At 41.5% G+C, this 72,089-nt stretch overlaps 1 protein-coding gene across 1 annotated transcript; it reads right to left on the bottom strand.

The window, feature by feature from the left end:
* Positions 1-47,471: 47,471 nt before the first annotated feature.
* ZNF365 (zinc finger protein 365) lies at positions 47,472-69,970 on the bottom strand. Its single transcript, XM_040975825.1, has 5 exons — positions 69,752-69,970; positions 67,365-68,117; positions 56,306-56,486; positions 50,923-50,960; positions 47,472-50,266 (listed from the first exon to the last, which is right to left on the bottom strand). Exons 2-5 carry the CDS (start codon positions 68,102-68,104, stop codon positions 50,005-50,007), a joined length of 1,221 nt encoding a protein of 406 aa, XP_040831759.1. The 5' UTR covers positions 68,105-68,117; positions 69,752-69,970; the 3' UTR covers positions 47,472-50,004.
* Between the last annotated feature and the right edge of the window lie 2,119 nt (positions 69,971-72,089).

The raw sequence follows: 72,089 nt of genomic DNA, 5'->3' as shown, positions 1-72,089 counted from the left end.
TTTTTCGTTCAAAACAAGTTTGTGTTTTTCTTATTGACTCATAGGTCACACAGTAGCATCATTCAGGAAAGTCTTTGGTTTTCTTTTTCATTTCTTCAGCGTCACATTGGTCATTCAGTAGCACGTTACTTAACTTCATGTTGTTAATTTTCCATTTTTCTTCAAGTTGTTGATTTTGTTTAAAGGCTTTTCATCTAAGGGGATGTAAAGTAATTGTGTAGTAGAGACCATCGCATCTAGATGTGAAGATACAATGAAGTGTGCATTTCTACTTAACAATCAAAGATGGTCTCCATTGAAACTGTTGAATGTATCTTGACAATAGGCTCCTGGACTCTGCCATTTTCTGTGTCAATAATGTCAGGATACACTTAAATAGCAGAATGATGGACTTGTGACTGACAGGTCTGTACTATTGTAATGATAGGGAGGAAATCGTTGTGGGAGGGCGGAGATTGAGGAAAAGAGAAGGGAAATCCTAGAGCCTATCCTATCATGAAATAATAAAATAAATAAATTTTTTAAAACTGGGTAGCTCATCTTTCATGGTCATCTACTGACACCATAAGCTCACCCTTCCTCACCTTGCTACCTCCCCCACAGAACCCAACCAAGCCAAACTGGCACACAGAAATAGATCCGTTATATGCTGTCAGTGAATGTTTTCTATCAACAGAGAATTCAACACGTATTTCATGTAAGTACAAATGTCAGTCTGTAAATCCATGTGTTCAAGAAACAAAATTTACGTTGTCACATAGCACATTAAATTTGAGTTAGAAGTAACTGGCTTGGCAGGCTGGCAGGAAAGTCAACCCAGCCACACTTGGGGTTACTCCTGTACCCCATCTGTCAAGATTCTTCAAAAGCCTGGTGCTGGAGAGTCCATATCAGACACTGGGAAACCAACTCCAGTATTTTGTCATTTGTCTGTACTGATGAATGCTGACACAGCAATTGTCCCAGTCTACCTGGCCCACTTAGGTCCCACAACTGGTATGCCAGGCCACATCAGGATGCAGAATCTGGTGAAGCAAGGAGACCCACTCTTGGGGTCTCACCTGCCCACAGAAACACAGCCCTCTCATCTGAGTAATACAGACATTGAAGTGGGGCTGAGGGTTTCAGTGACCTGACAATTCTCTTCCAGCCCAGCAGGAAAAAAAAAAACAAAAAAACCTCCAAATTTTTCCAATATTTTCACAGAAATAAGACTTTTCTCTCTCTTTGTTTTAAGCAAAGAATAATAAGCCTGAGTACCTGACTAAAATGAAGATCAAGGGTAACATACAAGGATAACATATAGAGAAAAAAACAGAACAGTCAGCTGGGGTCAGTGGTGTGTGTGTGACAGAGAAGGGAAGTAGTGACATTTAACTGAATATTAGGTGGAACTCTCAAATACTCCATATTCTGTTTGTATATTTGGTTGGTGTTGGAAAATACAGCCCTGTGAAAAATATTCCTATGCATTCTAGGGTGTAACAATCACTGAGTTAAAACCAAGGAAAACTAGGGGAAAATCTCTATTTGCTTATGTATAAAATATCTAGGAGTATAGAAGAGGGTGAGTGAAGGAGTCCAAAGGATTTCAGTTTGCCTGCAGAATTTACAACACTGGGGTTTAATACAAAGCTTGTATACCTTTCAGATATGTTGGTGGGTTTGCTTACTGGTGAATGGCTTAAGAGAATTAGGTGATTTTTTGTAGGGATTAAATTCTTTTTTATATTGAATGTATTTATTATTTTATGATGCAGTCCCATAGGCTCTGAGATTTCCCTTACCCCCTCCCAAATCCTTAACCACCCCCAATTTTTTTCCCAATTCTTGTATCTTAGAAAATGCTTCCTATGTTTTCCTCTAAGTTTTGATGGTTTCTGGATGCAGATTTAGGTCCTATATCCATTTAGAGCTGATTTTTTTTATATAAGATAAGTGTGGGGGTCTTGTGTCTGCAGGCTGCTATCCAATTGACCCAACAGCATTTGTTGAAGGGACCAGGCTTTTTCCTGGATTATTTTCAGTTTTCTTGTCAAGATTATATGGCTGTACATGTGTGGGCTCCTTTCTGGGGTTATATTCTGTTCCATTGATCTTCTTCTCTGTTTCTGTACCAGTACCAGACTGTTTTGATGACCACTGCTCTGTAGTATTGTCTTGAGTCTGGAATTGGGATATCTCCAGTTTGCTTTTTATTCTTCAAGACAGCTTTGGCGATTTGTGGTCTCTCACGTTTCCAGATGAACTCTTGTATCATCTTTTTTATTTCTTAGTAAAATGTTGTTGGTATTTTTGATTGGGATAGCATTGAATCTGTATATTACTTTTGGTTTTAGTACATTTTGATTAAATTGCTGATCCTGCTGATCCAGGAACATGGTAAGTTTCTCCATCTTTTAGTGTCTTTTATTTTTTTAATGCTTTGTAGTTTTAAAGTTTTAATTATAGAGGTCTCCCAAATCTTTCGTTAGGTTAATTTCAAGGTATTTGAGATTCCTACCTCTCTGCTATTTTAAAGGAGACTGTGCTTACAATTTCTTTCTCAGGCATGGAGTTATGTGTGTATACTAGTGTCATCGCTATATGGTCATCAATTTTGTTTCCTGCTACCCTGTGGGTTCCAATAGTCTCTTGATGGAATCTTTTGGTTCTCTTCATAGAAAATCATGTCATCCACAAGCAAGAATAATTTTAATTCTTCAGTTCCAATCTAAATTCCTTTAATTTGTTTTTCTTGCCTAGTAGCTCTGGAAAGGACTTCCAGTGCTATCTTGAATAGCAGTGGTGAAAGTGGACATCCTTATCTAGTTCCAGTTCTTAGTGGAAAAGTTTCTAATCTTTCCCCATTTAGTATAATGCTGGCATTGGGTTTTTCATATATTGCTTTGATTGTGTTATAGAATGTTCCTTCTATACCTATCTTGCTTAAGGTTTTTAGCATGAAGTGGTGTTGGATTTTATCAAATGTCTTCTCTGCATATATTGTGATGATCACATGGTTTTCATTTTTCAGTTTTTGATGTGGTGAATCACATGTATTGATTTGTGAATATTAAGCCATCCCTGCATACCAGGGACAAATCCTACTTTGTCTGTGTGAATGATCTGCCTGATATACTGTTGGATCCTGTTGGCTAGTATCTTATTGAGAATCTTTGCGTCTGTGTTCATTAGGGATATTGGTCTGTACTGCACTTTTTCTGTTCTATCTTTATCTAGCTCTAGTATTAAAATGATATTGGCTTCATAGAAAGACTGTCAGAATTGCCTCCTTTTCTATTTGGAAGAATTTGTGAAGGATTAGGGTAAGTTCTTGAAACATTTGGTAAAATTCTGCAGTGAACTCATCTAGTTCATGGCTTTTCTTGGTTGGCAGGGAGTTCATTATTGATTCAATCTCAGTTCTTAGTATAGGTCTATTAAGATTGACTGCCTCAAAATTCTATTTTGGTGGATTATGTGTGTTTAAAAATCTATCCATTTCTTCTAGGCCTTCTGATTTGTTGGCATATAGTTGCTTGTAATAGTTCCTAATAATTCTGTGTATGCCCAAAGTATCGGTTATTATATTTCCTTTTTCATATCTGACCCTATTGATTTGTATCTTCTCCCTCCTGTTTTTGATTAGTTTGGCTAGTGGGGATCTATTTTGCTGCAGGAGTAAAGCTGTGCATGGAGAGCTGTAAGGAAAGCTGAGACAGGGCATCATGCATACAACCTGTTCTCCCTTGCAGCATGGAGTTACCTCATCACTGTCTCAATGTTGTTCAGCAGCCTCCTCGCCACAGGCAAGACCTGACCCAGGAGCCCAACTGCACAGGAGCTGCACCTGCTGAGAGGGTGCTCCTTTCCCACCCACATCCTGAGTGGGACCCTGGGAAATTGTAAGGCCCACAGGTAGTAGGGTGGAATGCTGTCTGGAAGCTGATAAAATTGCAATTTAGAGAATCCCATTTCCCACAATGAAAGGATTTGTCATTGAGGCCTACAGTATTGTATTTCTGGGAGGGTCAGCTCTGGAAGATTTGTGGTTGTGTGCTTTCTGAGATGGAGAGGCTAGTTGGGCTAAAGAGGCCTTGGCAGGCGTAAGTGACATGTGGAGGGCAGAGAAGTAACTTTCAAATTTTAATATGAAATTGAAGGTCTTTCCATGGGGAATGCCTTTGCATTGGTCACGGTCTCCACTATTTCTGTGACTACCTGAATTCTCATATTTATGGTAGCTACGTGGCCTCTACAGCATCTGAGTTTATGTACTTCTGGCCTATATGTAACACTAGTGTTGCTTCTGGATTCATCTAAATCAATGAGACAAAGAATTCTCCCTATGCAATATTTCTGTTATTCTTGAAGTTTGTCTTCTCTGCTGTGTACTCCCATCACCCAAGACCACAATCAGAAATAATCTCTACTATTCCTGCTAGGCTTGTTTGGGTCTCTCCTGAGAAGTAAAGCAATATCTCTCATATTTGCTTTCTATTCATTAAAATATATATTTGTGATGACTTAAATATGGGTTCAGTAATTTTTTTTCACTAGCTCTCAGCTCAGATTAGCTCCACAACATCCAAAAGAACCACCATCATTGGTACAACCTTCATTGCTGTCACCTCTGGAGATGTAGCTTCTCTCAAACATTTTGTGGGTAAAGAGGAGAATAATGGCAGAGACAAAACACTTGAATCTAAAGATACCTGGTTGGGAGGAGCATCATATGAGAAAAGAAAGGCACAGAACAGAATGAGCTCTAGTTAAATGGGCTTCCTCCTAACTGCTGATGGATTGGGCAGAGAGGAATGTGGGCATGGGTGTTCATGTACAGAAACCGAGTGGTCATTCCTCTCCTTCCATTCTCTCTCTATGGCCTCCGTCTGATGGACTGCCAGTTATTACAACAGGACCCAATCCAGTGTACTTGGATCCTTTGGGGACACCAGGCTATATTTCTAACTCTGAAATGGAAGGAAGGGTATCATTATGATAAATGGAGCCAGTGTACAGAATGCATAAATCCTAGAATACCACCAGTAGTCGGGGTACATATTGTGGTATAGCAGGTTAAACTGCTGCTTTGGATACCAATATCTTATACTGGAAGTGACTGGTTTGAGTCTTGGCTGCTCCACACTTCCTGCTAATGTACCTTGGAGGCAATAGAGGATGGCTCAACAACTTGGGCTTCCCCCACCCATGTGGGAGACTTGGATGAAGTTCCTAGGTGCTGTATTTGGCCTGGTTCGTCCCTGACTGTTGAGAGCAAGAAGGGAGTAAACCAGCAAATGAAAGATCTCTCTGTCTCCCCTTCTCTCTATAACTCTCTCATTTAAATAAGCAAATGAAATCTCAAAACAAAACAAACACAAAACTCTACTGGTATTTTTATGATAGTCTTACAAAAAAAAGAGTAGTACATTTTTTCAGCCTACTGACAGAAATTGCATTAATGTGCTGATCATACATGGGGCTGTATTACACTGTCTTCTTATTCAGTTTAAATGTTTGTGACTACATATCGAAAGCCCTACCCCCTCTGCACTTCCCTAGTCTGGATGTGCACGCTTCCATCTGCGTATAATTTTTCTTGGTCTCCCTCTGTTGAGCTCCATTTTCTCCTTCAAGTCCTTCCTCTAAACCCACTTCTGTGGCTCTTGCCTTCACATTATGCCATTAAAAGCTCCAGCTGGAAGGAAGTGCCTCTGAATGGTGTCCAAGAGGAGGAACAAAGAAGATGGAAACCAGATGCCATGCGAGTCATCCTGGGGTGAGTCATCGTTTTTCTCCTGGAAAGTGTCTATCTGAACGCCATGGATCTTTTCAGCCTGGATCCCACCGAACTGAAACTCGACCTCAGTCTAGGTGGTTCCTAGCCATTCTCAGAGGAGCTGTGGACTTTGAACAGAGTAGATGTGTATGTGGTACTGGCAGTGGCAGATAAATATTTACTAGTTAGGGTTAAGATTCAGCACCAGGTAGTCATTGCCTTCGTGGGTCATTTACCCACTCTCATTCCAGGCCCTTTTTCTTGCTAACCAGCCAACCTCAGGATTTGATACAAACATCATGGTTTTGATAAGAATGTATAGTATAGAATTGTTTCAGATTGAAAATAAACAGCAAACAAAACAAAATAACCATCAGAGGTTAGAATCAATTGATTTTCACATGTATGTTCTACTGTTCCTAAGTGTAATTAAATGATTCTCTGAGTGATAGATCATATCATTCCTGAAGCTGAAATAGTTTTTTTTCCATTTAGGTACTGTTACTAAAAAAAAAAAGAAAAACTTTCAAAACTCTTCCAGGAGGTCATCCAGTTAACCTTGCATCAAAAATGTTATTAGCAAGGTGTGATATTATTCCAAAAAGAATGTATGTGCCTACCTGTACAATGCACACATACACAGTATTTATATATGTGTACTTGTATTCATGATGATTGCTTGAACACATGACTTTCTATACTCTCGAATTTCTTCCAAGAAGCCAGTAAATGGCATAAATTTTCATAATGATCTTGAAGAAAAAATCAACAGAGATTTTGGCAATTTTCTGTAAGATGGGAAGGAAAAAAATAGTATCAATGGATGAAGCAGCGCTGAGGCAGCAGCGTCCCAGTTATAATCAACAGTCTGTTGGGAAGGGTGGAAATTTTCTTTCTATGGAAATTTTGGGGAATTTCCGCATTTAGGCATGAACACACTCTGAGCTCAAGACTTAAAAGAGGAGCCGGAATCAAGGTGCTCGGCTGAAGATTTTCCAGAGAGTGGTTGCATCATCTGGCCGCTCTCATCGCTCTTCACCTTTCCCCATTGCATGCAAATGGAACAGCCAGACAGGATTCAGAACCCTTCACCCCTTCCCTAAGATATTAAGAAAATAAGGCTTCTCCATGAAAGAAATGAGGTTTTACTTTGGGATTTTACTTCCTACATGAAACTCTGTTTTCAGACTTTTTAAGGGAAAGGTCATCTGAATTACTCCCTAGGCTTGTACTGTAAGAATAGATTTTCAATCAACATGCATGTAGACAGCCAGAAGTCTATGCCTAATGTGGAAACATGCATGCCCAGTGATAGAAACAGGCATCCCACACCTTCTGTTAATAGCTCTCTGTCCTTCGTTCATATACGATGATTTACAAGGCTTAAGTTGACTGGAGAAAGGAATGGAGGATGAAATAGGAGAGTTATGCATATGGTGTCAGTGCATCCTATCTAAAATCAAAGGTTCAAGAAACAAAAATCCAAGTGAATTATTGAAAGGGACCGTTACCATTGTGTGGCTTGCCATCTTACATCCATGTCCTCTTAATGTGACCAACAGAAACCTGATCTTGATTTTCCCATGCTTTGGGGAAATCTGGATGCAGCATTCATACATAGAATAGAATATGGTTCCAAGCATAGATCAAAATATCCATTGTCCTTAGCCTTAATCACCAGTTTTGAAGTGCTCAAACCAAGCCCATATGCTTAGTGGTACAGAAAAGCATTGTCCTGAAATACCCCCTCCCTGTTTCTCACCTCACTGGGAGGAGTATATTTTGGGGTATATTCATGATTATTTCTTTGGTTGGCTGGGTGTTCGCAGAATGACACAGCATAGTTAATGTGTTTCTGAAGCCAGACTTGTGTGCCTCTTTCATCACCATTATAATATGACTGGGATATAATATGGTCCCAGTAGGAGGAGGAAAGGCATGTTGGAATGTAGCTGAGGCACACTAGACCAAAAGTCCAAGTCAATCCAACCAAGTGCAGCAGATCTCTACAGACGAGGCCAGCCTGGATTAGCTGATCTCCCCGCTAATCTTCAGAGGAGCAGTCCCAGAGAAAATCAGCAGAGCCACCAAGCCAAGACCAACCTAGCTCAACTGACCCCAGCAAGCTCATAGGCGTATGAGAGAAATATGTGTTTATTGCTGTACACATCTAGGATTGTGTGTGTGCATGTGTGCTTATATTTTAGCCCAACTTTATGATAGCATTGTTAAGTAACAGAGCAGGGGAGATGTTGGCTTTGTTGCTGCTCGTCTGGAATCTAGCAGGATGTAAAGCTAGAATTACTGGCCGCTATGATCAACACATAAAACCTGAGCATTAAATTTGCAGATTAAGGACAGCTGATCTGAAATCAAGTCCTGCACACACTGAGCTCTGATTTTGACCTTGTCTAATGTCAGTTCTGCCTCTGCTTTTCTTGTTTTTTTATGAGTCAAAATTCCCTGTGGTTGCTCAACTCAGATCAATCTGGCTTTTGTTTTTCCCACTTGCAATCAGATTCTTAGCTGATAGAAAATATGGAAGTAACCAATGGAACAATGGATGGAACAACTAAATTAACAAAAACTGGAAGGGAAGAGGCATATGTTAAAAAACACAAAAATGAATTTCTCATCTTGCATGGCATAGGTATCCAATGTTTAAAGGAAATAAATCAGGAAATATAAATATAACCTTGCCTTATGGTTGTGAAAAGGATAATCATGGGAAACAACTGAAACCAGAAATAATGGTGTCAGGGCTGGCATTGTGACAGCAGTGAGTTAAGCTGAGGACTGAAATGCCAGTCTCCCATATTATAGTGAGGTTTTAGCCCTGGCTGCTCCGTTTCAGATCCAGCTCCTGGCTGATGCACCTGGGAGAACAGCAGAAGACGCCACCCATGAGGGTGACCTGGATGGAGTTCAGGCTCTTGGCTTTGACCTGGTCTAGCCCCAGTGTTAATATAATTTGGGGGATGAAACAGTTATTAGAAAATCTATCTTTTCTTTCCTTCCTTTCTCTTTCTTTCTTTTCCTGCCTGCTTGCCTTCCTTTCTTCCTTCCTTCCTTCTTCCCTCTCCACCTCCCCTGCCTTTCACATAAAATACAATAACTCTTTTTTTAAAGAAATAATGGTGTTTAGTTACCTGCTGGGACGAAGGAAGTGACAGATAAGAAATTTATAATTTTATCTTATGTAAATGTATACTGTTCAGTGGTGAGCAACTACTAGCCAAAGTTTGTCATTCAAATTTAAATTAGAATTCATTAAATTAATTAAAATTTTAAAATCAACCTCTGTTTACAACGTGGCATTTGTGGTGCTGACTAGCTGGCTACATCTCTAAAGGCTACTGTATGGGACAAAGCAAATATAGGCTATTTCCACCATAGTGAAAGTTTTGTTAGATAATGTTCTCAGGAGTCAAGGTGTAAGGCAATGGATCAAATAACAGAATTTTAAAATCTCTTAAAACTGCACAGAAGGAGCTGAATGATAAAAGCCCCCGGAGATAAACTGCATAGCTTCAAATCCCAGCTCTAACACGTAACAAGTTGAGGAACCTTATGCAAGTCATAGATCTTTCTGAACTTCAACTCACTTATGTGTAAAGTGGCAGGATGTACACAGATCCATCTCAGAGTTAGTTGTGAGGACAAAGGTAGCTAATGTATACAGTAAATCATTAGATGTTTTGGGCTTCTAATAGTGTCTAGCAAATGGTAAGCCCTCAGTAATGATTGCTTTTTATTTTCTAGTCTTTTGTAAGTTAGACCTTTTTTTTTTTACCACATGCATATAATAAAAAATAATCATGTAACTGTATATGTGAGATTTATATACCAGCATTCATAGATCATATGTAATTATTAGTATTGTACATGTCATATTTATGTATTGATAACATACAAATCTCAAGTCTAGTTCGTGGGATTATAAACACTTTCACTTTCTCCTTTATACATTTTTATAATTTTCAAAACTGTGTTCTGATCATTTATTTCTGATTTATTGTCTCATTTTATTGTCCAGTAAAAAAGGGAAGTTCTTATTTTTAAAGTTATCTCATTTATTGTCCATAAAAAAAAAAGAGAGAGAAGTTCTTATTTTCAAAAGACACCAACATGTTTTGAGATGAATGAGGTGCCACATCTGGATCATTTGTTTTTGCTGATTTGGTCCACAGGGGCCTGTTATATCATCCCTGCTCTTGGCCAACTGGGGCTTCATGACCTCTTCAATGGACTATTACAAAACCCTCCCGGATGACCCCTCTCCCAGTTGCCCAGTGCTGTGTCCCCTGGGCTGCCAGGAATCCTTCCAAAGCACAGCACTTACACCACTGTCCTGCCTAACGCTGGGCCATGCTTTTGCATTCTTTACAAATGAAGTCCTCAGTGGCAAGCATGATTCACCAGTATCTTCCCATTCTGACTTTGACTGCTGTTCCAGTCTCCTAACCCCCCACCCCACGTGCATTCAAGCATTTGCTTACAGACTGTGAGGAAAAATATCTTCCTGTTATTTCCAACTGCAGGCACCCACTTACTCTGCACGACCCGCCTAACATTGCTCTAGTTCCCCAAAGCAAAACTCAGGAGTTACCACTCAGGCCAGCATCCCTGTCTCAGCGCCTGTGCTACCTGACAGAAATGACTTGTTTACCATCCTGACCCATCCTCCGTGCCAGGTTCCTTGGGAGTGTGGCAACATTGTCTTCCTGAGACTGACCCCAAATAGTGTTCAATTAATTATTGTTGCATTAATAAATTTAGGAAGAAATAATTTTGAAGTAATTTTCATCCTACTAGAATAATGAAAGTTCACCAAAGAGAACAGTAGAAAGTTGAGCTGCCAAAAGCAGAAGATGTAAAGCACCTGTTGTCCCACCTCTCAGTAATATTTAATGACCTGATGTACAAGCACAGGTTGGATTTAGAGTACCCCACCACCATCATGTTTATTTTGTAGTTTGATCTAAACAATGGTACTGAATGACTTGTGTCTAAACATATCATTGTGTTCCCCAGGAAACTTCAGAATATCCTAGAAAGGGAGGTTACCGTGGGTTTACAAACCCACTGGAGTGTCCCACTTTGCCTTGGCATGATGTTTAGAGTCTGGCTAGTCTGTCTAAAAGCATCTTTAAAAATAAAACATAAATGTTGTCCTGTAAAATTTTTGTGGATCCCGTTTCTGTATAATAAGAAGAAACAAATTTTGTTCCCTTCAGTAAAAGCCGCTTATAGCTGAGGAAGCTAACATTTGCTAAGATCCTAGTGAGTTCCTAAGGAGGAAGGCTGAGTACTATCTCATCAAATTCATTAGGGAACAGGCACTGAGAATCCAAGAAACTTTACAATTGTATCACGTCTAATAAGTCAGCCTGTGAACCTAGAGATCAGATTCTGGAATCATTAGTCTTAATTATCCTATGCAAATACCTTTTAACATTCAAAACATCCTGTTAGTGGGGCAATGAAGACACAATGGCATACTATTATAAAGATAAATTATTTAACCAAATACCAAACAGTAGACTTACAAATAGTCTGAAATTTTCTGTATTTTCAAGTTTTCACTGCCTTTTTAATTACATGTTTTCACATTTATTTCCTTCGGGGAAAATTTCTAGAAATAGAATTAGTTAATCAAGAAGTAATGCACAGCTCCAAGGTTTTTTTCGTGTGCTAGTGAGTTGTTCTACCAGATAAATTGGACATGTTCCTATTTTTGTTTTTTCATATCCTTAAAAGTACTGAAAGTTTTCATTATTATTTGTAAAAATGATAATTGCCAATATATCAAGGAAATGCTTTAGATTATTGTTATGTTGATATACCCTGCTTGAGGTTTAATGAAATTGAACATGTTTATCTTAATAACACAATACTTACAGGGCAGGTGTTTGGTAATGCAGTCAGGACGTTACTGGGAACTCCTGCATCCCATATCAACCAGACTGGGTTCCGTTCTCAGCACTGTTCCCGATTCCAGCTTCCTGCTAATTTGCATTCTAGAAAAACAGCAGGTGATGGCTCAAGTACTTGGGTCATTGCCACTCACATGGGAGACCCAGATAGAGTTGTTGCCTCCTGGCTTCAGCCTCGCCCAGTCCTACCTATTGCACACATTTAAGGAATTAACATGTAGATAGTCTGTGTGTGTGTGTGTGTGTGTGTGTGTGTGTGTGTGTGTGTTAGAATCACTAATAGCAATATTGTTTCCACTTTCACCCTGAAAGCAACACCCAGATTTCTTAAACTTTATTCTTTCTACCTGAATCTGTCTCATGGCATAGAAAATGTAATGCAGTAGTGGACAAACACCAATCTTGGCATAGAATGATCTAGGCTCAGTTTCTAGGTAGACCTTAACTAATCACAACTTTCTTGAAATTCAGTTTCTGTACAAGCAAAAGATGAGGAAGGTTCCTCTCCTGCCTACCTGACAAGGGTGTAGTGGATATCATATAAATAAACCTTGGGACTAGGGGTGGACATTATTTGTAGTGTCTAATGTCCAAATTTAACCCAAAGTGAAGCACACACTCATTGTAATGCTTATGACAAGCCTTCAGTGTGGAATGTCAGATCTGAGAAGATTGCACCCTCAGCTGGGTGCTGCTGTGGAGCTGCCTGTGCAAGTTCTTGCCAGGCACAGGTGAAACCACGGGGAAACAATGGTGGGTATTGTTGAGCTGGGTGGGTCCAGCATAGGAATGTCGGGAACTCCCTTAGCCAGGCCCCTACGTGGCAAGAAGAGCTCTTTCTCCTTTGATTATTTTCCAATTAAGATGTACTACTAAAGCTAAAAGTTTTAAGATGTCTGAACTCCGAAGCCTCGAAGCTCTCCAGCAGCAAGTGGTAGATGCTTCATGGTTGTAGACAATGCAAGCTGGAGCATCTGCACCCAGGTCCATCTTTTGTCGCCACCAGCTCTACCCATCGCCTTCTCCACTCAGCAAGTCATACCAGGGAAGAGCAAGAGCCAAGCTTTATCCCCGTGCCAGGTGATGAGGACCCTTGGGCCAAATCAGACAAGCTACTGACTCGCAGTTCAAATTGAGCAACCTGAAGCAGAAGCAAGCATGGGCACAGACCACAAGGAAAACAAGAGCCCATAATCAAACCAAACCAAACAAAATATGAGATGATGGAAAATAGCCACCAAAATAACCAGAGGGAAGAGGAGCATCAAGATGCAAAGCAGGGGAATAAAAGCAGAAAAAAAGATGCAAAGTAGAAAAGTGGGAAATACAGGTGTTAGGGACAAAAAAAGGGGCACAACCTTCCTTTAGATCTCAGGTGTGTGGGAATGCACTCAAAGGTGAGCTCCCCGTCAACTGTAGTCTCTTTTCCAGGTGCTTCCCGCAGTGTGGTGTCATTTAGAGTAAGGGTGATGGGCTCACAGAGTTGAAAGTTGCACTGCGAGAAGCTCTCTCCAGCTGAGAAAAACAACAAACTCATACAAATCGTGCCCAGGGTTCACCCCGTTGTGACTCCCAGGTAACCCAGGTAACAATTTCAGAAAAGGCACTCTTGCCTTGACCAAGTATAATGAGTGTAGAAATACTTTATGTTAAGGTGTATCTGCTTTTCCTAGGGAGACAGTCTCCAATATTAATTTCATTTACCAAAAATAATATCCAGGAAGTGTTCATTTTAGCTAAAGTCACACATTTTAAAAATTATTCTTCCAAGACTGTTTTCTTGCTGTCTTCACTTGTATGCACATGTTGTATCAGCTGGCCAGCTGTTGCTCTAGCGTGTTCTTGTTCGTTTGTTTGGGGTGTTCGTTTTTATTGTTTTTGTGTGTGTGTGTGTATACACACAATGTGTGTTTTTGCTCTAGCTTCATTTAGAGAGGTATGAAGCTCATCTCTGGAGTTTGAGTACTCTACTACATAAGTATCATTTGTCCTACCAATTTGAACAGGAAAATGAAGGGTTCCATGTTCAAATATCACTAAGACTATCAAGATGGTGACATGAGAGTGTTACAACCATGAACATGGTTCCCTGTTTGATGACCAGGGCTCATGCCTATGAACCTGGCTCTGTTGTGGCATGCTAACTGCATGACTTGAGAATCTCACTCTCACAAACTTAAGCCTTCTAAATCTCTGAGGGGAGTAGCAGAAGCCTGTGTTGTGGCATAGTGGTTAGACCTGCCACATGCAATGCCTACATTCCATATGGGTGCTGGTTCATGTCCCAGCTGCTCCACTTCTGATCCAGCTCCCTGCTAATGGCTTAGGAATAGCAGCAACAGATGGCCTAAGTATTTACAACCCCACTTCCCATGTAAGGGATCCAGATGAGGTTCCTGGCTTCAGCCTGGTCCATTCTGGTTATCTGAGGAGTGAACTGATGTCTCTCTCTCTCTCTCTCTCTCTCTCTCTCTCTCTTCTTCCCATCCTCCCTTCCTCTTTCTCTATGACTTTCAGATGATTAAATAAATCTTTAACAAATAATAAACTAAGGGAAATAACAGAACTTATCTCACAATGTTGTAGAATGATTAGATGAGGTGGGACCATAATTAAGAAAGGCCTCTTGACTTTGGATTTCCTGCACTAGAAAACTTTAACATATATTATTCAAGTGATTATCCTATCCATTTTGGCAAAAAGTAGATCTAGTAAGGTCAAATCTGAAATGAACCAGTAAAAATGTGTGGTAGATGTCAGATGTTCCCTATAAAATGAACCAGGCTAAGACTCATGCAAAAATGTCAGGGAAATAGATTTGGTGGATCAACTTGATGGGAAACTGCCCAGGAAAAGGAACAAGTGACAACTTCGAGGCAACTGTTACTTACCGTCACTTGGACAAGGTCTCAGAAATGGAAGTCTACATAAACATTCTGTTTTTTCAAAGAGAGCAGAAGATTAAGAATTATTTCTCAATTAAAAATACTCTCTTATGAAATATCCTGATAATACAGAATATAGGATTCCTAATAATGTACCTACCCCATAGCTTTATTAAACATTAGCATCTTTATCCATTTGGTTCAGGTTTCCTGTAAGCATAAAATGTAAAACACAAAAATTGCAACTCAACAACTTGAATGCAAAGTGTAATACAAGTGTAAACATTCTTGTAAAGACCATGGCTCCGAAAACAGAAATTGGACACGCAGAGCGGGAGGACTCATTCCATCCATGAGCCTTTTCTTCGCCCAGCAATAACCATGACCCAACGTTTATGCAGATTACCAAGGAGGAGCATGGGTTTGGGATTTGAGACAAAAAGATATTAACTCGAGTCATATAACTACCAAAGTAAAATAAGTGATAATACGATAATACGCAAGAACCCAACTCCAAAAAAGCAGATTTCTCCTGGGTTTTACAAGGCTGTCTTTACACCACCACCACCACCACCCCGCCCCAGGTGATTAAGAGCCATCTTCTCTTTTCCCTTCTCTCACATATCTGCTGAACATTTTCTAACTTGCAACTGATTTTACCTCTAACAGTGATAACATACTGCTTCTGCTTTTAGTCTTAGCTGCCTTTGTCTTGGGGCTCATAATTTTTAAGCGTAACTTTCTGATGGAAATAAATCTTGAGTAATTTCCAGAACTCTGCAAGAGCACATTTCTAATACATGTGCTTTTTGTTTTGTATAATAGCTATGTCAAAAGGAAAACCCACTTTAAAGATATGCTGAGACTTATTTAACAACTTGAAGCTGAAATGTTTATGGATATGCATACTTATATCAGTAATCTTTGTTTTTGGTTTTATAGCTATGTATTTATCTTTTAATTGACACATACTAATTGTACATATTTGTGAATACAATGTGACATTTCAATTCAAGTATCCAAATCAATTTATACTGATCAGATCAAGATAATTGGCATATCCATCACCTCAGACATTCATAATTTCTTTGTATTGGAAACATTCAAAATCCTCTCTCCTAGTTACAACATTTACTGCGAAGTTTAACAAAATTAATTGGGATTCATAGCTGGAGAGATTGGTAGCTATGTTATAAAGGAAATGTAATAGAATGTTAATGACTAATAAGCATTTAGGTGATGGGTGTTCACTAAATTCTTTCAGCTTTGCTACATGTTAGATCTTTTTCATAATTAGTATGGACGCAGAAATTAATCCTGAGGAAGGACTCTCCTTAAGAGTCCTTCTTAAGCATCTGGCCCCTGAAAAGGCCAGATTCTATATTAGAATAAAAACAAGAATATTTAAGTGAGAAATTTTGTTTTAATGTACGCAAGTATTGCCTGGTTGAGGTTAGGTTAGCTTATGTACGAAGCAAAAGGGTTAGCAACTGCCTCCCAATCATGGGGGTAGGAAGGCAAGGATGAAGTCTAGCAGCTGTTCCTTGGTGTAGAATTATGTGTACAGTATAGTACAGTCAGTTCTATATATATCTGCTGACTCCTCAACCACAGGTTCAACCAACCATGGATCAAAAATACTAAAATGCATCCTTTTAAAAAGATTTATTTTTTTATTGCAAAGCCAGATATACAGAGAGAAGAGACATAGAGAAAGAGTTTCCATCTGCTGATTCACTCCCCAAGAGCTGAGCCGATCCAAAGCTAGGAGCCTGGCACCTTCTCCAGGTCTCCCACGTGGGTGCAGGGTGCAAAGGCTTTGGGCCATCCTAGACTGCCTTCCCAGGCCACAAGCAGGGAGCTGGATGAGAAGCATGGCTGCAGAGACATGAGCTTGTGCCCATATGGGATCCCGGTGCATGCAAGATGAGAACTTTAGCCACTAGGCTATTGTGCTGGGCCTGTAAAAATGCTTCTTAACTGATATGGACAGACTCTTTTAATTTGCCAAACAATGGAATGTAACAGCTGCACAGCTTTACATTGTGTTGGGTACCATGAGTAGTCTAGAGATGAGTTAAAGACTACTGGAGGATGTGTGTGTTAGTATGAAAATGCTACACTGCTGAGCATCCTCAGATTTGGGTACCCATGGGAGTATTGGAACAAATCCTCCACAGATGCTGAGGGCAACTGTATATATATGTATATATATATATAGCTATATCATATTTTAAAATTCCATCTTTCTCCTCTTCCCTTTTTCTCTCTTTCTCCCTCTCTCTCCCCATTTGCTTCCCTCCTCCTCCTCCTCTCCCAATTTCTTGGGGATTTGAATTTATCAGGAATTTTAATCATCAACATTAGGAAGCAATACATCCTTGCCTAGAAAATTCAAAACATATTTGCATAGTTTTTAATTGACAGGAACATGAGGTCAGGTTTGCTAAATGAAGCCGCGTGTCCTCAAATTGGCTGAGAATCGGCACATGCAAGCCAAGGCCATCTTGGCCTTCTGTCTTTCTCTATTTGATGTAGGAACATCCTGGAGCTCCTCTCTCCGTTCCTGCCCTACCACCTCCCACACATCAAACCCAGCAACTTGGGCTGCTTGTCTCAGTTCCAAGCCAGAACACAGAAAGAGCAGTTCCAGGTTCAGCCGGCCCTTCTCTCTGCCTGGAGCTGAAGCTCACAACCACACCAAATGACAAGCAATGCAAGAGGCAGCCACACAGACTTTTCTGAGTGAATTTTTTTCCTCCAGATTTTCTAGACATTTAATTCTGCAAGACCTACAGCAATCGTTCTCAGTTATCATTATTTTTTTTAAGTCCTGAGAGCCCTATATCTGATAATCTTGCTGGTCCTTTCTGTCTTGTCTTCCAAAGTTATAAAGTTAAGTAGCAATTATAAAAGTAGCCTTGGTAACACCTATCTGGATCTTATTGTACACCAGCCACATTGCTACTCTAATTAAGTGCAGTAGCTGAATCAATCTTCCAACAATTTAGTGATGTGATTACTACTATTTCTATTTTATAGATAAAGAAAATTAAGAAGTTGAGCATTTTCCGTGCTCCAATTCTGAGAGTTCACAAAGTGCTTTGAACTACAAGGCTTTGAAACTGAAGACATTGTAAGAGTGTCCAACATTATACGGGGGCAGAGAGGACTGTTTCTGCTACTTGAAACTCTGAGTGGGAATAAGAGTGGGAAATTTCCCACCAAGAAGGGACAGAAGAGAGAATCGTACAGGAAGTTTTCCAATTTGAGGCAACTGACAAGATTTGGCTACAGATCACGAACTATGTTTATGTGATCACAAATTACTTGAAGAAATACTAAGAGACCTGGCCAAATCAACTCAACTACAGTCTATAAAGTGTCTTGTGATGTGGGGACTGGAGTTCCTGGGTCTCCAGTGTCTAACACCACAGTGAGTGAGAGATGCTGCATCTCTTTGCCCCCTTCCAATGGTTTATTAACGTGGAACCCCTACTAAGGTCTAACCAAATCCAGTGGACACAGAAAACAATGAGATGAACCAAAGAGGCAATAGTCATGTAGTCATCGACTTTGAATCAGTAGTTCACCATTAATAGCCTTACATAGTTGATTCCATTTTGTGTTTACATTTTTTAAAGATCTACACAAGTAGAGAAAATGATATAACAAGCCTCATGTTTTTAGCACGTAACTTGGACAGCTGTTGCCATTTTTTATTTTCTTCCGAGGATTACTTTAAAAAAAATTGTAGATCCATGTCCCAAGGGGGTCTCATTTGGTTGCTGGTGTCCCTGCACTGTGTCCTAGCTCTCCAGGTGATTCTGATGGGTTACCAGGTTAGGACTGCCTTCCCTCTGGGTCTAAGATTGGGGACTTGATCTTCCTGAATAAGGTAATGAAGCTTTCCTTATGTGGATGATATGGCATTGCATGATATACAGAAAGAAATTCAAATATCTCAAGAGTTATCTATCATGGCCCTGGCAAGAAAGAATTAATTTCAGGTGATTTAAATGGAGAGGTGGCAACAGTAGTGCAGAGGTGAAGGTGGCTTCAGGAAAAGTGAGAGTGACTGAGGCATCCAGAGATAGACAACAATTGAAAGCTATTACCATGGGCCTGAGGCAAGCTATAGTATGTGAGAACCTACAGAGATTTATAACCATAGGTGTGGGGGCTACTTGGCAAAACTATAATTCGGGTCATTGGGCACAGCCACTTCCATGAATACCACACAGAGGCAGGGGCCTTAGAAGATGCACACTGGACCCTCTCTCTTTCCAACCTCCAGTCTGCTTGATCAAACTCAAGTGGAACCCAGTGGCAACATGAGATAGGCATCTGTGGGAATCAGCCTCCTAAGGCACGAAGAAGGACAGAGAATGCATCTGGGGAGCTGGGTAAGATGAGAAATGGTGACAGGGAACAGTTAGGAGAACAAGATGAATCCTCCCAAATTCTGAAGTGAAAGGAAGTAGTTGAATGTTGCTGGGGTCAGTCTGATGCTTCTTAACCACAGAAGTCAGGCTAGGAACGAAAGGATTGGTAAGATTAGTTAAAACCCCGTGTCACAAGTGGTATTGAGTTTGCTTTAGTGTAACCAAAGAATGCACCCCTTCTTTCAAAGACAAGCTGCACTCCACAGGGCCCAACATCTAAGCACTATAATCATTGCCTCTTTAAGCTGTCACAGTGGAGAAGACTGGCTGAAAATTTTTTCAAGTTAACATTACTGACTGGTCAGAGAGATTTAGTTCTCAGCAAAGTACTGTTAAAAGTGGCTGCTTTCTTGTTACTATTTATTCTCAATTTAAAAATTCAATGAACAATGTAGGGGTTCTGATCACAAAAGTTTTATGGAGCCCACTTTCCCCTTCACATCTTAAACTCTATTATTTGCAAGTTGTTTAAAAGCTAGCATTTCAGTTTTCAAAGCTACAATTGCATGTATTTTCTGGTTAAAGAGCAAGAAAAGAAAAACAACTCCCCAGGTTGAAGTTAATGTGTTTAACTCCTTCTCCCCAAGAGATATATCCATACGCAAGTGTGTACCTCTCGACTCTGGAAATAGGTGGAGTAATACAACTACACAGATTTCACGTGGCTGTGCCCTGAGAGTCTGAATACAAGACTGGTGGGGTTACGCAATAAGGTAGAATTATGAGCAGTCTCCTTTAAAAGGTTCACGCATCAGATGGAGCATATCCAAAAGACGGGGTCATCGGACTGAATGGGCAGTCATGGGAGCTGATCATTGTCCTCATTTCTGAAGGAATGGAGTGGCTATGTGTATGCAGAGCTTCAAATAACAGAACCAGAACCAACCATCACAGGGAAATCACTTCCATATCAGAAATAAGAAGTTGCAAATTGTATGATTCACTCCCTGTCTCGGTGCCTAACTCAGTAACACTTGTCAAATGAATGGTGATCGTTGGCACTTGCCAATGCTGAAATTTGCCACTGGCAAGCTGGAGAACTATTTGTCATTAAATTTGGCATCAACACTGTCCTAGAGTTTAATGTCTGGTTGAACACTCTTTGGGACCACTGAGGAGTGCATCCGTATAGCAAATGGAAAATTGAATCTCTCTTTCTGGGACTGATCAGAAGCTAGTGTTGCTCAGTTGGGCTGGGACTCTGTTGGTCGGGGTAGAAGGTAAGGAGGGTTATCAGGACAAATCCATCCTTGTTCCAGGAGACAATTTAGAGTTGAGATAAATGGTTTTAAATCCCCTGCAGTGTGGCGGGTAAAGGTACAATAAAGATCACAGAAAGAAGTCAATGTGACAGAAACTGAATATCATCACTTGGTGGGAAAGAAAAAAAAAATCAACTGTTGAATCCTCTGCAACCTGTTCCTGGGAATCCAATTTCATGAGGCAGGGCAAAAGGCATTTCTGTTATATGCAGGCAACAAGAAAGCCAAGATAATTATTTAGAAGTTGATTTTTAGCCCCCACAAAACCCAACCCCTCCCAAGTTCTAACGGTAAAAAGCAAAAGAAGGGATCCATCATTTCCAGCAGCAGCAATCCAGCATATGCCCGTGCGTGTCTCCATCCACCCCATCCACCAAGTGAGCACCTTAAATATCCTCTTGATTTTGCATGCAGTTAATTAAAGAATGCAGCTTGATTGCTCATCTCATCTGTTCTATAGTTGTGAGTCAATCTATGGAATTTACACTCTGGCTTTGGCTCATCTTTGAGTGTTCAGTTTAGTAGGGAAAATTTCCTTTTTTCTTTCTACTTGGGGTCCTAGCTCTTTAAATTTTATCCTTATTGGCAGGCTGTTGTCATGGAGAAAAATAACTTTAAGTAGCTCTTTGGAAAGCTTTGAGTTGCTGTTCCCTGCTATTTAAAGATCCCTCAGTAAAGCACAAAATACACTCTATTTCCATTTAAGGCCCTGCCACTCCAAGGCAGGAGTGTAGCTAAGACTTGGTTCCAGGTGCTTCTAACAGTGTCAGACATGTCCCAAGCGCCTGGAGATCAAGGATGCTAACATGTGCCCCCGGTTGGGAAGAGACAGGCAAAGCAGAAATCACCTATGTGAATTCTCTGGCTGACTGGAAGTGAAGCAAATAAGACCAGTCAAATCTTTTAATTATCATCTATTTTTGCCTCCCACCTGGAGTATTTGCTCTCGTGTAGCCTTGGACTAAATTACCTTAATCCATTTCCCTGGCACCGCCCAGTCAAATAATAAGTATTTAAAAACATGCTTCAATTCAAGTCACAAACTCATTGGAGTAGCTAGACGCATTTTTCCGCCCTCAGTTTTCTTCTCGCCTCCCCCCCCCCCCCCCCCCCCGGTCTATTGAAAGCAGAGGTGAATGTAAAGATGAAAGAGAAAAAGCTGTGCCCTCTAAGGCCCTGTATTCCCCAAGGCTCAGCTGAGCACGGAGCATGCAGGGTCGCAGGCCACCTTGCTGAGGCTTGCTGAGGCTTGCCTGGGGTGTGGGCTGAGGACACGCGCAGGTGCTAGAGCCCACCCATCCGTGACGCGCCCTGTTTATGGGGGCACAGCATGCTGGGTTATAAGAATTTTGCCAGAGTTCTTGCAAGTAGAGAGGAACAGAAATAAGGCAAAATTGTATCTGAAATCTACCATTTAGATAGAAAACAACAAAACTTAGATATGAGGCAATTGCTTGATCTAATTTAGTCTCTTCCCTAATTCCAGTTATTCTCTGTATTACCCTTGTGTTTCTGTTCGTTATCTTGTTAACACTCATCGTTTTATTTATGCCTTTTTTTTTTAACCTGGCTTTTGTAATCTGCACCCATTCAATAAAAATTCTACACAGACAGATATCATGCTCTTATTCCGTGTGGTATTCTCACTGTCTCAAGCAACATTTAGGAAATGAATGCACTAGTGGGAAAAAAAAAAAAAAGGCTAATTAGCTAACCACCTGTTAATGTGATTTTTGGACAGAGTTGCTTGAAATCTGCAAAGCTGTCCAGCACTAACTGTCCTTCCATCAGACACATACTGCGTGTCGCAACAAGAATGATGTCCGGTGTGGAATATGTTCAGAAATAAAAGTGAATCAAAGCAAGACTCGCAGTCAAGAGAAGCAAGATCCCAGTGTTTACAGATTTACACAGAGAAGCTCATTCATTGTCAACTGTCACCCCCTAGTGGTAAACAATATACAAGTCAGGTATACCAAGCCACATTCCTGGTTAAAGAAACATATGATTAACAGAAAGGTGTGTTTGCTAGCAATCTCGAATGCATTTGGAGTACATACACTAAACACACACACACACACACATATACATGTAAATTTGTAAGGAAAAGAGATTTAAGAATTAGATCTTAAAAGGGGGCAAGTTAAACTGCCTTTTGGGCATGTCAGAGTGCCTGGCTTGACTCCTTGCTTCTTCAGTTTGCTTTTGTTTTCTGCCGGTGCTGCCCGGAAGCAGCAGAGCACGTGTGCCTCTTACAATGTGGGAGACCTGGATGACGTTTCTGCTGGCTGCAGTCTGGCCTAGCCCTGGATGTTGTAGGCATTTCGTTTGGGTAATGAACAGTGAATGGTTAACTATCTATCTATCTATTTATCTATCTATCTATCTATCTATCTATCTATAATTTATCTATCTTTCAAATAGAAAACTTTTTAAAAAGAGAATTTACTTTAAGGATGTTGATGTTTGTTAGCTTATTTAACACAGAGTCCAGGATGAAAAGAGCATGCTTAATACTTCAGTTTTTTTCCTAAAAAGCTTTAAAATACCTGTTCTCAAAGACTCAGATAACACTGATTTCTTACTTGAATTTGACATTCACTTAATGACATGCATGCAGTTTCCAGAAAGCAAGAAAACGATGATGAAGTTACCATAAAGCTCAATGTAGATGAACCTTTTTTAGACAAAACTTGGCAAACTTCATTTTTTAATCAGTTAAATTCATCCAAACTATCACTTTGTTTCAAAAACATTAATTAGAAGAACAACCAGTTGCTTAAATGAATTCAATGACATTTCCCTGCCTTCACCCAATCCTGTCCCCTCAAACACCCCCACACAGACGGATTCATATCCGTGAGGATAGATTGAGGAAGGCATCCTGAAATAAACCATCCTGAATAATCTCTAATTCTGAAATCCACCAAGACGAGAGAATACATTTTCTCCTATGTGGACTTAAATTAGGCATTGGTTAGGTAGAGAGAGTTTATAATGAGCCTATAAGGGCACGTATATTGAGAAGTGCATCTGCTTATAGAACTTACTGGAATGTTTGATATATGCTGTACCAGCAACAGATTGGAGCACCACATTTGCCCAATGCATTGAGCTGAGCATTGAAGCTTCCTAACCAAAGAGACACTGTTAATATCTCCAGTTACAGATGTATCTGCTCAGAAATATTAAATTCTTGGTACAAGGCTACCAACTGAGGGGCTGTGTCATATTAGATTCCAATAGGCTGTCCACTTAGCATTGCCTTGTTCAGTTAATTGTTTCCATGCAACAAAAAGCAGGACCTTTATAAATGCTATGACATCAGTCACCAAGGATACCTCCTGCTAAATAAAAAACTTCTTAGTAAAATTAATAACAGTAACTCTAAGTTATTAATTAAGGTTTATTCTTTGCTTTTTTATGTGCTATTAAGGTAATGTGGGAATAATTTTATTATATAACTAAATACCAATCATTGCTCACTATTCCCCAGTGGTCCCTTTTCTACTAAATACAAAGAATTGTATCCTGTACCCTGTGTTCAACCACTAAAAGCATTTTTAATTCATTAAGGATTTTGATGACTTTAGCACCAGTTAGCCATCATTTTATTCTGTTTGTGTATTCATTAGAATTTTTCCCTCTATCTAGAATGAAGTTTCTATGGTCTAAAAAACTGGGTGCATCCTGTTTGGGTTGGCAATTACACACTAGTATCTTCCAGTCCACAAGATGTAGTAACATATGTAACACAGAAGGCAGAGGTGGCTCCTTTAATTGCCAGAGAGTGGCCCTCGCAACAATGGTCAGGCCAGTGTCTCAGTCAGGTTGGGTAAGGAAAGGAAGTAGACAGTCTTAAAGTATTACAGTCTAGAAGCAAAGTACCCAAGGTAAAAAGTTTGATGAAGTGTGAAATCCTACCTTTCTACATAGGAAGCATCAAGGGGAAAAAATCAAAACAAAGAAATGTCAAAATGGCAGCTTGATTTCTTTCTTTTTTTTTTTTTTTTAGGTTTATTAAGGAAGGTTTTTTTAAGGTTTATTAACCAAGCTTGGTGATAATAGAGCACACTACAAATAACAAATTACACGTCCATACGGCAATCCAACCAATCATAATCCAACCAATCATACTCCCAAGAGCAACAAATGGTCATTACCCTTAAGTCCATCCGTTAAGCTGAAGACTTATGTTCCAGCTTCCCCAACAATATAAGCTACCCTAAGAGACATGCAACAGATAACCTGGACACACTTATAAAGCTGCACACATTCACCTTTCCCTGGCTTCTCTGCCTACATTCCATTACAAATAGACCTCACCTCTCCTGGAATCCCTGACAGCACACAAACCAGAAATCACACTGCTCTACCCATTGTCCCATCTAAGCAGGACACAGGGACCATGCTCAGGGGATTACCTGTCCCGGGTCAGCCAAGAGTCGAGGTGCCAGAGCAACGGAAGCACCCGACCAGAAAGAGCACACCTTGATTTTTACCAGTGTTTTTATTTTTCTTTAAAGCATTTGGATAAAACTAATCTTTTGTTAAATATTTCAAAAATTACAGCATACTTCAGCTTGCCTTTCATTCACTTTGCTTATAGGGAGCCTGAAAAAAAATAGACTAAATTTAAAAAATAAGGTTTTTTGTCATCGGAAGGTTTACGGATGATCAAGATCTGGATGGACTGCACCTGTAAAGGTTCATCCTAAAAAGTTACTTTCATGTCAGAAAAATGGAGGAGAATTGGGACTGACTTTTCATTTTCGGTCATCAAACCACTCTAGACCTCCCAGTGTCTGTCTCACTGTTCCTGGCTACGCATTGTTTGTCAGTTTCTGGAAAGCAGGCTCTAATGGCCCTTCATATTTAGTATTGAGAAATGTGCATATTGTGTTATAGATCTCTATGCCTCTTTCCTAGCTTAATCCCTGGCTCATGAAGAATGCGAAAAGACCGCAGTAAACATCTCTCCGGCATCCATGAAACAAAAACAGACCCTCTTCATTGGGTGTGTCCTCCAGAAGGTTCAGTTTATCAGAGAAAATTTACCTCCAAATCATAGGAGTCTCACCACTTCCCGGATAAGTTCTTTGTGCTCTGTGTGCCTAAGTTATTTCATCCACCAGGTTCAGGAACACATTTGTTTTCAAGTGAAGACACCCATGGCCTGGTTGGTCATCCTTCGCTAGTCTCCTTGGCAGGACCTGTAGAATAAGCTCTCTCCACGCTTCACTCGGTAAGCCCATGCCTTTCCATCCTCCACAATTGTCCTTTTGGTTTGCTCACTTATTAACTGTCTACCTCCACTGGAGGAATACAGACTCCAAGCAGTCAGCAAAGTGTGTTGTTCACTGCTGCCTTCTGAGGGTGTAGGACGGCGTGCGACTCGTGGGAGAACTCAAGAAGCAAGGTTGAACCTATGAACAAGTGAGTTACACCAATAATATTGAACACATGTGAGAATGAGTGTTTAGTTCATGAATTTTTCACTCGTCTGAAAAACATTGTTAAAATGTTCTCTGGAAGCAGAAGAGTTTGTGAGAAGAAATTAGAAGTTCTCAAGGACAGACTAACCAGTTTCTGCCATGCAGTGGTGGCCCCCGTGGCACCGATCTTGGCTGGATTTCTAGGCTACCCCTTGCTTAAGGATGAATACTCTGTTTCATTGATTCTGAACTGAGGGTGACTCTCCTCCTGCACAGGGCAGAGCTCACTGAAGTTTTCTGAGTAAGCAAGGTCATGACCTGACTCCAGTGCTTGTCCTGTTCCTTGATATTCTTGATGGCTCCAGATGCCCTGACTATGCCAGAGAGAAGATGCAAGGAGGCTCTTAATCTGATTTTTTTAAACTCCAAGATGAGTGAATTGATCCCTAAAAGAGGAGGCATTACACGGAGCGTGACAGCATCCAGCCTGTGCGCATCCAAGCTTGGGTAGCCCCACCCAAAGCAATCTTCACATGCATTATGACATTATGACTTAGTTTAATACCAGCCCCACCAACGTCTCCCAACCTATAACCTAAATTTCTTTGTTTCCCATTTGATTCTTACTTCCTCAATCTGGATAATTAAAAAGGTAAATAAATAGGCTTAGTGTGTTGTAGGACTATTAAGCAATCTTATAGCTGAAAGGTATCTATCTCAACTGATTATCTAATCCAGTGTTTCCAAACTGATTTGAATGTAAGAATAGCCCAAGGTGCTGGTTAAAATATCACTTCTCAGGCCTCACCCTGATGATCTGGATTCAACAGGCTTGGGTGAGACCCAATGTATTTGTGGTTAACAAATGGCCCAGTTAATTTGTATGTTTAAGTAACATCAGTCTAACTCAACCCTTGTATTTATCAAATGCAGAACCTGAGCCTTTAGCAAAGCCTGGGTATACATCTGGGTCACACAAGTCACTAAGAATCTTCAGTTCTGTGACTTGGATTTTTCCCCCCTGTAGAAATCTGCATTCTGTTGGGGATGAGGGAGCTGAGTGAACACACACAACAAGGGAACTAAGCAACCCCCCAAGTGCTGCCACTTCCTCAGCATTTCCAATGAAAATATTAGTTGGCATCTTGTAATATTCTTTCATTGTGACACATCTTTCTTCAACAATACTCACATTGTACATGTGGCCTAGATTCATGCCCAAGCTTTAAAAGCCACCTCTACAGATGACATCTCAGGATGCTCTTTGGCCATGCCTGACTGCTCTGCGGAATTGGCCTCCTGCCTCTTCCAACCCGAATCTGGATCCTCACCAAGTATCGCTTGCTTTATCTGGTGAGTAAAGAATTTAGCAAGGTAGGTGTTCAGAGCAGTTTTTTTTTTTTTTTTAATTCCAGCATGGGGAACTAAAAACAATTACTAATCTGTCTTCACTAATGCAGTCCATCTGTGCATGAGCAATTGGTGTGACTCTGCCTGAGAGGGACATCATATTCTCCATATATTTAAATGCTTAATACTTGCAATCAGAGAGACAGAAATATCCAGCCAGCCCCAGTTCTCATAAAGCAGCACTGACAAGCAGGTGATTCAACTGACTTTAGATGACTCACATGCTTTGATGGCCAAAGTCGGTGAGTCATATGTCTACTCTCTGAGGGAATTCATCGCAGGAATCCAGTTTCCAGGGGCCTCCACAAGCTCATTACACTCATTAAGGATGTAGTTGTAGGAGTTATCCCAGCCTTTTCTTTTACCCTCTGTTTTTATTCCTCTTTGAAGAAATCCAAGTTGAACTTAGAGGTATTAAACAATAGGTCCCATAAAAAACACTGTGTAATCTAGGCTAAACTTGCACTTCATTTTGGTTTTTTTTTAAAGATTTATTTATTTATTTATTTATTTATTTATTTATTTATTGGAAAGTCAGATATACAGAGAGGAGGAGAGACAGAGAGGAAGATCTTCCGTCCAATGATTCACTCCCCAAGTGAGCGCAACGGCTGATGCTATGCTGATCTGAAGCCAGGATCCAGGAACTTCTTTCAGGTATTCTACACGGGTGCAGGGTCCCAAAGCATTGGGCTGTCCTCGACTGCTTTCCCGGGCCACAGGCAGGGAGCTGGAAGGGAAGTGGAGCTGCTGGGATTAGAACCGGCGCCCATATGGGCTCCCAGAACGTTCAAGGCGAGGACTTCAGCCACTAGGCCATGCTGCCAGGCCCTCATTTTGGTTTTATTTCACTGCTGATCTGAGGCCATCTTTCAGGGGCCATCTAAAATGTGGCCTAACGTGTCACATACCTCAAGTGTGACGTGACTTTGCTATGAACAGATTGTTAGGGTTGCTAGGCATCATGATGAGTGAAAAGTGAGGAGGGAGAAAATGCCCAGTTTGGGTTTCCTGGGAGTAAACTTCTTAAGTTTTAGGTTTTAGACTATTCTGGGGATGGAAAATTTAAACTTGAGATAAAGTAGTTGTTCTCAAGTCTTTTCAACCTTATGGAAATATTTGAAAGTCTGTTAGGTCTTTAATGTTATTTTAATTGGTACTTGCATATTCTTACCTGTCATTATTTTAATACAGTGGTAATAATCACTATCATTGATTGAACATTTACATTTTACTATACATTGAGCAAAATTGAAAACATAGAGGTACTAATTTATTCACAATCATCTTAAATGGTGGTGGTCTTTTAAGGGATTATAAAATATTCCTTGTTTAAGTAAAGAACTTAGCACCTCAGAAAATGTCAATTGTCAATTTCTCTTTGCCTGGAAAACAGACTCTAAGACTGAAAACATCAACATCACTCAAGCCAAAGCAGCAAGCCAGACACTGCTGTCATCCCCAAGACCACACTGTAGTGTGGAAGATCTGAAAGTTGACTCAATGAAGTATTGACTCAAATTCTTGCTGGAACAGGTAGGCAAATGCCAGATGGGGCCAATGGCAGGGGCGATGGGAGAGACATGGAAACTGTCCTGACTTATCCCTCCTTCAGCTCCCGACAGTGTTTGCCCAAAAGCTGAATCCTTGCTAGCAGAGTCTCTGTGTTCATAGCACCCTGGTCTGTACATTGAACCAACATCCACTCAGGAATAATACTGCTACACACACCAATTCTCATTCCATTCTTATAGTCAAGAGTTAGTCCTCTCTATTGCTCTGTCCTTACCAGGTACAGATTATTTTTGTTGAACATACCAGTTTTACTACAGATTAATCATAAGCATACACTCCCATAAACATACAGGATCTATATTACGGCATTGATTAAATCTATCAAAAATAGAGCAGAACCATGAGTAAAAGATTGGTTAAAAAGAATAGCAATAGAGATGTAGAAAGCGAACAGGAAAGATCTGTTGAAATAAGCAGAAACATTCAGGATACATTACAAAGTCAATAAGACCAATATATAGGATGACCCCGAGACAGGTTGCTTGTTTCTACTGTTTATATGCATACACATACCTTTGTTTCTGGAAATTCTGAAAAGGTACCCAGAAGAAGTGCTATTTTTCTTTGGCTTTATGACCTGATAATTTCATAAATAAAGAACAGGTTGGAGGGAGCCATTGTGTTTTCCTAAGTCACGGGCTGTTGGCCAGAATAAACAGACTTGACCTATGCGTGAGAAATTGCTCTTTTCATGCAGGGCTGCTGGAACTGCGTGGAAGGAAATGAGCTAGAGATTCATAGGGAAGCGCTTGACTTCTCGAGCTGTTTTGGTTTTCCCCTTTGGCCAAACATATTAAGAGCCATTCAAAAGCGAAACATTATAATTACACTCTACATGACAAATAAAAACAATAGCAAAATGGTAGAATTAGACTCTTAATCCTGATTACCACCTCCTTCAAAGCTGGGTGTGACAGCCGCTCATTCAGGAATGCACCTAAGGCCACACCTTGTTTGTCATATCACATCTAGTGTCTGAGCTACCTTTCTCCTTAGTGCTTCAGCAGAAAGAAAAATAACCAAAGAAATTCCACCCAACAAGCTACGCAGGCTAACAGCATTTGCATAGATGTAGAAACATCGCCAGAGTCTTTCCTTGTTATCAGTGTGCTGATGGATGCGGAATGACTATTCACAGTCGTCATCAAACTAGAATTCCCTGTTTTTATTCCCCAGGTTCTTAACCCTTTTTTTTTCTTTAAAGTTTATTAGTCATTTGAGAGTCAGAGTTACAGAGACACTGGGAGAGAAAGAAAGAGAGAAAGAGAGAATCTTCCATGTGCTAATTCACTCCTCAAGCAGCTGCAGAGCCCAGGGCTGAGCCGGGCCAAACAGGAAGCCAGAAGATTATCTGGATCTCCCATTTGCATGGCTGTTGCCCAAGCACCGAGTCATATTTCCCTGATTTCTCAGGCTACTAGCATGCAGCTGGATTGAAAGTGGGGTATCTGAGAGAGGAACTAGTACCTGTGCTGGATGCCAACATGGCTGCTGTACCTGTTACATCACAGTGTCAGCTCCAGGGGTCTTAGCTTTACAGCACATACAACTTATACTTTATCATGTCTTCATCTCGTTTCCTTACAGACAAAGCATTAAAATAATTTTTTTAAACCAAACTAAGCTTTACTGGATTGGCACACTCACTAGTGGGTTTCTCCAATTAATACAATTCTGAGAAAATTTGGTCTGATCAATCATTTCCTAGTTTCTAGAGCTAATAACATTTGCCCTGATCTTTTATAATATCTCATTCATAATAAAAGTCATTTGTAGTAAGATCTATTTTTCAATCCTAACCTAATACCCTTATCTTATTTACAATTTTTTCCTTTTACCAATGTCTCACAGGGAAATGTAATACACTTTACCTTCCATGAACTTCAGTGCATTGTGAAAAACTAACTGCTTGCAATTGTTGCAAATAAGAATAATTTTAATAATCTGAATAACCTAATATGTAATCATAATGCCAAGTATCATGCTTATTATTACCATTATTTCTCTCCAGATCAGTTGGTTTGTAAGCTCAAAGCATGCATTTCATTATCTACTAATTGGATTCACAGAGTAGTGATCCCCTTGTAACCCTAATCCCTGTTATAACATGGAAAAATCATCATTAAATTTGATTTACACACTCCTTTTGGGCCATGTCACCTAAATTTTCATAGCAAGGATTTTTCATTAAAATTTCTGTTTGAACTAAGAATTCTATTTATTTAGGGTAACCAAGATGAGCATGTCTTAGATCCAGGTCAGAGTTACATAAAAATTAAACACTTTCATTTCTGGCAGCTGAAAGCAATATTCTATCACAGACTGAGTCTCTAAAAATTTCTAGGGTAAATTACACAATCACTAATCTTATGGAATACTCAATAAAGAAGAGATCTTAAATGCAAAATGTTAAAATTCAAAATATATCCTCATATATTAACTCATTCAGAGATGTTGAAAAATTTTTCAAAATATTTATTTGTTTGAAAGTCAAATTTATAGATCAAAGGGGAGAGAAGGACAAAGAGAGGGAGACTGGTCTTTCATCTGCTGGTCCATTGCCAGATGGCTCCAATGGCCAGGGCTGAGTCTCGCTGAGGCTAAGGCCAGGAGCTGCTTCTAGGTCTCCCATGTGTGTGGCAGGAATCTAAACACTTGGGACATCTTCTACTGCTTTTCCCAGACCATTACCAGGGAACTTGATCAGAAATGGAGCAGCTGGAGTACAGACTGGTGCCCGTGTGAGACGCTAGGACCATAGGCGGCGCTTTTGTCCATTAAGCTGTAATCCCAGCTCCCAACTTTTAAAGGTTTCCTTTTTAAATGCTTCAAACTTAATAGACCAGGGTAGTTTCTAAGTATCTTTTTGAGGATTTAGTGGTAGGCAACAGAACAAGGTTTGAAAATTGCTGTGATGAGCTGATCCTTATGAATCACCTGTTTTAGATATTTCTAGTTTACACAATAAATTCATTTAACATGATGACAAGTCTCTTCTCAGCCAGTGCGCTCCTGTAATGACAAATCAGGGATATGCCTTAAGAGAGCAGTGGTGTGAGCTGAGAGGCGGTGGAATGCGGCCTAATGACATGCCATAGGAGTCCATGCCACGTACTCAGACAACTTTACTCAAAGTCTTCAAGGTCTGCTCAACTTGACTTTCAACAACAGAGTTCTTTCTCCCCCTTGATTATCATGAGGCACTGTACGGACATCCAGTTATGGTGTGGTAGATGCTGTGACACCTAACTCCCGGTGGGCTATTTAGATTGCCTGGCACAAGAGGCTTTCAGCCTCTACTAGGTCCTAGGAGAAAGCAAAGAAATATTTCATTAGTAGAGAAATGCATATTTTCAGAAGACAGTATGGCTTTTTTTAAATTCCAGAGCTCTGCGCTGATTCTCCATGCTGGGCTTTCCCAAAGCTCCATAGAGCCCCTCTAGCTACCATGGACATGTCAAGTGCCATTGGGTCTACTGGGTCTCTACAAGGGTTTGGACCAGCTGCAAGGCCTCTGATTCTCGACCCATTCAAAACTGGCAAAATAAATGGGTCAAAGAGGTACATTCAAATGTGTTATTTTTATATCCAAAGGAGTCCATGAAAGTCTTGTGGCTTCTTAACCTTAGGAGTGTGATATGTGGCAGGCAACCTCCATGCTGTCTTTTTTTTTTTTTTTTTCCAATCAGATATCACAGTTCCCAGGGCACTGAACCCTAGAAATTTCACCAAGATGACGAAGTTGACATGCATTTACATTTCACGGGGTGCGTCTCCATTTCTGGTGCATATGTTGCCAAGACATCTAAAGTATTGGTTCGTTGTTGCTCCCTTCCCTAGTTGCATCAGCATGGGTTACCCACAGGTTGAACTAGCACGCTGTCCTGTAAGAATGCAGACAGTTGCGATGTCTGTGGCCAGATCATTGCCGCAAGCCAGAAGCCGACATAACCCTGAACTAGGATGAGAAGTGCATGGGGAAACTACTGCTGCTGACACAGAAAAGCAAACTGCTGGTTTTTGTTATTCATAACAGAGGGATGAAACCTTTATTCAACTCAGTAACTGAGTACCAACTAATGTTCCAGCCAAGCAGTTCACATCTGTAACATCTGTAGCTGTAATTGCAATAACCAACTCTCCGTATACCAGACTCAGCTATGTTCTGCATAGACCAAACAGATGAGTTAATGTTGACATGAAAGCCCTTTAGCTTTCAAGATTTAGATGCTGATCTTTGTAATCACCTAAGGGATGTAGTATTAATTATTGTTTACTATTCCAAGAACCTCCACTTAGCCATTCCTATCAGAAAAGCTTTAATTCCACTGGTGAGGAAACCAGGGTAGGGAGTTGTCAGTACCTAATTAAATCTATTTCAGCTATGCTTTCAGAGATTAGCAGTGTTCTTTTGCACATGTCCTAGGTTGAGATGATAAAGATTGAGATTAAAATTCCACTCACCAATCAAACTTCAAAGCCTCTAACGAATGGACTACTGGGATCTTTGGGGAATCTCAAGGATTTGCATAGCTCAAAGTCCACTGAGAAGTATTGCCTGGAAAATTTGGGTATTCCACTTCACTCACTGCAGATTCTCACTTGCAAATGGCCACAGATTCCTTTGGGAAAGGCTAAGTAACATACTCCTAGTACACAGTTGTGCCGGTCTGATAGCATCCTTCATCACATTCACTGGACTCTGCTCGTAAGTTCCTACTGGATCAAGTTGGAGGCTGAGGATGGTGACTTGATTGCTGATGCCTAACATGTCTCATATGAGATTGAACAGCTAGCTACCTATTAATTTCACTTAGGGATATAATAATCAATACTTGCTGCTAACGGTGTCTGTGGGTAAAATCACTGTGACTACTTCTCTGGTCCTGTTATCCATGATACTTTCTCTCTGGGAATTAAATTTAAATTCTTTAAATTTGCAGAATCCCTTTTCAGTGACAAAATTTTGCACCATCATTTCTGAATTGCTGAGAACTACAAACACTGCGGAGCTTTCTAAGAATATATATCCTCTATTTAGCAATGTTTTTCCTCAAGGGTTTCCTTATGAATGTGTCCAACGGTTCCTTCAAAGAGGACACAGAAAAACACACTAGGACAAACACGATGTCTCCACTGCAGCAATTCTATCCTCCTGAGCTTTTCAACTGACTCTAGTTTCAGTCAGTTAAATAAATAGTAAAATTACCTGTGACTTTTCTAATTAACCTGAAAAATCCGGAAACTGTAATATACCTCCAATATAGAGACTTATAATCCATTTCCATGCACACTCCACATTTCTGCCATTATAAATCAGCCACATTTTGAAATTTCTTTGATATAGAAGTATCTCTTGCATTAGACATTTTAATTGTTCCTCTATCATATGCTGAAGATCTCCCTCTCCCTATATAGTTATGATTCTGAAGACAATGTGGAGTGGAGGTGGATCTTAAGAGAAATCAGTATCCACTTTTGAAGAATTGCCATAGAAAATCATAATGGAGTTTTAGGTAAAAAGGATTCAGTAGGGTTTGAGGAAACTGGATATACTCTCATTCACTCAAATGTCCCCATTGCAATTGTTGCGGAGTGCAAGAGAGATCATACCAGACAAGTCTAGAATGTGTTAACAAAGCATGGTGATAACAGGGCTAATGAGAAATTAGCACATGATGGGCCCAGTGTGGTGGTCTAGCAGTTAGAGTTCTTAACCTTGAGTGCTCCAGGAACCCATATGGATGCCGGTTCTAATCCCACCACCCCACTTCCCATTCAGCTCCCTGCTTGTGGCTTGGGAAGACAGTTGAGGATGGCCCAAGGCCTTGGGATCCTGCATCTATGTGGGAGACCTGGAGGAGGCTCCAGGCTCCTGGCTTCAGATCTGTGTAGCACCGGCCATTGTGGTCACTAGGGGAGTGAATCATGGGATAGGGAATCTTCCTTTTTGTCTCTCCTTGCTGTATATCTGACTTCGCAATGAAAATAAATAAATCTGTGGGGGAAAAAAAATCAGCAAATGACAAATCTATGTGACTATCTAGTTTGAGTCGAACAAACCTAGAATGACCATCATGCTCTGGGGCTAGCTGTCATTGGAGTCTGTCCACAGAAACCCAGAAAGCAAGCCAGTACTGGGGAGGCCAAGAGTCGGAGTGCTGGAGTGACAGAAGCACGCAGCCAAGAGAGCAAGCTCCTCCATGTCATGGGCCTTTATGGGGGCTTGTGAGGGGCGTGGTTATGCAGCCTGCAATACCACCCCCTCTTGGGTTCCAAGTGATGATAGGTGAGCAGAAAGGATTATGTAGGCGGGGAAGGTGTGGTTTCCAAGCTCATGACCTTGAATTAGCTGCTTAACCCACAACACAATCCACAGAGCTTCAATCAGTGCTTTCATTTTCACTAAAAGAAATGTATATTTGCATTGTCGTTCAGCTCTATGCATAATAAAACTTTGACTATTATTTTAAGCTATAACTCCTTAATTACAATAAATAATAGATTACTTTAGAAAAGTTATATCATAATTGTTTAATCAAGCCTAATTCCAAGCATGTCAACCCCTGAGCTTGTAAATGTAGTTCAAAATTTCCATAGCCCTCTCATTTTCTATTATTAATAATGTAGCAATGAATTTCAACAACTTCTTGGTTTCCTAAAGACTTCTTCTGAATAAATATTTTATTTCAAGCAAAAGAGAATGAAAATAGACATATATGTATCTATAGATATAGATAGTACCAATGTAAGTGCTGAGCTACCATTGTCAATTATCAGTGCCATCAAGCCTAAGTCAGCCAGATTCCTACTTTATTTTCCCAGCCTCTTCTGGTACAAAATCCTTTATCAGTCTGGGTTCAGTAAGAAAAATAGAACCCATGCTGGAAGGGATAAGGTGTTTGCAACATCATTGGAAGGACTGGAAGGTAGAAGGTCAGGAAAGGCTAGCATTCATTTTCAAACTCACTGCCTACTTGTAGAGTCCAAAGAAAGAACTCGGAAGGCAGGAAAGTTTGCCAAGTATTCTATCTGCTTTCTTTCATTTCTTATGCCCCTTGTGGTTACATGGAGCCATAAGAGAAGTGTGTGTCCTTTCTTGGTAAGACAGTAGAACTCTCAGTGCAATTCTTTGGTCTCTTGCTTTCCATAACACAAGCTTCAGTTTGTGCCATCATGAAGATATTGGAAGCTCCCTTAGTCTGGATTCCTGAATAACCTTATGGAACAGAAAACTATGGCAGACATAAAACAAAATCAGAAGCCTTTGTTTTGTTGTCACTTCAAGATCAGGGTTAGTTAGTTGCTGGAAAATAACCATGTATGCTAATACAGATGCCAGTTGTCATAGCTAGCTATGATGGTTACATAATGATGGTTACAGAGAACCTGGAGATTGCTGTAAAATTCCATCTATGACTAAATTAATACATCTGCCTGCTGTTGTGAAAAGTAGAGTAACAGTCTGTGCTTCCCTCTGTCTGCCAATTTGTGTCTGGGTGTCTGTTGGCATTGGCAGGGGTTCTGGAAAATGTAGTTTTAAGGCTTCTTGTCCATGCTGTATGGGATAACAGTGAGGCAGGGTAAGAATGGTGCTGATATTAATAAAAATAAAGGTACAAAGGTAAAAATGTGAAGTGGATATTAATGGTAAACAGGAATTTTTCTTAATAAGGATTTTCAAAAAAATAAAATATAGAGAAATTTTAAAACATAATAAAAAAAACATAATAATGGAAAAGTAGAAGTCAACAGATAGGTTAAGTAGCAATTAAACACACCTAAAAGAACTGCTATCGAATGAGAAAATGATGCCATAGAATTTATCCAGAATGCAACTTAAAGGCACAAAGATAAGGACCATCTGAAAAAGTTAGATGCCAGGAAGATTAACAGAAAGGTCCAACAAATTTACTCAAGCTTCCATAAGGAGATGATGCAGAGGAGAAAGCCAGCCTATAAAATAATACTGGTTGAGCTCTTCCCACCATGGCCAAAAGAGCCCAGTTCTCTGATTCAAAAACCGAAAGAATTCCCAACTCAGGACGAAACAGAAGGAAAACCATGCTAAACCCATTATATTGTATGATGTATCAAAAAACAATCAAGGATTTTAAAAACATCCAGAGGGGAGAAAAAAAGTTACCTGTATACGAAGACAAATCAGACTTACAACTTCTCTACAACAGCAACATAAAAAATAAGAGAAGGGAAAAACAGCTTCCACGTGTGTCATTTAGTATTCGATATGCAATAAACCCCATCTTTCACAAAGAGAGACAACAGAGACATTCAAGGTGAACAAAAACAAGCTTACTACACAATGGAAATAGAGCGTGTGACGGTATTTTAAAATGTCATTAAAATATGTTTATTTTGGTGCAAAGAAGGTCAAAATTGATGTAAAGTTTCTTCATACTGCCATGACATTTCTGACCTCTAAACAAGTAGCGGAGTAGTAGTAAATGTAGTGAAGTATGTAAAAACAAATGTATAATGACCAAACAGAATCTCTCCCAAGAATTTTGGTTTATTTAACATTATCAAATAATTGAACCTAATCCACTAAATGTTGAATTCTTTATTTAATGAAGGGTTAAGCTTTTGTTTATAAGGTAAATTAAAAACATGTCACTGTAAAAATTAGAAGAAAAATAAGAAAAAAGGACGGTATCATTATGTTCATGTATATATATATATACCTTAAATACATACATCTTGGCGTGTGGGGATGGCACCATATGGTGTTAGGTGAGGCCTCCACCTGCAGTGCTGACATCCCATATGGGTACCAGTTCCAGCATCACCTCTCTACTTTCAATTCAGCTCACTGCTGTTGTACTTGGGAGGGCAGTGAAGGATGATCCTGCACCCATGTAGGAGCCCAGGAAGAGGCTCCAGCTCCTGTCTTCAGAGTGACCCAGTCCTGGCTATTGTGGTCATTTAAAGAGTGATCCTGAGGATAGAAGATCTCTTTCTCTGTCTTTCCTTCTCTTTCTGTAAAAAATCTGCCTTTCAAATAAAAATAAATGGATTTTTTAAAAAAAACTTTATTTATATTTGAAAGGTACTACCAATCCCATCCACTTTTTTATATGTGCCCTGAGAAGCAACAGATAACGACTCCCACCCACATGGGATACCCAAACTGAGTCCCTGGCCCCGCCCTGGCTTTTGTGGGTATTTAGGGAGTGGGCAATGGATGGGAGGCATTTGCTTCTGTCTCTCTCTCACCTTTACATAAATAAAATAAATAGAAATTGACAAAAGAAAAGTCAATCTATTGTCTATTCTCAAGGAGATTCAAATTTAAGAAAATTAGAGGGGTGGAGCCGTGGTTGTTTCAATGCTACTGTTTAGAGGAGTCTTGGAGTGAGAAGCAATCAAACATATCTTGGCTTCCTCCATATATAAAGGAAGGAAACTAAAAATCTCGGAGACCTGTCTATCTCCAGAGCCAGCATGAAGCACTGACGTGAAATCAGGGATATGAAAGTCCACTGAGCTTGGGTTAGAGAGATCCAAGGAATGTTGGCAAGCCATCAATGTCTTTATGCAGAGGACGTGATTTTCACTTTGTATTTTCTATGCCAGTGGTTTAGAGGTAAAGGCTGGAGAAAAGAACTTCCACAGAACCAGGCATTACATTAGCAAAGCAACAAGAATGAACATTTTGTCCATGTTTATAGTAGGCTCTATTTATGAAAGACTTCAATGTTTTATCCACTAGGATCATTAGTGATATTTTAAAAAATGACTATGAGGGCACAAAAGTACTAAAATAGGCTACTCCAAACACTTCAGACAGGATGCACATTCACGGTCGGTATTAGGCTGATGCAGGAGTGAACATTGCAATGACGCAAAAGTAAGGAGAAAGAATAGCCTGTGGAGCACAAGGAGACTCAAGTAGTTGAGGGCCAATGTTGGACATTTTTAGGAACAATAGAGATTGGTCATTTGGTCCACAAAGGAAGTAGGCTTACTGTGGTTTCTGCTCTTGAACAGGAATACATATTTTAATATTATTTCTAGCCATTTTTATGCCAACAAAATAGGTCTGTTTAGAACTCAAATAATTTGAAATACTCTTGGTTACTGAGTTTTATAAGGACTTGCCTTCAAGGTCTCTTGCATTTGGATTAGAAAAACACATTAAATTATAGCAAGAACCTCATGTTCTATGGCTACGTGTCTGCTCAACTCTTCCCCACCCCCCCCCATGATTTCAACATAAACAGAATAACTGTTTTGAGCTACAAAGTGCCACCTCAGCTCTCAAAATACAAGACCATCTAAACATATTTAACCCAGCAATTATTTTTCCTATTTTCTGTTATCAAGAAATTGGAAATAATGGGCTTTCCCTTCAAGACATCAAAACTTGGGAGTATTTCATATGGAAAGCCTTCTTCAGAGATGAGTACAAAATACTTTTGTTAGAACATGAACTTGAGTACAAGTAATCACTCTTCCACTGAAAGTCATTTCTCGCACTCTGCTCTCTCTGTGTTCAGTTTATACAGAGTTTCAGTTTCATTCTTTTTTTTTTTTCTGGTAAAATGTAATCTGATGACTTGACCTGTTGACCTGTGTTGGGGCCTGCAGTGGGGGAGGAATTTGCACAACTCAGAGCTAAGCAGGATCCTAGAAGCAGAATCCAGAAGTGAACCCAAATGAAAACCTAGTAAATTAGGTGATCAAAGTGTTGCTCCAGAAAGTTGGACAAAAGCACAGAGTTCTGGGTAGAATGGAATAATTTGCATGGCTCACTAATGCTTCCTTCAAGACCAACTGTACAAATTGTCTAAAATATAGCTTAACTTGCTGGAAGACAGCAGTTAGATGCTGGACCAAAGAGTACAAGAATGGCTAAGTTTCTCAAAAGCAGAGAACTTCCTCAGAGGGATGAGTTAGCAATATCCAAGCATTTGTCCACTATTTGCATATTCTAAGAGACAGGGAACTAAAGAGCTTCCTACACTGCTGTTGGAAAGAGTAAACAACAAATATGTTATGCTATGAAGCTATGAAGATGCGATCAAATAATTGAGGGGGCCCAAACACACAGTCCCTCAAAGATATTTGCCAGTTTTTTTTTTTTTTTAAGGTGTGTGGGCAAGAGATTGAGAGATGAAGCACAAAATGACTGAAACAGAAAGTAGCATGCTTTTCACATGCTTACAGTAATGAAGAAGCAAGAGTAAACTCTGGATCTTGAAAGCCCAAATTCTAGAAACCAGAGAGGAACTGGCTGCTTCATAAATACTGAGGAGATAAAGATGAAATCCGCCCAGGCGTAGGATGCCCAAGGGGCATCGCAGGAAACCCGTGGAATATCTCTAGTAACAGGAATACATGGGAGGCAACTGAGCCTTAGCACTGCCCACTCAGTTCAAGACATGGTTTAGTTAATAAGCCCCAGTGTCATCAGCTTAGTAAAGAAAGGAGTGAACACTGTGTTGAAAGAACAGAACCTTTGGAGGCTATAGAATTCTTATGTAAAATGTCCAGCTTTTGATTAAAAAAAAAACCTTTTAGTCAGGACCATGTCACTAAAAACGAAGAGAGAAAAGAGTGTAGAAATAGAACCACAAGTGATGTAGGCATTCGAGCTAGCACATGAGACTTGACAGTAGCTCTGATCATATGTTCAAGAAAACAGAAAAAAAAGATTGTTGAAGAAAGAATTTCTCAGGGGATGTAATCTCTAAAAAAATATGTAATTGAAATTTTAGGATTAAACATATAGTATCTGAACTTATGAGTTTAGTAGAGGTTAGACATCAGAGAAGACTAATGATGCAGACTAGTATAGCGGGAAGGGGAGAAGTGTGGCAGTAGGCATCTCTGTTTCCTAACCAGAGGAGGACTCCCAGGGAAATTGTTGACAATATGATACTAGATTCTCCATCTTAATCTATACCTGCAATTCCATGATGTACTTGTTAAACTTGTAACTGTACTAAAGGACTGGATTACTGTAATAATATGGGGGGAATGAAGGGAGGGGAAAACAGAAATGAAGAAAGGGCAGGGAAAGGCGGAAATCCCTATAACTACAAAAATATATCGTAAAAAGACTAGAAGAGAGACTTTTAAGCATATGCAAATCAAAGCAGAGAGTGGAATATAGAAATTTTTTTTTAAAGGAGCACAAGAGATATGTGCAACACAGCAGAAAAAGCATAGCAAGCATGTAATATGTACCCCAGAAAAATAAAAGGTAGAAGAAATATTTGAAGATGATGCCTCAGATTCGATAAAGTATCATAAGTAGCACAGATACAAACCAAATCACATTTGGACACATTGCGCTTGAACTTCTCAAAACCCAAGGCAAGGCAAGGAAGACGAACAGGGCCTACAGCACCAGGATGGAAACTGGAAAGGCCGATACGAAGAGAAAAAAAGAGAGAGAACAGATGACCTGAGTGATCCTCTGGGTGGTGCACTTGGCCGACTGTTTCAGCAATGGCAGAGAAAACATAGACAGAGAGCTAGAGCTTCAAAAAATAACCTTGTGTTTTTAATTCACCCTGCTAAGCAGCCTAAGAGCAGTAAAACCCTAAGCAACTGATTCATTAATTGCAATTCCAATTTCTTCTCTATAATGTCCATTAAATTAATTTGTGTTATGTATTGGTTAAGAAAAACCCCGGGAGGAATTTTCTCCTTGCTGGGTATCCTGGGTCAAACTGTGAGGACTGCCATTCCTGTCTCCCTCAGGCAGGAGCCCAACCTTGGACGAAGCGAGTCCAGGGGAAGAAGCCCACCAACCCCTACCACGTTCCATCAGCCCACCTGTCAATTCAGGGTCCCCCTCCCCAAGATGTGCTTCCCCTCCTTCCCTGGGGCTTGGGGACAGTATCCCTTCTCCAAGCTCTTTGGAAGCCTGGTAACAGGGAGGTCCTTTCTTTCCACAGACCCAGAGAATGGTAGCTAGAAACATGTCTGTGTCATTCCTTTCCCTCCCAGCCCCACGCGATCCCTGAACTCATGTGTACCTGAGCTCATGGAAATCTGTGATTTCAGAGATGGTGAGGAGTGGGTGATTACACAGGGAATGGCTTCTCCCAGTATTTCTGGAGCTCTGGTAAAGAACATCATCTCTGAATGAGTGCAAATGAATCACATAGAGATCCAATTAAAATGCAAATTATAATTTTATAGATGGGAGGTGGAGCCTGGGATACTGCGTTTCTAAGGAACTTCAAAGCCGCCAGATACCACAGGGACAGAAACTACTTAGAGAGCAGGGTCCTCAGTAGACGGCCGAGCACCTAGAATTTTGTCATGCTGGCTGTTAACTGTGGGTTGCCTTAAGATAGAAGGTCTAAAAAAAAGATAGAAGGTCTATATGAAATTACTAATATTTGACAAAAATGGCACTTTCTTGTGATTTAACCTATTGCTTTGGCTCTGGTGACTTGCCAAGACAAGTGTTTTGAAATGAGAATAGCTGTCATTCATCATTATAGATGTTTTCTGCAGGGCTTTTATTTATTTATTTTTGTAAAACTGTAACTACTGGAGTGCGTGCATATTGTAGAGAAACAGGCTTTTTTGTTTGTTTGTTTATTTGTTTTTAACACAAAAAGCGGTTTAGAAGAAGTAATGTCTGTAGTAGAAAAAAGAAAATCTTAGAATTGGTGATATGATCTGGGTTTGTGTAACAAAGAATTTTCCAGTTCTGTTCTTGAGAGAGAAGTTTTTGTAAGGAAACAGAGGAGTGTCCAGTGATTGCGCCTCTGACGTTCTTGCTAAAATAGAGCCTGGGCACTTAACTGCTGTGGCTACAGAGATGTAAATGCATCTCCACTAGAAGAGACTCTGCTCAACTAAGTTTGGGAAGCATCTTTGTACTCCTTCCCATCTGGAAAGTTCACCGTGCACATTTTCATGATGCTGTATTGACTGTCGCAGGGAAACATTTCTAACCTGATTCTTTTGTTTAACTAGTAACACACTCGGAGGGACTAGTATATTATGAGCAATATAATCAAAATTGACCTTAAGGATTTACAAGCTCCTAAAATGTGTCTGATTATGAGGCAACCTATGTTCCCTGTATCTGCTATTGTCACTGGCTCATACAGGGCCCCAATATTAAGTTGGTCGGTTGAATGGACATATGGATGGATGGGTATGTAATTACTTCTATGGTTTCTGATAAGACTCATCTGATGGGAACTTAAATCAAGATTTAAGCTGTTGGACCAAACTGAGCATTCATTTATATTAATATCTCCTTCCGAAATGAAAAGGCAAATGATTTAGGATGACCTAATCCAGACCCTGAAGCACAAAAGGAAAGCACTGATTAAGGACACACAAAAGCCCTGGGATTGTGACACTTCATTAGAGCCTACCTGGAATTTGCACCAGACTCACTTCCTCACTTGCGAAACTTCTTGAAGTCGCTATGAGGTATTCATCAGGGTTTCTAGCGGCAAGTGACTGAAGCAGAATCTATGATTTTACTGGGAATAACTTTATTCAAATAGCTGTGTTAGTGAACAGGATCTCGGTGAAGAGCAGAGACCAAGTGTGGAGGTGCTACCGAGCCAGGAGCACCAGCAGAATCAAACCTGTGAAAACCCAGTGAGAACAGCAGGCTCACTGCCAGCTGCGCAATGCAGGCCTGAACCACACTGATGCTGGATTCTGCCGGCAGAGCAGCGTTGCTGATGCCTCAGAAAACTGGAAGGGCTGCTGCCTTCACCCTCTTCCATTACCAGATTGGATTCTGTACACCATTTACCTGTTCCTTCATGAACTTTCTGAAGACCTCTTATACTTAACCGTGAAGTTAAATGTAGGTTTCACTTGGATAGAATCAAAGTGTGGGTAATGTTGCGTTCCTTTCTGTCCACTCCGGGAAGAATTGGGAAAGAATCATTTCCCTGCCTTCATGGACCCCCCGCCTTCCAGCTTGCAAGCCAGGAAGGCCAGGTGTACTCCTTTCCATACCACATCACTCTGATCTGACACTTGTACGTGTGGCTTCCACATCTGAGGATGCTTGTGATGCCCTTGATAATGTAAAATCAGGTTCTTCTTTTAAGCTTGGCTGATTAGAAATCTTAATTTCACCTGCAACCTAGATTATCCTTTGCCATAGAGCCTAACATATTTCCAGTAAGGAGCAGTAGTATTTTGCTCCTAAAGCTGGTCAGACTCTGAAGCTATGCCTGTGTTCATCAGAAAAGATTAATTATGGTTGATTATTAATACATCATCCTCCCATAGCAGCAGGCTAGGAGAGTTTCACAACACCTGCCTACGAGACGGGACCCGCGCTCCTGTCTTGACTCGATGAGCCCTGATAAAGGAGAGTGCTTCGGGGTTCTGTCCGGTCCCATGCCCCCGTGGTCATTCTCTTCTACTGCCGTAGAGTAATGTGTCCCTTGCTGGCAAGCTGAGCCTCCTCTTAGGCTCTATATGATCCTGACCTTCATGGTTTCTTCCTTGTTGTATCTCTTGATTTAGGCACAGCAGCAGGCCTGGTGCAGGGTGCTGGGGACCTCCACGTAGGTACAGTAACATCACAGAACTTCAGCACTGCAGAACAGACGTAGACCTGAGGCAGTCCGTCTTTGGATGAAGGGTCAAATGACTTTGCAAAAGAAGATAAAGTTACTTCCCAGGTCACAGCCATCCCTATTCTGTGCTTTCCGCCTCCACACCCTGCCTCAGATGGTACTATTCTCTCTTTCGACACCCCAGATCTTTCTTGTTCTCCAAGTAACTTCTCTTTTGGCCTCCCCAGCTATAAGAATGCCCACTTCCTCACTGTAATTTCATCTTCAACGTAGCTGATATCACTGATGTTCAGCTCCTCCATGAATGCTGAAGGAGGACCCTCAAGGTGCTGTGGTCTGCAGCTGGCCCTTGGCACTTATTAAGGGCAGCAGGTGGGAGCTGAGTGATCACACTAGTACATATAAAGAGGTGTGTGGGGTCAGTCCCCAAGGGAATAGTATATTGTGTTCCAAGAGTTAACAGGCTGTGTTGGAGAAGTGACAAATGACCTGTAACCTGAGGCTCAGTGGAAACTAACCAGGTGAAGAAGAGAGAAAAGCTTTCGAGGTAGAAGCACAGCAAGGTGTAAAAGTAGTGTGGGCACAGTACAGGGTATCTGGTACTGTAAAAGGAAGTCAGTGGTTTGAGAGGGGCAAGTTAGAGATGTAGTGCCAGGTGGAATGGATAGGCAGGTCACAGCCAGGGCACCCTGACAAAGCTCCATCCCAACAGCTAGGTATGTTCTATTCATTTGCCATGATCATCACCACCCCACGCTATGCTCCTTAGAAATTGCTGTTTATGTTCGTTTCATTTGAAAAGAGACAGAGATATCATCCATCTGCGGGGTCACTCTCCAAATGGCTATCTTAACCAGGGCTGAAGCCGGCTGAAACCATGAGCCTAGAACTCGACTGGTGTCTTCCATGGGGGTGGCAAGTAACTGAATCATCATCCATTGCCTCCCAGGGTGCACATTAATAGGAAGCTTAATTAAAAATGGGAGCTAGAACCTGATGAAGGCACACTGATATAGTACACAAGCATCTGCATCCTAACCGTCATTTCAAATAACCGCCCTTTTCATGTATTTAAGCATCTAGGTTCCCTCTATCAGCCTGCTATGTTTAGTATCACATGAAAACACTGACATAAGAGATCAAGTTACAACACACTTAAGGAAAAGCCAAAGCAGTCTGTCCCACAGAGGGAGAATGTGGAGTCTCCTTTTTGAAAAAATAACTGGGAAATTAAAAGATAACAGGTTGAATTTTAAAAGCATCCTTCTCTTTAGAATCCACCTGACCACAGTGAATGCAGTGACCTGCACTCAGTGAGCAAACTACAATGTGTAGTGTCCAAAGGTGTGTGCACTAACAGACTTCCAGCTGAGACCCTGCAATTCTTATCAGGTTGGAGTGGCTCTGTTTCAAAGGGTGTGGAGGTGAAGACTACAGGGGTTGCATTAAGCAGGTGTAATAGTTGATAACAACTATGCTGAATCGTGAGAGATTCATAACTTTTGTGGAATCAACAACCACACTTAAGATGACTTTCTGGAGCTTGTGGCAGTGGGGAGGCAGAGATGGAGGACAGTGTTCTGGTTCTGATCCTGGCTCTGTCATGGGGCTTCTCGACCCTGGACCATCATACCATCATATTTACAGTAAAATAGGATGAAGCCACCTTCCCAAATATTTTCATTAAAAAGGTCAAGTTAATCGGAAGTACCCAGAAAGTGTCTGAGGATTGCAGAACATTGGATTCTGATGCGCTACACACCACGTCAAAGCCCAGCACTGTCAATTTCTCCCCTAGGATTGGGCAGAACTGCTGTTAATCCAACCAAACACCAGATGAAGCGATTGGCTTGCCTTCAGGAGCCATGTAGCAACAAAAACGTTTCTCCGTTTTAAACATGGAAGCCACCCTCAGGGAGATGCCTGCAGTCCCAGAAGCACACCACACTGCCTGTGACGTCACCAGGCACATGCCTCTCATTCTGCAATGGCTACTTCTCCACATGCTCCAGGAAGACAACTCTCTCTCCTCACCCCAACCTGCCTCGAGAGGGTAGAAGAAGGATAGAAGTGACAGGTCACTGGACAAAGTCCATGTCAGTAAAATAACATGAATGAATCTTCCATCTGCTGGTTCACTTCCCCAAGGGGCTGCAACCGGATAGTCTGAAGCCAGGAGCCAGAAGCATCTTCCTTTGTCTCCCACAAGGATGAAGGGCCCCAAGTACTTGGACCATCCTCTGCTGCTTTTCAAGTGCATTAGCAGGAAGATGGATTGGAAACAGAGCAGTCAGCACTGAAACAGCACCCACATGGGATTACAGTGCCACAGGCAACGACTTTACCAACTACGCCACAGTGCAAACCTCTTTCTTCCTGCTAGTGAATAAATGGAGTTCTCCAACTTTCCTGATTCCATGGTTAGGTCAATGACTGAGTCACTCTACCAATTATATACTCTTTTTTTCTTTTTAAATCTATGTGGATCACACTCTGCCCCTGTAATAGCTAGCAGGTATAGCACACATAAGCTAGAGTATAAACTGTGGGATCTGCTCATGGCTTTTGCTGAGCATTGCTTAAAAATATCGTAGAAGGACCTGGCGTGGTAGCCTAGCTGCTAAAGTCCTTGCCTTGCACATGCCGGAATCCCATAAGGACACCAATTCTAATCTCAGCCACACCACTTCCCATCCAGCTCCCTGCTTGTGGCCTGGGAAGGCAGTTGAGGACAGCCCAAAGCTTTGGGATCCTGCACCCATGTGGGAGACCCAGAAGAGGCTCGAGACTTCTGGCTTTAGATCAGCTCAGCTCTAGCTGTTGCAGCTGCTTAGGGGAGTGAACCGGCAGATGTAAATCTTACTCTCTGTCTCTCCTCCTCTCTGTGTATCTGACTTTCCAATAAAAATAAAATAAATCCTTTCTAAAAATAGTAGAGGAAAAATTACTCATAGTTGTGGAGGAAGATGGGGGAGTGCCACATGGGCTTTTAATGAGGACACCTCAGTGTGAACAAATGAGAAAAGAGACTTTCAGATACAGATGTTAGGATGAACAAAAATGATCATGCTAAGTCTTAAGCAAAGCTTACGGGTGTGTAAAACCATGATCATATATAAAATGAACAACCTATTCATGGAGGCCCATTCTGCTTATAAGCCAACCTAACTGGCTCCCCAAAACATTTCAACAGAAAAAATAGGCAACGCATTAGTCAGAAATATAGCTTTATTATTATAATATTTCATAATCTAAAAACTTCGTTTTCAATTCTGGAACAGAATATTCCAACATCTGTACTACTGACTGACCCTGTAGAGAACCAGTGTCTAGGCAATCTGAACTTTGCAGATCATCTGTAACCTAGCTTGAGAAAAAGAAAACAGTCCAAGTGAAGACCTCTCCTACTAAACAAATAATGAAATTAGGTCTACTCTCTGGTTTAACCTTAAATGTATTTTTCCACTCTGGTAACTTCTTCAAAAAAAAAAAAAAACTGTTTTAACCCTAAAGTCAATCAGCATGGGGACAAAGCAAATGCTTAAAAATAAGACATATCTGCGACACTGCACCCTGCGCAAGCCATGTGGCATGAAATATCCTTCCAAGGGAGTCAGCTCCAGTATTTCAGCACTGAAGTCATGCCTCACAGGAAGCACAATGTATCTAAGACATTTTTTTTTGCAAAGGGACAGAATGCAGTTGTAACCTTATACAGAAATAGTTACTGGAACAAAGGAGTCCCCAAACCTTCCGTCTTGTGTTTACAATAGATAAGACATCCTGGTGCTTCCTGAAGAACACTGGGTACCACTGTCCAAGACCGCTGGCATGTCCCCTGCATATGTCACATGAAAATCAAAAATGTAAGCTACTTTAAGTAAAACAGAAAAAAAGATCCAGTTATCCCATCTTGAACAAGATGTCGCCATTACATATGTGTTACAGGACAAAGGGCATGCAGCACAACAAACCTTATTATGATTTTTTTAGTATGCAAAAGATTAAAGTGCAATCATGGTATAAGCATCAGTAATAAATAACTTTAGAGGAGGTTAATTCTCCAAATAAATATAACATTATAATTTTTACAATGTTAGCCTAAACAGTAATATTCACAGCAATATTCAGTCCCCCCTGTACATCACATGATGGGTCCACACCCATAGGCCAAAAGTAAAAAAAAAAAAATCAGCGTTTTTTAACTACAATAGGTTCAAAATGTTTATATAAGTTACACTTTCAATTTATTGGCATTTTGAGTAACTGCTTATTATTATCTATTTTTAAACTTACTGCTAGTTGAACGCTTATTGCATTAACAATCATAGTTCCGTTAATGTTAATTAGGTTACAGCTTTAAAGTAAGAGAATTCAGTTTACATGAACATATATAGTTTAAAACCACCCATCACTAGTGCACATTTGCTCTGTATTTAAAAATAAATTAGTAATATACTTAACATATTTTACTTATATATATATATATATGTGTGTGTGTGTGTGTGTGTGTATTTGTGGACAAATATATTCTTGTTTCCAGGGTGTCAGAATCTATAAACTCTGTATGAGACCTGATGATATTGCTAATTAAAAAAAAAAAGGAAGAATTCATTTTTGGAGAAAGTGATAAAGCAGGAGAATGTGAAAATACAGAGGGTGGACACAGTGCAAATCTGAATCCTGCATGCATTGTTTATTTCAGGAATGACTTCAGGATGCAGTGCCCAGTGTACACTCCGGGCACCTGGCTGACAGGTAAGGACACACCCTGCTTCTGCTGCGAACGGGTACAGATGCAGCAGGCAATGAAGCAAGCTGCCCAGTGGGCAAGTTAGCTCGCAAAGAGAAGGCAATGCCACGGCTAAGAGCAAGCTGCGAACATGTCCCTGAAGCAGGTCTCAGACCAGGGCTGAGTGAGACTGCAGTTGCTCCCAGCAGCCATCAGTGCCATTCCAGCTGCTCTGACAGGGCACCAAAGACGGGTGCTGATCACGGGAGTTGATCTTCCCGACCACAGCCACACAAACGGCCGCTAACACACAGGCTGACGGCGTGGCTGTAGTAGTAGCAGCAGCGAGCAGCGGAAGGCTCGGTCAGAGATGACAGCAGAGTGCACCAGCATCTGAATAAACATGCATCCAGGGACACAAAATCCTGCATCAAGCAAACAAACTAAAAAACAGTCCCTTGAAATCAGAACTGAAGTCAGAATGAGCAAGCCCCTTAAGCCACCTGAAGATTGAAATCTCCATGAACCAGACTTGAAAATTAACTGAAGAGAAGGTGAGAAAGAAATCCACCCAAATATTTTTATTTCACTGCCATAAACAGAACTTTCCCATCTGCCTTCCGGTGTAGAGAGCTGTGGGCACAAAAGCATTCTCCCCTGTGCCTGGCGTCATCTGTGGCTCTGAGGATTAACAACCACTGCATAGGAGGCCTGCGGCCCCTGCCAGTTACCTCAGAAGCTGGAGTTTTGGATGAGAAGAAGTATGTCTCATTCTTTCTTTCTTTTTTTTTTTTTTTTTAAAGAACTTCTTCTGTAATGCGTCTCTTGTTTCTAGAAGAGACTTGTGATACAATTCCGGTTCACTGGGATTCCCATCTGTTACATTCTGCAACCCTGGGTGATGCCCTTGGCTTTCCCAATGTCTCACCATGGCATTGTCCAATCATATCAGGAATGGCCCTGGGTTTTACATTCCCCAAAGCCGGATGACGGTAGCCCAAAGTTCTCCACCCTTTTAGATGATGTTCACAATTGCTGTTGGCTTTTTCTTAGCCATCTTGGGCCGGATGTTGCCTTTCCGGCTGAAGCCGAGGCACTCGCCTTTCTTGGGCAGTCTGCAGAGTTCCCGTGAGGACTCGGCCTGCTCGTGCATGGACTTGGCAGGCTGCATGCTGGCTCTGTCATCCTTGACTTTCTTCAGGCAGCTTCTTCCCTTTGGGTGGAAATGGGGCTTGAGATCTGGGTGGTTACACACTGAATGTGAGTGTCCACGGCTCCTACAGAAAGTGAAGTGGAGTTGGGGAGGAGATAAGCAGAAAGATTTCTTAAAGCTGTGAAAGAATAGTAATTAATCCACAGCACAATCAGTCCCTTGTGGTCAATGGTGACAATGTTATCACTAACACAAGTGATATATGTTGGGATTTTCTCCCCCAAATTCCCACGATCTCCAGGAAATTATTGAATGAGACTAAATCCAAGGGAAAAGATTACTAGGCTCGTTTATCAGTCATAAGATTGAGACACAGGGCATTTCAATGAAAACTGTCCTACAGAGATGGGAATTTTGGACTCCCGAAAGACCATCAGGGGACTCAAATCTGTATAAAATATGCAACTAACAGTATGAATTTACAAAAGATAATGTAGCATGCATACTAAGAGTCCTGTAGCTATGACGACTACACCATACTTCAGTAAGGTTAAGTTTCATTGTAAAATAACGTGGGAATATTGCTCCAGGACTATCACAACTTTGTATGCATCTGAAAGTCACCTCTACATTTTACGCTGTGAGGAACACATACAGGTACATTTGTCACCTAAACCTTCAAACCCACTTAACACGCTAGACTTACTCATGCAACATTCAACAGAGACACATATAACACAAATATTATTAAATTGTCTAAGTTTAAAAAGATATACATACAGGCATTTGGGTTTCTTATTTGAGGAGATATCTGTAAGCTGAAGGAAAACAAATAAGAAAGAAAACACATTATTTTGTTTGAATGTTGGATTTGGTGTTTCAAATCTTTCTTCTGAAGAAATTGCATTCACATGGAGGGATTGGGGAACTGCTCACAGTAAGTAGCATTGCCAGTGGCACCATGCATCACGCTAGTGAAGAGCTATGTCCCAGCCTCTGCTTATTCTGGGCACCTTAGGAGCTGTATGTCCTGAGGGTCCCAAGAACTCTGTATCAACAGATCTCAAAAATCTCAAAAAATCAAAGGCTCCCAGCTCCCTGCCACCCTGCACCAAAAGAGCAAGGCTTGAAGAAACATGTTTACAAACTGGAATGATGTGCCATTAATTGTGGATTGATCGGGTTGCATCTCCAGCAAAGTGACAACAGCTCTGATTGGTTACAATATCTAAGTCAAGAGTAAATTGGCATAAAATGTTTACTACCTAAAATACACGATTTTGAAATAAGAGCGACTGAAGACCATCCCAGAGGCGCCAGTTGCCTCTGATGCTGCCCAGCCTTGGTAATGCTTCCCATTCTTGTAACTGATCTACCTGCACCTGTGTGGCTGGGGTCAGGATGTCTGTGTTTTCAGGAGAAATCAATAACCACCATCTTGTGATCCAGATGTCACCACCTGATGTTCAGGCAAATCCAGTACACTCCCAAGCCTTCCGTTCCTAACTTGCTCATGTAACTCTGATGTAACTGGGTGAAGTGATGTCGCATCACAGAGTGACAGAGAATGCGGGGGGGTGGGGGGCGGGGAGGAAGGGCTGTTTTCATGTTTGGGCTGCCGAGGAGCAACACATGTGACCCTGCTATGCACTATAAGAAACCAGAAAACAGAGCTCAGTGTAACAGGATCATGGCTCCAGTTCTACTGTTTGTGGCTTCAGGTTTAAACAGGAGCAAGCCAAAAGGAAATGTCGATCCAAAGGCTGGTGAGGGCCACGCCCTCAAGGAGGCAGGAGGGCAATCCTGGCTCTTGTCTTGGGACACAGTTGAAAGTCAACACTATTTTTGATCTTGTTCAAAATTAGTGAATTAAAAACCAACCAACAACCAAACACAAGAGGCATTATCATGCCATGATGCTCCTGAAGTTAAGCAGTAATCAGAAGTGAGGCAGGTGGCTTAGGCCAAGGCCAGGTTGATGGCTTCTGGGGATCCCCAAGGACATCAGCACTGCCCCCACCCCTGTCCTTCCCGAGGCCACCAGCATTAAGGGTTTCTCACCTGGGCCGCATGCACGTTAATGGATGTGGAACCATAAAATGGTTATTCTTCCTTTAAATCTTTTCCCCATCATTCTTTTTTAAAATTTATTATTATATTTTTTAAATTATTAATTACATTGTATTATGTGACACAGTTTTATAGGTACTGGGATTCCCCCTACCCCTCTCTTAGCCCTCCCCCAATTCCCCGTCATTCTTATTCTTACTGGAGTATAACAAAATATAGTCATTTTACTGTAAGTATGAGGGCATTTTAAAGACTTTATGGGAAGATGAAGATAGCATCTAAGCTGAAGCAAAAATACTCAAAATTTATGCTTAGCTGTTTTATAATATGCACTTATACTGAACTTTTGGAAGGCCCCTCATACTTATGTAATTTTTTGCCGAATGATTTTTTTCATATGTATACATTATATCTTTTAAAGTTTTATGCTAAATTGAGAGAAAAAGAAACACACACACACTCAGACAGAAAGAAAAATATATACATACAAGCTTTCTTCTTTGGGGAAAAAGCAACAGTGTTATCAAATCTTCTATAAGAGTTCCCTGACTTCAACAATATTTTAAGAACTGAAACATTGGCCCAGCACAATGGTTTAATTGGCTAATCCTCCTCCTTGGAGTGTCAGGATCTCATGTGAGCACTGGTTCGTGTCCTGGTTGCTCCACTTCCCATCCAGCTTCCTCCTTTTAGCCTGGGAAGCCAGAGGGGGATGACCCAAAGCGTTGGGGCCCTGAACCCAAATGTGATACCTGAAAGAAGTGCCTAGCTTCAGATCAACTTAGATCTGGCTGGCTGTTGTGGCCATTTGGGGAGTGAAGCAGTGGATGGAAGATCTTTTCTTTCTGTCTTTCCTCTCCCTCTGGAAATCTGCCTTTCCAATAATAACAAATAAATCTTCTCTAAACAGCAAAGAACTGAAGCCTTAGCACACATGAACATCACTAATAGATCTAGCTGGACCTTAAGAAATGTGAACAATTGACGATGTCTTATAAGAAGGAACACACGTGAATAAATACGGATACAGAAGCACCTGAGCTGTATGTAGGGCTATCCAAGTTCCATAATGGTGCACATTTGTCTATCACATGCTGGGGCGACACCAACAATTTGTTAAGTACAGTGAACCCTCAAAATAGCCCTAGGAAGTAGGCATTATTGTTCCCAGCTCACTGATACGGAAACTAAGGCAGCAAAAGAAATAACTACTTCAAAGTCTCAATGTACCAGGTCAAGGCTGGGCTTCATACTCAAGGTGGCTGACTGCAAGCCTCCTCTCTGTACTGCTCCTCAAAGCATGCGTTATATGTACAAATGTAAGAGCAAAGGAGCATGCACACAATAAATTCAGTGGAATCAACAGCTAGATGAGGATTTCTCCCAAGCCCTCTAAATCCACAGGGTAGAGGCCAAACCTGCTGTCACAGCCGTTACAGAGTGCTCCATCCTCTCCTCCTTGCACACACAGAGGCTGCCATGAACCAAGGCAGATGCAAAAGGTTTTCTGACTTAGTCCATCTACCTACCTCCATTGTCTCTCACCCAATGATTCTGTCTTGTTGTTTAGGGACAAGAGGATGCTAAGCCAGCAATGAAGAGTCTTTGATCAAGGTTCCATATACAAAAAACATATGTAACCGTGCACAGAACAACAAGGCAAGTACTTCTAAACCGGAAGCATGGTGCTTGAAGCAGCTGTGGGCTTGAGGAATTAGACCCTGGTGTCTTCTCCCACCTGCCCTTTGTGTAAATGGCAACAGTGCACACTCACTGCTTAGGCCAAAGCCTTGCTTTCTCCTCGATTCCTCTTTTTCTCTTCATTCACTAAATCACATCCTTCAACAAGGTCAGCTGATCTTGTCACTCCCTAGAGCACACCCTTCCTTCTTTTTAACTCCTGCCCCATCCCTCACCACCTTTCCCTAGAGCCTCTCATTCTTACATGCCTGAGGTTATTCCCTACACAGCAGTCTGAATGAGTTTTTGCTGAAATGTATATCACAACCTGCTACAAACCTTCCAACAGCTTCTCTGTGCGCTGGGAAATGGATCCAAACATCTTACGTGAGCAGAAAGGCCCCATGTCTGGATCCTTTCTGGCTCTCTCCATTATCTGCCAGGCAGCTCTGCCAACTTACTCTCTCCCAAGACATCTGCCCTACCTAATTCTGGAACATTCCTTTCCTAGCTTTCCACAGAGCGGCTTCTTCCTGGTTCAGGTCACAGTGCAAACATCACCTCCTCTTAACACTTTTCCTGAATCAGCTGTATCTAAAGTGGCTCCCCCAACCCTGGACACCTTAAGGTTATCATCTCCCAGACTTTCTGTCTTTAGGTAGTCATCATGAAGTGAAATGGCCCTCATTCAGTCACTTGTGTAATGTGTCCTCCTCCTTGCTGAGAGCAGGGATCTTGTCCACCTTGCTCACAGCAGCTTCCTCAGCACCCAGTAAATGCTGTGATCCCAATAAACATATGCTAAATGAATTACTGCTTGCTCTCATTTAGCAACCTGCAGGAAATAAATGCAATGCTTAAAATAAGATTATCCAAGCTGTTTCATGACCTTCCTTTCGAGCAGCTCCCTGAGTGATTTTGGCAGATGAGATATGAGGTCACTTTGTGTCTATTTCAACAGTATTTTCCAGAGCAGAAAGATAAAACACCTGAGTAAGCATACTGTATTTTTAGAAATCAGCTAGGTGAAAAAGAACACAAATGCTCAAGGGGATTCCAAAAAAGACACAAATGCCAAGACAGTACTTCCAAAAGGCAGGAAGGGAAAGGAAGGGGAGGTGATTTTTCCATGGCACTGAAGGATAGGAGTCATCTTAGAAAGACATTGCATATCAACCTGGGAATTTCATGCTCTCTGGAGAAGGTGGCATAAAAGAGGGCAGAGGGGCTGAAGGAAGGAACTAAAGCGCATTTGAGAACAGAGAGTAAGAAGCTCCTACTTTGCCCACCAGGGTCTAGTGGAGACAGTAGGAGCAGGGCTGGAGATGGCGGCCTGCCAGTTCCTGAGAAGGGAGAGCAGGTGTGCACTCAGGGAAGGCAGCTGGGTAGAACATTCTGCTCATGCTGGGGATACAGGGCAAGGAACTGTGAGCTGAGGTTCCAGAAGTTTGTGTTTCTGGCTGTCCTATGCCTTCAGCACACCGGGGCAAATAGGTTACTAGAGGAGTCAATGGTTTCCCTTTTAAAAAGCACCAGTTATTCTGTGTGTGTGTCTACTCACAGACTTAGCTCTCTGACTATATTAAAGACATGGTGCCTCATCTTAAGGAAAACAGACCAAGTAACAGAGCCTATGGTGAGAAGAGGGTCCATGGCATTGGCAAACTATCTCACAGCATCACATGTTATAATCCAAGAATGACTACATGGGAACACAAGGGGAAACCACATCTGCCCAGTCCTTCCAGAAAGCATACACCTGCTAATCTGCCCTTGAGTTGGCACTGTTCTCCCTCCAACAGTCATTATAGCCCCGTCATGCCCTAACCACACATAGCTCTCATTTCTGAATTCCTTTCTGCAACCTTAACCTTAAAGACATTTTATTTCACTTGAATTGGTCAATTATTCTTTAGGTACAGCAAGTCTGTTGAAGGTAGAGGACATCATGTTTAGGAAACAGAAAGTATAAATACAAATGTTTATTACTCTCCCACCATATTTGTATGCATGTGCATATATTGCATGTGGAATAGTACCTGAAAAAGTTTGTGATAAATATAATAAAAATAAGAGTTTACTTTGGTGCAAAAAATGTTTTAATCCATGCTGACTGTGAATCCTCAATATTTCCTGGAAGATGCCAATTATGAAAAAAAAATGCATGGATTTTCAACAATTCTTAGACCAAAATGAACATAATTTGATTCCATATTCCATGAATGTTCTTATCTATCATGTGTCTTAATGCATACATGTGTACCGATATATGCACTTATGTAATTTTGCATAAATACATCTGAATGAAAGTGCCTTTAAGATACAAGTCAACTTTAGATGATCTGATTCAAGTGCTCCCCACTCTCCCAGAGCACAAGGAATTCACGCTGGTGGCTGGACCAGCAGGACTCACCAGGTGCTCACTGATGTCACGGCTGAAGCCGGAGGCCTGCTGGCTTTGATAGTACTGTAACTGCTTCTCGGCCAGTTCTACTCGCTGCAACAGATTCTCGATGAAGTCCTGGAGGCGAGCCTTCCCTTGCACCTCCTTCTCAGCTGCTGCTTCCAGGAAATGGTTGAATGTGACAACTTCTCTGCAAGGCAAAAATGTCAGAACACAAGACAAATCCATGAGACATCCGTTCGTTCAACACGTTCTTATTGGGTGTCGACCGTGTGTCATCATTCTAAGCAGTACAGCCAAGGTAACCACATGAGAGATAAAATGATACCTTGGTTATTTATATGAGGAGGTTATATTTTAGCAGAGAGAGTTAGTCGCTATAAAAATGTAGGTCAGGGGGTGGTTAGTTCTAAGGAAACTGAAAGTGGGTACCAAGGCACAGCATGAGCAAGAGAGCAAAAGGGGTGATAGCTTAGGAAGCGAAGTCACGCACAACATCTGGACGAAAGAAGCCCTGAATAATAAGCAGATACTTCAGAGAAAAAGCTAAACAAACCAGGGACATGCAGATGAGTCTGAGACAAGGCAACAAGTCCTGCATGGGGAAGGCAGTCAAGGGAGGCCTTCTGATGTCACTATGAATATTCCCGTTCAGATTACATATGAAATGAGAAACCACTGGATGTTCTTGAGAAGTATAGCTGCTATGGCTTTAAAAAAAATGCTGATGGGGAAAGTATGGAGGCAAGAGGCCACATTCATATCAAAGTCCTGCAAAGAATAAAATAAGAATAAAATACACTGCCCATAGTATATTTTTGAGCTAAGAAAAAAACAGCTTAGACACCACCTAGGACCCACTCGGAAAGCTATTCAAGCACTCAGCACAGGGAGAAGCAATTGGTAGTATGTAACTGAGCAAATTATTTCAAATAATAACTCCTTCAACAATCACCTACCTAGTTCTTTATAGGTTCATAATTCTACAAAAATCTAATTATCATCTTATCCCTTCTATTCTTAGTAGAAGTATGAAAGTGACATCTTTCTGATTTATAAAATATACAGGCACTTTATAAAAAAATCTACAAACAACAGATTAACAATATAAATGATGAAATAGCACCTGCAACTGCATTATTTTGAGACTGCTTCCATTAACATTTTGGCAGCCATGCTCATGAACATCTCTTTTGGAAGATACTACCCTAGCTCCCCGCAATCTCCACTTACCACACACAGCTTTTTTCCTTATCCTTTAATTAACCTCCAGTGCAACTCTCCCTTTTCCAGGCCGAGCACCAGATGACCAGCTCTACCAAATAAGCACCACTGTCCCGATGCTCCTCACCTTCATGCTCTCACTGAATGAGAACTCAGGAATGTTCTTTTAGGCATTCCCATGAATAATCTGTCATCCCCACTGGGGCAGACAAATTCCATAGTTATGCTACAGCATTTCCCTGACGTGTCTTTAAAATCTGTCTCGTGGAAGAATGGCCCTTCATTGTTTTGGCCATGCTCAACTCACCCAAAGTCAAGACTCTCTTATCAAGACTTCAACCACCTTTTCTACAGCCTCTTTCAACTTACATTAGTGAATCCTCATTTTTGTGCCTAACCTCAGTCATTCTAGACAGGCACTTACATTTATTGTCTTCTCAGTTTCCACAGGATCTGTATTTTCTACCAAACTTCCTACATTCTCGAGAGTAGAAATTCAAGGAAGTCTGGATCCAGAAGTTAGGGTTTTATATAAGATCTTTGCAAAAGAGCTGGCAGTGGCCTTCAGCTGCTTTCTTTTGTACTATCAGAATATAAAGTCAGTGCCCACTTTGGCAACTAGTCATAATTTTCACAAATATTTACTTCACACTTGGCCAGACTGAAACTCTTCTGTCACCTTGTATAGTCACACATCTCTGAAAACTTCATAATCACACACAGATTACCTCTAGCAATGATTCACCGAAAAAATGTTCCTGATACCGGACACCTCCCCTTTTCCTCTGTTTCCTGTCAAGAATGAAACATAAACCTTAATATCTTAATAGTTCCACTATCTTTCAGCAGCCAAAAAAGATTCCCATTAGAGAAATGAGAGTGTTCTTTGCAGAAGAACTTTTCTGTGCCATCCAGTTTCAAGTTTGTTTCCAGATGTTTCCTTCTGTTTGAGCACTCAACAGAAGACTCCCACTTTCCGAGCCTCCTCATTCAGGCTGTGGACAGAGGTACTTTTCAAGCTCTCCTGTTAGTCACTTGGACTTGCTTGGTGAGCCACAAGCCACAGAACGTACATAGCAGCAAAAGAACTGAGAGTCTGCCCAGGTGCCAAGCCCAGGCTTTCCTGGTCCCTAAGTTTGGCTTAGATTCTATAAGGGGAGTAGGAGCACACAAAACAGCTTCCTGCTTCCGGCACTAAGGCTCCAATTCACAGGGAGTCATGTCTTTACCCAGGTTACCCAGGGTGAATCAGGCAACAGTCTCCAAACTATACTTACAGGGAACACAACCAAGAAGAAAACAAAAAAAAAAGCTGGTCATTTGTTTTCGACTCATTCTTATTTATAATACTTACCATATTCATTCTATTACAGAAATATTTCACATTTATTGTGGGAAATAGAAAAATGACCTGTTGTAGGACCCTCCTGAGCAAGGGTTGAATCCAGTTTTTTTTTTTTGGACTTTGCTCTAAGCCCATTCATTACTAAAAAATAATGTTTGAAAATGCATACTATTATAAATACTTTTGCTAAGTAATGTTTGCAAAGGTCAGGAAAACACTAAAAATTATCTATTACCCAACCACTAAAAACTAATTTTTCAGCACCCTGGCATATCTTTCCCATTCTTTTTACTTTGTGCATATTCATCTCTCTCAGCTTTTCGGGATGCACAGTTTAGCATACGAGAAGATAGCAATATTTAATAATTTAGTCTCCCAGGAGTAACATCTCAAAAGCAGAAGAACAAATTGGAATGCAACATGGCTTATCACTATGTTTGTAATTTTAAATTACATAATGTTTTGCTACTGGTGCCATACAAAACTTTTAAAAAAAATAATATTAACAGTCCTTGTTGTAGAAGGTTTTGCTAACCTTCCTCACCTACTTCTCTTAGTCCCTAAAGTTGAGAAGTTATATCCTTTGTATTTTTTTTTTCAATCAGTTTGGCACTCAGGGTAATGCAATTTCAGTTTGTGGATATATAACACCAACTAGAAAAGAAGGAAAAGACAGTTAAAATAAGTTTAATGGTTTAGGAGAGTTTTGTTTTAAAAGAGAACTTAAAACACACAAGGCAGAGGCTTGAGAAATTCACCACACTGAGGCGGCCAAAGGTAACCTGATTACAAGGAAACAAGTTCCGAGCCAGGGGAATCACGTGTGGGCATAGTCAGATCCTTCCTTCACGTTTGTTCAGTCTGGGGGTATAAGACCCAGAATCACCTCTTATTTTCCAAAAAATCTCGGAAACTTTATGAATGGAAAACACGGAGGTTTAAGCACATTGAGCTTGTTTCCCCGTTAGTTATTATACTCTGATAGTAAAATATTCATTCAAAGTGCAAGTCAGGCTAATGGACTTCCATGAGTGAAAGAACAGAATGTTCAACCATATAGTTTCAGATGCCACACTACAATTAATCTGTAATAAATTATTGTTATCAATAATTTGGCATAATATCAATGCAAACATATTCACCATTATCTGAAAAATTTTTCAAATATCCCTCTATTTTCTTACTACATATCTGTGTGAGACTTGCTTCATCTTCTTTAGCCAAACTAATAAATCTGCAGCAGATTGAATGTAGCACTCCTCAAGTCTAGGTTCCCATCTATGAATATGTGCAAAACTCTTAAGGAAACACCATTCTTTCACCAAGTGTTTTTGGAAAAAAAATAGTTTTTTTTAATTAAAGTGTATTGATTATGTTAATGTGCAGTGGGTTTAGAAGTGAGAGAGGCAGACATTTGAAAAAAATCAAATACTGACGTAAGTGTGTTTCAGAGTTGAGCTGAATGTGACTTAAGAAAACAAATATTTTGATGCCATCAGACTGAACAGTCAGACTTGTTGGGTTTTCTGTAAGGGTCAGAAGATGGAAAAAGACAAAGTCAAAGTTGAGAGAAATTCAGTCAGGGTTGGGTAAAGACCAGCTTCAGGGAAATTAAAACTATTTGCTTCCATCTTTGACTACCACTTGTTTAAAGAAAAACAAGGCTAGATATGATTAAATCCAGAGTTTTAAGTGTTAGTAGAAACATTTCTTAGTTAAAAAATATTGAACTTTAAAGCAAGAAAAATACCCTAAGAACTTGACCTCCAAGTGCATAATTATGCAGAATAACTGGTGGACCTAGAAATTTCAATTGTCCCAATTCACAGGCATTCAGAAACCAGTTCAGTAGGCAGGAACTTATTGTAGCAGTTAAGGTGCTGGCTAAGATGCCTGCATGCTGTGTCGGCATATATTGGCCTGAGTTCCAGCTCCAGCTCCTGACTCCAGCTTCCTGGGTAATGCTGGGCTCCTACTAACACGCAGTCTACCTGGAGTCACTTCTCAGATTTGGTTTCAGTGTGGCCCAGCTCCACCCACTGTCTATAGCTGGGTAGTGGACCAGTGAGTGAGAACACTCTATATGGCAGAAAGAAAGAAAGAAAGAAAGAAAGAAAGAAAGAAAGAAAGAAAGAAAGAAAGAAAGAAAGAAAGAAAGAAAGAAAAGAAAGAAAGAAAGAAAAAAAGAAAGAAAGAAAGAAAGAAAGAAAGAAAGAAAAAAAGAAAGAAAGAAAGAAAGAAAGAAAGAAAGAAAGAAAGAAAGAAAGAAAGAAAGAAAGAAAGAAAGAAAGAAAGAAAGAAAGAAAGAAAGAAAGAAAGAAAGAAAGAAAGAAAGAAAGAAAGAAAGAAAGAAAGAAAGAGAGAGAGAGAGAGAGAGAGAGAGAGAGAGAGAGAGAGAGAGAGAGAGAGAGAGAGAGAGAGAGAGAGAGAGAGAGAGAGAGAGAGAGAGAAAGAAAGAAAGAAAGAGGAAGGAAGGAAGGAAGGAAGGAAGGAAGGAAGAAAGAAAGGAGGGAGGGAGGGAGGGAGGGAGGGAGGGAGGGAGAGAGAGAGAGAGAGAGAAAGAAAGAAAGAAAGAAAGAAAGAAAGAAAGAAAGAAAGAAAGAAAGAAAGAAAGGAAGGAGGGAGGGAGAAAGAAAGAAGAGAGACAGAGGATGAAGGACTGGGGGAGGGGTGGAGCAGTACTGGAAACCAACTGAAAAAGTTCTTTATGTATGATCAAAAATTTGGTTCGAAAAAATATTAATTCAGTCATGCACTCATTCATTTTACAGTATATCCATGAGGTCTGAAACAAAGTAATATTTCATGTTTTACATATTAAAAACCCTCTCAATTGCTTCTTCTGAAATGGGCTAAAGACAGGTTAATTCATACACTATCATGGGACCACACACCCCAAAAGCCTGGGTAGAGATGAATGGAAACATGGGTTAATACACTGGGGTGTACATTATATTCATTCATTCTAAACAGGCCATGGAAACAAAGTACAACCCACTGTTCCTATCACACTGACATCTCCTCTCCACAAACATATCCTGCATCTCCTTGAACTCCCTTCATCCTTGCACTGGGCCAGACTCATATATTTGGACATACTGTTGCCTCTAAGTCCTTGCTTCTGCCCTTCCCTAAGCCTTCCCAAACTTTAGCCAAAGTTCTTTGACTAAGAACCACCAAGGTATAGATGAGATGATGCTGTTTTTTCCGGCAGATCACAAAGAACTAATGTGCCACTTACCCCCACTGGATCATGAATTAAGTGGGCACAGGGTCAGGGGTTCAAAAACGAGTTCAACAAATTTCTGCTCAACATATGCAGGCTGCCACTATATTCGTGATTGAAAAATCATCAACCAGTAGAAATATCCTAAGATTTTCTTTTTCCAAATAAGTACTGTTGCATAAAGCCAACAAATAACTTACGAGTATCTTCTCCAGAGGTTGCAGTGAGATCTAAAATTGACACAGCTCCTCTATTCTTAAACAACTTTAGCACGGGCTTGTCTTCCCAAAGGCAAACCTCCACCAAGTTATTTAAGTTTCATTGTGCATTACTGATTCATGAACCTCTTCAGAGGTATATGACATGATAAAAATACCTCTAACTAAAAATAGTCTAGTTATTGATCACAGAGCCCGTGAAACAGATGGTAATGTCATCTGTGAGGCCAATTGCGAAGCAGGCTTTGACTGTCTCCAAGTACCAGGAGCTGGCTGCAAACCAGAGCCCAAAGCCAGCTCCTTGTTCCTCACTGGCCCACATCTGCACCAGCTACACATCTGGCCCATCTCTACTCTTGTTGGCTGTCTTTCTTTTTCAGCGTCTTTGAATACGCCAGTACACTTCTCCATAGAATTTTTAAAATTTAAATGAGAAAATTAAAATATTCTAACAGCTTCTAAGTGGATCCATACTATAATTTTAGACCCTTGGGCCCAGAGAGAAGGGCAAGGGGTGGCTGGAATGGTGCAGAGAAACTTGAGTCCAATAGAAAAAGAAATTGTGGAACATCTGGTTGATTCTGTCTGTGTTTCTAAGTCTACAGGGAGCACAGCCTAAAAAGAGAAGACCCCATTTGTTGAGATGAATCAATCAAGTAAAGCCAACACACCCCTCCATCCCCTGAACTCTGCACTTACTATGTTGTTCCCCGGCCTGCTCACTGTTGCCTGTTCACTGACTGCCTTTGCTAATGTGGGAAAGGCTTAATTTACATGCAAGAGGGCTGACTTATGCAAAGCAAATGACTATGTCAAACTTGCGTTGGGAAGGTCAACATTCCACAGCATGTTTGGATGGAAACCTAAATGGGAATTATCTGACTCAGCTGCCCCCCATGTGTCTTTAATGACATGCCCTAATGTCCATTTTCAGTTCTCCACCAAGAGCCACATGAAGGCAGGAACTGCATTCCCTTAGCTTGCTACTGTGATGAGAATCTAGAGTGGTACCACTGATCAGGGACTCCACGAAGATTTGTCTCCTGCCTAGTCCCAAGCTGAGCATGAGACACATGATGAAGGGAGAGGGGAGCTTCAGCTCTGTTAGCTCCCTAGGGAGCAGGATGGAAGTTAGAGATGGAATCACACATTGGATTCTCATTGTTATCCAAGCCCTCACAGTAACTGGGCATGGACACAGCCAAAAGTCCCCAGTGGAAGTTAGAAACCTTGGGCTAAAATGCTCTGGAAGCTTCACATCATCGCCATGCTTAGGACACTGCCATTTTCCAGCTTCCTGAACACCTTTGATGCCAGTTGGCATTTCTTTCATCACATCAGAAAAATAAATGATGTCACCTTGGCAGCCTCTCAAAATAGCAAGCCCATTCCAAAGTGGGCCACATTTGCTATTACATAAGTCTTTTAGGCTTTGGGCAAACATCACATTTTCAGAAGTCTGGCTGGGACACAGAGAATAAATGGAAAAAGCACTCAAACAGCAAATTGGGTTCCAGCTTTACTTTGCAACTAAAGCCACTGCTCTGGGCCCTGTTTTCTGTGTGTATAAAATGTGTTACCCTGAAACAGACAGATGGTATCATCCAGTTCTCAAATTAACAACCACTCAGGCCACTCAGAGGCCATCTCCTCCAGTATGCCCTGCAGCTGCTCCTCCAGCGTCACTCCCTTATATGTGGGACAATCAGCTGTCTAATGGTTTATCAACCTGAAACTGTGGCTTGTATTTAAGCACCTGTTAAAAATACATGGGCATGCTCATGGGTATGCATTTCTTCCCATGTATAGCATACATTCCTCTTAGAGAAAAATACCAATCAAGAAGTGTATGTTCCTCACACAACACCAAGCACCACATTGGGCACATTAAAGACGCTCATTCAAGACTTTGCAACCTTTTATGTAGCAGAGTATATGGGGTTACTGCTGTTGTAATCAAATTCTCCAAACCCCAGAAGACAAGCAACCGAGTCCAACTTTCTTGTTAAGGGATTACTTTACTGCAAGGTTTTCAGATTGATTTACCTGATTATAGGCAGTGCTACCTACCCACAGCTCCACCTGCTCTTCAATAAGTAAACACCTATCTCAACAGGATTTGAAAAGTTGTACAGACTTTGTAAGACAGTGAGCAGCTTCTTTTTGGAATTTGCACTCCCAAAACACACAGATACCTTTCTACAGGGTTCTAATGGGACTTCCCAGTACAAAAATATTGCCAATTCAAACAATGTTCTCTGCTATAGTCTGTATATGTACTTATATTTATTTATCTATGGACCTAGTTGAATCAATCTATAGAGGCCTCAAGGCAGAAGTAGCCCTGTAGACTTAACTTTCAGTTTTAAATAAAGGATTTTTAAAGTTGAGAGAAAGCTTTGTAAATTTTTTTTTTTTAAAAAAAGCACCTTTGCATGAATGTCAGCAACTAGAAATTTCCTGTTTTTTATTTTTTTTTTTTTCAGCCAAGTCTACCATCTACATTTTAAAGCATTCTCAGTTTTCAAGTCAATTTCAAGTGGGGTGGGAATGACTCACTTCCATCACAAATGCACCTCAGAAATTCATGCAGCATCCTTTATTGGGGGACCATGGCTGCTAGCATGAACCTTGGCCAAACAGCGCCTTTCCAAGGCCACCTCTTTGGTAGAGGACACAGTGCTGTAAGGGAGAGGAGAGGAGGGAAGGAACCAGCCCAGCCAGGCTGACCTAGTCAAATCAATCATGAGTGATATGGTAGATGGACAGTTATATCCCCATTCAGATGGGGGTGGGAAAACAGGCTAGACCCTGTGGACACTGCTGACCCTGTCCACAGCTGCTCCCTCAATCCGACAGCCCCAGGATCTCTCTTGGAAACAAGACTCGTTCAGTTCCATTCTATGCACACAGAGGAGTGTTTATTTGGAACTGAATACAGAATCTGATGAGACAGTCCCAAATGAAGGCTTAAACATAAACACTTAATGTTTTAAAATTTAAAGCAGTTTCATTTTGTTTTTATTAAAAGTTGTAGTTTTTAAATTACTGTTAATTTCTTTTAGTCCAAAAATGACATACTAAAAATCAACTTACAGTGTGCCCTCGGGTATATTAAAAATATGTAAACAACATATATGAGGGTATTAACTGAAGCACTACTGTTGATACTAAGAAAATGAAACAAAATTATGCATTCAATAGCAAACTGACATCAATAGCAAACTGGCTAAATCAGTCATTATGCATCCCTACCAGACCATGGAATACCATGCAAAAGTTAGAAAGAATGGTAAATTCAGTGTTGGGTGCATAAAAGATGCCTAAGACACACAATATTACAACAAAAACAACCCCACACCAAGTCATAATTGCATTTGGAAGAACACAGTAACTCTGTGTGTATAAATAATTCATAAGTGTACTCAAACAGGGAAGACCTGGATCCAGAGGGTAAGGCAGACTATGTTGTTAAATATATTTAAAGTAAGAATGTATTTGCTTTTCATATGGTGCTTGGATGACAGTCTTGAGTTAACTGCAACATATTATCATTATTGACCCACGCATGACTCACTTTTGTCTTGTGAATCAGTTAAACAATGGAGCACCTGTGAGCCCACTACCCAAAATGCTCAAATGTTGATGTTGACAATAACCTATGTCTAACCACGGGATCCTCTCCTTCACCTGTCCGTCTTCAACACTTCAATTCCACATTCATTATTAGTCTTCAAAGAAATAAATACAATTGATTAAATAAATAAATGCAACACACTAACTCCATTGACTTCTAAACTCGCTGCTCTTGAAGCAAACAGAAATATAATAACTTTAATTTTAGGTTTTCTCTGCACAAAGCGAAGCCCATCTTCTGCTACTCCAGCGGTACAGGTCACCTTGGTGACCTGAATTGCTCAAGATACCAACTGTCCACCAAGGACATCAGAAGCCACAAAGAGAGCCTTCTTATATTAGAGATGACTTATCTGTGAGCAAAGTAAATCAATGGCTGATTTAAATCCACCCGAAATACATAATTTTAGGCCTCATCTGAGCACAGCAGGCTTCGTTCCAGCTAGAATGAAGGCATTCCTGACAGCAAGTGATTTCCCAGGAAGTCGGATAAAGAAAAGATGAAATGAAAGCCATCTCTGTAAGAGGACAGGAATGATGTGGAATCCTGCTGTGCAGGATGTTTTAGCCCATGAGGTTTCATTCTATCAAGTATTGGGTCATTCGAGTCCATGAATTCTGAGCCACCCTTTAGAAGGAAATCTGACCACCTGCCTTTGCACAATCCACTAAATTGTTATGAACTGGGTTAAATTCAAAATGCTTCTCCAAGTACGATGACTTTGCAAGTGATAGCTTCTACTATCATACTCAGTTGTGAGAACCAGTGTCAACCCTTTGCACATGGGCAGACTTACCCTTCGCGCCACCCATCATCTCACGTGAAAAATGATCAAACCTACATCACAGAAATACAACGCTATCTGAATGTCTAGTCTCCAGATTTCTTAACGTCTGCTTCTTCTGAACACACATTGTAATTAAATGGGTGCTCAGTGATCAACATTTAATTAGCACAAATGGGCAATTCAAAATGGCAAATAAGTCAAAACAATTTGTAGATGGAGCTAAGCTTGTTTTTACATTTGAATAAGACGGCATTGACTGTGATAGCATCTCTTGTTCCCGACCACATCATGGAGACAAGGGATGGTTCTCCCAGCATGCCCTTGGTGCCCTCCTTAGACAGATGGCACTACTCCTCTGCCTGCGGTTTCCAGCGCCTCAGGAGTCAAGGAGTTACATATTTTCACTCTAATATTGCTGAGTTATAGACCGTACATAAAGAGGTTAATAACATCAATGCCCTTTTCCTGTTGGTACAATTGGGAAATGCAGCCAAGGTACCTGTAAATACGGAAAACCAAACCTCGCTTAACTTTCGCTTGTGACTGTGACTGTATGTGTTGGGGACTGGTGGGGAAGGGTCGCAGAGTCTGCAGCAAGGGGGTTGGCGTCCTGTGTTTCAGCACCACTTACTCCTCTTTCTTTAGAAGCTCCTCCTCAGATTCCGTCAGGCGTTGCCTCAGCGCAGCGATCATTTCCACGGCCACATCCACCTGTCTGTTCAGGGCCCGCTCTCGTCTTTGAACTTCCTGCTTTTTCTGAGTCAGCTGCACGAAAGCTGCCCGAACTTCCAGCAGTTCAGCAGTTTTCTGGGCCACCTCTTTGGTGAGTTTATCGATTCTCTTCTCGATGGTCCTGTCCACAGCCTCGACCATCCGATTGAATTTTTCTCTGACGTGTGCCTCAAAAGAAGCTTTGGTGTCGGAAGTGGGGAGCCCGGGACTCGACCGCAGCCCATCCACCGAGTCAGTGCGTAGGTCCACCGCGGTGTAGGTCCGCACGTAGGACACAGGCCTCTCCGCCGCCACCTCAAACGGCTTCCGGTCCTTAGAGTGTTCGTGCGAAATGCTGTACAAGTTAACATAGCCTGGTCTCTGCTTTGCCCCGGGCCCGCCGCTCTGCAGTTTCCCGGGTTTCAGGAGTTCTGTGGTGACGAGGTCTGTGTCTTTGAGAGATGGGAAGAAGCTGCATTTTGTCAGGAGGGTTCTCTCTTCGTAACTGTGACTGAATTCCAGATGGGCCCTCAGCGACGACAAGCTTCTAAATCTGGTGTGGTCTCCACACCTCGGGCAGCGGAATGGCAGGCAAACAGCAACATTCTCAAAGGACTCCTGCCAAGGATATCTGCTTTCCTCCAAAGCCTTCTGTTGCATTACTCTGAAAGTCCTGGGAAAGGGGGAAAAAGAAGTTCACCCATCTGCGGGGGAGGGGGAAATGCCACCCAGATGACTCCTCTCACCTCCATGAGGGCGGCTTCTGGGTTTCAAGGTATTTTTGCTGACACTATTTCCTGTTGATCTAAGGTTGAGAATTATAAGCTCTGTTAGCCAAACCCAGCTACAGGCAGATACTTCTGAACTCTTGGTGGCTTATGCACTACCCACACTGAAAGTGATTAGAACAGCCTGCAAAATTGAAAGTGTCTATTAGTTAGCCTTTACAGATCAAGCTTGTAACCAAGTAGAGGATAAAAACAGGTGGCTAACAGCTCCTCCTCACAGATGAGAAAACAGGAATGGGGAGGAAAAGAAACCAAGGGCCAGTGACAAGTGACAGATCCAGAAGTGGGATTCCAGCTTCTTGCCCTCCTACTTCTCACACACAACAAACGCAAAAGTGCACCCTATTACACAGACAGAATCTGGAGTAAGCAAGAGGAAGAATTCACACGAACTGCCAAAGAGGACAAAACCAGTGATCTTTAACTAGAGGAGAGGTGTTACCAGAGCTGGCAATCAGCTGCCCAAGTTTCAGCCTGCAATCTTGCTTTTAACGTGTCTCTTCGAATGACTGCTGTGATGACATTTAGCTGTCCCACCATTTCACTAAGGCTCCCTGCACTCCAGCTCTGCTGAGTGTTGGCGACCCAACATGCCAAGTTATCATTGGACATGGCGGAGCACCCTGACCAGTTTGCCAAGATGACTGTGTGTCTGCTTGGATGGCTGTTGCCTCGGATCCCATGCAAACATGACAAGCTCTACAGCTGGCCAGTGTTTGAACCAGGTGGGTATCCACGGAACTCTTTTAATAAGAAGTTATTGGATCTTTGCAGCATTTTTTTTTTAATCTTCACCCTAGCAACCCAATTTTGCAAGTATTGCACATTTATTCCCGTTAGGAATGGCCTCTGTGTAAATGAAACAAGCATGGGAGCCCAAAATAAAGGCGTCCACCTGGAGTTCCGGGGTGAAAACTGTCCTCATTAGGTTCGCAACCTCTTCAACAGCCAAGGTGCCAACCATCCTTAGACACGTAGGCAGGCAAAGCTCCCAGGCTACCAATGGCCCTCAGAGGAGAGCCTCTTCCTGTGCTACCCATGGGTGTATTTAACCGTGGGTTTTCTGGAGATGAGAAGCAAATCCTGACTCTCAGCCTGCCCCAAGTTACTGGCAAGAGGTAAACGAAGGGGAATTCCGAATTCTAGCGGGCATTAGGAAAGGGTGGGGGAATCCCTGGGCATGGGAATGGGTCATCACACACTCTGGGGCACGCAGGCTTTTAGGAGCCCAGCTGAAACCCCAGTCCCGGTGGTGGTGGTGGTGGTGACGGGGTGGGTGGTATTACCAGGAAAGCCCTCACTCCGGCAGAGTAGGGATGCCAGGCGTTTGGGGGTCTCCGCTCTCTGGTAACAGAGTGGACGCGTGTGCTGCCAGGTTCCCGCAGGTGGGGCCAAGAAGCCTGCTCTTTCAACTCCTCACCAGGCCCAGGAGACAGGACCCGTCCCCAACCCGGCCGCCCGGCACGCCGCCTCCCCCAGGCCCGGCCGTGGATGCTGAAGCCCGGCGGCCACCGCTTACCCGACTTGTTGCTGCAGCCACCGCCGCCGCTGCCGCCCCCGATGCTGATGCTGCGGGAGCGAAGCGGTTTTCAGCAGAGCCGTAAATCAGGCTGAGCCGGGCCCGCTCGCACCCTCCCCGCCGCTGCACCCCCGTGCTGGGACCGGCGGCGTCCAGGGCGGAGCGCGGCGTGGGCAGCCGGCGGGGGGCGGTGCTCGAGGCCGCCCCCGGGCACCGCGCGTCCGAACTCGGGGGCTGCTGCGGCGACGGTGACAGCCGCGATCGGCCCGGCAGCCGGCAGGGGAGCGAGATCGGGCTCAGGATTCCGCTGACATCACTGGGGAAGACGCTGGGAGCGCTCCCCGGGGAGGGCTGGGGAGACTCGTGCCAGCCTCGCAGGCGCTGCGCGCTCAGGCAGCTTCCTGCACACCAACAGTTATTGGGGTCCTCGGTGGGGGTGGGGATAGGTGTGGGAGGACGGAGCAGCCATACAATTCTCTCAGCTAGAAGGTTCTGGCATTTCTGGTAGGAACTCCTTATCCTAGGTAAGGGGGCGAGGATTGCCCCCAAATAACTACCTGGAGAGTAAACTCCAGCCACCCAGGCCGGCTATCCTGGTGCGAAATCAACCAGCAGCGCTAAGTCTGTTAACGTTGAAACAGGAACTCCACCTGCACCTGGTTTCTGGCAGGACACCCCTTTCATCAGAGAAGGCTGCTCCGAGAAACTTTTACTTCTGACTGACCAGGAAGCCTCAGCGACTCAGGCTTTTGCTTGTAGGTTTTCCGTCTGCTTTGGGACACCCTTAGTCTACCTCCTATCTCCTGAGACAAGAAACCAGGAGAAAACTTACCCTTGTGATTTCTTGTCATCTGTGCAGACAGCAATTTTTTTTTCTAACTGTAAATAGCTCAAGAATGTTCATATTTGGGATTCTAATATTTTGACAAATTAATTCTCACATCAGAGCATTTAAAAGTCCAGCAGCCCCGGGCCCGGCGCGATGGCGCAGTGGTTAAGGTCCTCGCCTTGCACCCCCGGGATCCCATATGGGCACCGGTTCTAATTCCAGCAGCCCCACTTCCCTTCCAGCTCCAGGGTGGCCCAAAGCTTTGGGATCTTGCACCCGCGTGGGAGACCCGGAAGAGGCTCCTGGCTTCGGATCGGCATAGCATCGGCCATTGTGCTCACTTGGGGAGTGAATCATCAGACGGAAGATCTTCCTCTCTGTCTCTCCTCTCTGTATATCCGCCTTTCCAATAAAAATAATAATAAAAAAATAAATCTGAAAGTCCAGCAGCTGGAATCGTATTTGATTTAAACCCTGGCTGTAGGGCCTGGGTAAAGCAAACAGATGTTTCTACTTGCCTGGGCTGCCTCTCCCTGAGATGAAGGTGGCCGGGACGCTGGGGATGGTCTGAGGTGAAGACAGTGGAGTGGTTCCTGGCCTAGGCAGGCCCTGGTCAGATCAGCCACTGCAGCTGCCGTTTCATTTACTGTCATTACTGACTCAGTAAGAGAGGGGCCTTCACACCTGTGAAAAACAGAAAAGAGTCTTCATGTGGATCAGGGTAGACAATTGTGCTGGGCTGTGGTTTTCTTGGAAAATAATATATTTCATTGAAGTTATCTTTCACTTACCTCAAAACCGATATTTAGCCCAGCAATCAATACGTTGATTTTTATCTTTATGAAGTCAGAAAGCTAATACCATGAAGAGCTGGATCAACTTGGTCCTGTTGAGGAGCACAGGCACAGCACCTGGCTGCCTAAAGACAGAATGTCAACAGCGTGTGTTCTACTGGAGAAAGCACTGGGTTCAGGATCCTGCCATTTCTGAGGCAGCGGCTTGCATTTTGGCCCTCAAGCTCCTTCCTTCTTCTGTTATGTGAGGGGATGAAGACTTTCCGGGGCTTTTTCTCCCTTGAATAGTGCCATAAACATGATCAAGTGATTTCAGAGAGATTGTTGTGTGCAGGTTGAGCTGAGCTGTGAGAAATTCAACTCTGACCAGCGTTTAGGATGTCAAGACCCTTGGGTCATCAAGGATCACCTGTGTACCACCCACAGCAGCCTTGCAAGTCAGCTGGCAACTGAATAGAAATCCATGATGCAAACATCAGGCACACTGAATCAGAAATTACAGCATCTGGACACCTGCAACCTGTGCTTTCAGAAGCCCTCCACTATGACTGTGATGGATGCTAAAGTTTGAGAACCTCTGCTATACAGAGTAGTTAACAGATTCTTTCCATGGTCATTATGTTCAGTGCTGAGCACTGAACTAAACAGTTGGCTATCTCAGTTAATCTTTTTAAAAAATGATTTATTTTATTTTCATTGCAAAGTCACATATACA

Source organism: Ochotona curzoniae, unplaced genomic scaffold (genome assembly GCF_017591425.1).
Source record: "Ochotona curzoniae isolate NIBS_2020 unplaced genomic scaffold, NIBS_Ocur_1.0 contig_2692, whole genome shotgun sequence".
NCBI lineage: Eukaryota > Metazoa > Chordata > Mammalia > Lagomorpha > Ochotonidae > Ochotona > Ochotona curzoniae.
The sequence above is the reverse complement of the archived record's forward strand: the minus strand, read 5'-3'. Positions and strand labels throughout refer to the sequence as shown.

Excerpts from the sequence above, each read along its gene's own strand:
- ZNF365 (XM_040975825.1), bottom strand. The coding sequence starts at position 68,104 with ATGCAACAGAAGGCTTTGGAGGAAAGCAGATATCCTTGGCAGGAGTCC. Across the intron at positions 56,487-67,364 it reads GAGCTTCTAAAGAAAGAGGA|AGAAGTTGTCACATTCAACC; the intron begins GTAAGTGGTGCT and ends TTTGCCTTGCAG. Across the intron at positions 50,961-56,305 it reads GTGACATCAGTGAGCACCTG|CTTACAGATATCTCCTCAAA; the intron begins GTGAGTCCTGCT and ends GTTTTCCTTCAG.